Source organism: Mixophyes fleayi, chromosome 1 (genome assembly GCF_038048845.1).
Source record: "Mixophyes fleayi isolate aMixFle1 chromosome 1, aMixFle1.hap1, whole genome shotgun sequence".
In the NCBI taxonomy this organism is placed as follows: domain Eukaryota; kingdom Metazoa; phylum Chordata; class Amphibia; order Anura; family Limnodynastidae; genus Mixophyes; species Mixophyes fleayi.
Genome location: NC_134402.1, coordinates 276,308,641 through 276,380,729, shown reverse-complemented (window position 1 = coordinate 276,380,729; position 72,089 = coordinate 276,308,641).

Here is a 72,089-nt window from a genome sequence, read left to right as displayed (position 1 = left end):
ATATGACCATATACCTAATCTTCTTTGCGCCGCCGTAAGGCGGCGCAAAAAAATTTTGGGGCTTACTTCACTATGAGGGGGGCCCCATGAATTTGTTGTACCCGGGCCCTGAATTCTTCTTGGCAGCCCTGCTTGTCCTCTGTAGCTTTTCCAGAGCAGTGAAGGAGAGCAGAGTCCATCCATGTGGAAAGCATATATTCTGAAGTGTCTGCTTCTCTGTAGCTTCTCCGGAGCAGTGCAAGGCTGCGGAGTCCATCTACTTGAAAAATTTGCGTTGCTATACAAAGTAAATATGCTATGTAATTGGAAGTCTGGTATTTTAAGGTCTCTCACTATATTAAATAAAGACCTCTATCACAAGAACTACATTTAAACAAAAATGTTTATTAATTATATATTTTTATTGCAGCATAATATTGATAAGACTAGGCTATTTTTGTAAAAAGCAATACAGATTCAGTTCAAAGATATAGGGGCTTATTTTTCATGTACAGACCCTTATCGCCACTTATCGTGGTGATAAAAAAATCCCTTTTTGGCAAAATTTATCAATAAAATATTCCTGGGACAAATTAGCCATACTCAGCTGCCACGGCGAAATTGGCCGGGAGTAGTAAGGCTGTCTTACCACTTTGCCAGATCAACCTTTGAAGATGAGCACATGCATGAGCCAGCTTGCCAGATTTCGGAATTCATTTAAAAAAAGTAAAAAAAAAAATTCTTCAACAAAATATAAATTATGTAAAACCTTTTTACAATAAAAATGCTATACTCAAAGAATAAAGAATTTTTTAAATGAGTTGCATCTTATAATTGCGATAACAGAACAGGTAGACTGGCGATAAACCTTTAATGTGTAAGATGAAATGAAAAAAAGCCCTATCTACCTTTTAGTGCATGCAACTTCAATCCCTGCCGGCAGTGTCTTAAAACCCCATTAGTGCATGTGCTAATGGGGTTTTGCACTTGATGAATAGGACCTATAACATAGCAAAGATTTCCTATTCAGTAGTTCAGGAAAACCTAATTAAAAGCTTATTAAAATCAGAAGGTTGTGCTTACCTGTTATCCTTAACTTTATTAAAATCAGAAGGTTGTGCTTACCTGTTATCCTTAACTTTATTAAAATCAGAAGGTTGTGCTTACCTGTTAGCCTCAAGTTCATCCACGTCGCTTCTGATCAGCAGCCACCAGGACTCCATCGATGTCAGGAATCGGAGTTGGTAAGAGGAGAACAGAGGAGTACTGGAAGAAGAAGCAAGAGAAATGGAAAAAGTTGGTGTTGGGGAGAAAATTGTAGAAGTTGGTTGGGCGACAGATAGCACAAAGGGGGCGGGAAAATAAAGAGGCATTAAGACAAGATGCACACACAAAATTAAAGACAGACACACAAAGTATGTGTACACTAAGGATGGCAGGTAAAAACAATTTTCTCATTTTAATCATTTTTGCTGAGTGTCTTAATAGTAAACTTTTGTTGATTAGTAAACTATGTTATAGTAAACTATGTTATAGGTCAGTGTTTCCCAAACCCAGTCCTCAGGGACCCCCAACAGTGCATGTTTTCCAGGTCACAAGTGACATAATTAGTGCAACCTGTGGATCTTTAAAAATGTATCAATCAGTAATGAATACACCTGTGCTCCAGCAAAGAGTCATGGAAAACATTCACTGTTAGGGGTCTCAGAGGACTGGCTTTGGGAAACACTGTTATACATGTTATTCATCATTGTCAAAATCCTATTAGTGCACGCACAAATGGGGTTCCAAGACACTGCTGGCCAGGGATTTGTTTTCGGAGATTTTGTATGCACTGGGGAATATATTTATTAAATGGTAAAAAGCCCTTTAAGAAATCAATACGGCTTTTTCTTGTTTGAAAGGGTTACTGTCAGCGATAATACTGTAAAACCTGACGGCAGAAAGATTACCTTTGCATGTGGAAGTCTATTTAACAAGTATCTTGGTGGTACTTGTACCACCACAATACTGGCTCTGTTATCACTATCTCAGGCATTGTCCCATCTTACCACCATTGTGGCTATGGCTAAAGGTGTACTAACTCCACCTACTTTGTGTTGGCCCCGCCTATAGTTGTTTTCGTCCCGCCTACATGAGGCCAGGGCCACTTTAAGTTTCCAATCCGCCCTTGCATCTGCCCTACATCACCAATTTTGAACTGAACAGCGATATCTAACCAGAGGATGTATTTTTTTTTTTGGTTTAGATTTTTTGCAACCATTAAAGATGCTTATTGCATTTATATATTAACATTTTTTTCAAAAAACTAGAGGGAACTATTCTTTTACACTCTACACTGTTACTATTCTACTAATATTAGTTGTTTCAAAACTGCATAAATACATATAGTATTGTTTTACAGACAATTATTAATATCAGCTAATAAATCACTCTTTCCTTCATGGAAAACATTCTGTTTGTCTTTCTTTTATGATAAATACTTTATAGTGTTACACACTAATTCTAGTGGCTTGACGTCAATTTAACTGATCTGATTTGTAATTTGTGACATTTAGGCAACCCATATGCTCTATTATTATTACTATTTAATGCACATAATAAAAAGTAAACGACAGGTAGAACCTTTTTTTAACATGATAAAAAAGGACTAAAAAGAATGTTAAACTCATGACATTTTTTTCATATCACAGCATCATTTTGGCAGCCATGAGTGGTGAAAACAGCAGCAGCATAGTGATGCTTGTATTATTGGAATAAAAGTTCATGAATAAATCATAATTTCTTTTCTGTTTTCAACCTAGTAATAAAAAATTTCCTTGTGCTCAAGGCACAAGTAATTGAATTTGATCTGTCTCTCACCGTTCCATCACCAGTTTGCAGCCTGTAGGCTTTGAAGCCTTTAATGTTTCAAATGAAGAATAAACAGATTATCAAAGAGAAAGGGAAAATAAATCTTTATCTTGCTTCTAGGTTGTGTGCTAGTGTATCATGGCTTGACTGTCACTATAGCCACGTTTGTAAGTGGGTTTGCTCTGCTAGTATATATAACATATGTTAATAATATTAATTTCATATTACTTTCAACCATATTATTCAGATACATAATTGATAATAATTAATTTCATTAGCCACATTAGTGTTTCACTGTGTCTTTCAAAACTAGCCATTTCAAAAAGGCTAATACCGTGAATAGTACAAATAAACATTACATTTAAGTTGAGCAATGGTTGTAATTTCAAGGCAGGGGCAAATGCAGGATTTTTAATGGGGGGGGGGGGGGTTCTAAATGATAGAAATAAATAATCAGTGCACAATTGTCATTTTGGATTTTTGTGGTCAGTGCAAAGGTCTGCTTAGCCATAAAACTGTTCTCTGCCCATGTAGAATTGGACATACTTTATTTTTTTTGTATAAGATCTGTATTCCTTATGCACACCAAAAATGCAGGTGCGCAGTAAATAGATATTTACATATCATTGAACTGTATATCCTTATGCCTGGAGTGGCACAATTAGGGGAGGGATGGGCAGACTTGACTGAGTAGAGTAAGAGCATGTTCACATAATTGCGACACAATTAGACGTGGACACATCCCCAGATTGGAGACATATCTCTTGCAGGTACCGCGTGACGGCTATTACAACAATACGCAATGATGATGATGACTATCAACAGCACTATCTAGCCACTGCTGGTTGGCTGATTGCATACTGACCCTTCCAGCTGATAGTACATAAATCATTAGTGCCACAATTATATTATATCAAGTTGCATCCATCCTTTCACATGAATTATTTGGCATTTCCTTTTTAATATTACCATTTGACTGTTAAAGGAGTAAACAACAGATGTAAAAGTGTTTGTATTCAATTTCATATTATATTGAAAATGCGACTATCGCATTTATTGATAACTGTCAAGACAATATCCCCTCTTTTCTTTCTGACACTCCATTACATTATTATATTATATACAAATAGGGTAATGCAACTTTAGCATTTACTAGCACTGTCAAGCCACATCTCTAGACTGTCGTGGGCACTCTAGAACACCTGACGTATGTCTGGTGCAAAATCTGCTGTGTTTGAGCTCGGTGGTAGTCATTTATTCGGCTGCCAGAATGCTGACACACCTTGAAGCGACGTAAAATTAGCGATGACTATAATTCCGACAAGCACTAACTATAGCCTCACCATATAGCAGACATGCAGTATTTCCCCCATGCTTAATTACCGCATGTATAATGTAATCAAGGCGATGGGTCTGGCCATTGTCGCTTTAAAACTGGCAATTGTCTCATTCAACTAACGTAGGCCATGTACAGTAGGGATGTGCCAAAGGCGATCTGCACAGATACGACTGAAGTCCTTAGTTTATCGTAAGTACGCTTGGTTTCAGCCATATCATTTTCAGTAAGTATGTGAGCAATTGTAAGTGCTGACTGATGACTGTCACAGCATAGTCTTTGTTTTAAAAACTACACATGCGTGCCACTAGACAGCGCAGAATATGTGTATGCAAGTAAAATAGATATTAAAAGGCATTGTATGTACATTATGCATTAAAAAAATCATTATTTAGGTGTCACGGATCAGAGTAGAAATATAGCTGAGGAGTCATGGATAGGTGAAAAACAAACAATGTTTATTGCTGGAGAACAGTTGATGACATAATATCTTGCAGAGTTTACCAGATATACAGCTGATGCAGGTAAATAGGAGGTGAGGAAATATTCCAGGCAGCATGCACAGGGAAATGCACGGATAAGTCCCAGGTACAAATAAGGAACAGGTCAGCAGATAGTATGCTGAGATAGATCCCAATGCAGCATACAATCACAGGAGCAAGGCAGGAGAAAGAATCACAAGGTGAAACCACAGGATATGACATCAGGATGACAACAATAACCAGCCCTGTGTGCTGGGAGAAACAGGTATATAAAGGGAAAAAGAGACCACACCCAGGTGCATGGAATAATTGGAGAACAGAAAGGTTAACCCTTAAAGCACAAGAAATGCACAATAGCAGCACCTCTGGACATCAGAGGTACTGCTGCAACCACATAAAAAGAACAAATACAAATAATAAAGTCCAAAAGGTAGGAGCTGCCAGGCGGATCGTGACAGTACCCCCTCTCTTAAGGGCGGATTCCAGACGCCCAAATTACCACCAATGTCTGAATTCATCAGAATCATAGTCCAGAATTGGGGACCCGGCAGAAAAGTCCTCGTCTATGGGTGGAGAGGCAAAGGAGACCATGCCAGATGGAAGTTGAAGCACCGTAGAACCTCCTTTCTTTTTACGTCCTCCTCTCTTATGGGCCTTCCTAGGAGTTGGGATGTGCGCCAACCGGGAGGAGCATAAAGGTATCACTTGGCCAGGTGAGATGGGTGGTACTGCTGATAATGTAGAGGCCCCGCAAGATGGCACTGCAGGGGTTGGAGAAAACTTTTCGATTACTGCCTCAACAAACCGTTGTAAGTCAAACAGAATGGGATCTTGGGTTTCAATAATGGATTTGCCCATTCCAAAGCCTCTCCTTTAAAATACGTAATAAGGAACAGTACCCGTCCCTTAGGGTTGTTAACAAGCTCTGGTATGGAGGGCATATAAGAGGCGGAAAATTTCAGAAGGGCACAAAGTTGGGAAATGTGCCCCTCAAAGAAAGGCAACGGCTCAGACTTAGCACCCTCAGCAACAGATGGCTCGGACTTGGCAGCAGGCTTGACAGGAGACCCGGACTGGGCGGCAGGCTTGGCAGCAGGCTTGACCGCAGGCCCGGATTGGGCGGCTGGCTTGGCAGCAGGCCCGGACTGGGCGGAAGGCTTGGCAGCAGGCCCGGACTGGGCGGAAGGCTTGGCAGCAGGCCCGGACTGGGCGGCAGACTTGGGAGCAGGCCCGGACTGGGCGGCAGACTTGGGAGCAGGCCCGGACTGGGCGGCAGACTTGGGAGCAGGCCCGGACTGGGCGGCAGACTTGAGAGCAGGCCCGGACTGGGCGGCAGACTTGGGATCAGGCCCGGACTGGGCGGCAGACTTGGGAGCAGGCCCGGACTGGGCAGAAGGCTGGGCGGCGGGCCCAGACTGGGGAGAAGGCTTGCCAGCAGGCCCGGACCAGGCGGCAGGCTTGCCAGCACTTTGAGAAGCCTGAGGGCAGACAGCACCAAGTGGTAACTCGGGCTGAACCGCATGGACTGGCAACTCGGGCTGGACCGCATGGACTGGCAACTCGGGCTGGACCGCATGGACTGGCAACTCGGGCTGGACCGCATGGACTGGCAACTCTTCTGGAGCAGACTGGAGGGACAGGACCCCCTCTGGAGAAGTCTTTAAGGGCAGCACCCCCTCTGGAGCAGACGGTAAGGGCAGCGCCCCCTCTGGAGAAAACGGTAAGGGCAGCGCCCCCTCTGGAGAAGACGGTAAGGGCAGCGCCCCCTCTGGAGAAGACGGTAAGGGCAGCGCCCCCTCTGAGAAGAATGGAAGGGCAGTGCACCCTCTGGAGCAGACTGGAAGGGCAGCGCCCCCTCTGGAGCAGACTGGAAGGGCAGCGCCCCCTCTGGAGCAGACTGGAAAGGCAGCGCCCCCTCTGGAGCAGACTGGAAGGGCAGCGCCCCCTATGGAGAAGTCTTTAAGGGCAGCGCCCCCTCTGGAGTAAACTGTAGCTCAGGAACAGAGATAGCGGCTGAAGACTCTGAACTGGAGACAGAGGCTGAAGACTCGGAACTGGACACAGTGGCAGGAGACTCGGAACTGGACACAGTGGCAGGAGACTCGGAACTGGACACAGTGGCAGGAGACTCGGAACTGGACACAGTGGCAGGAGACTCGGAACTGGACACAGTGGCAGGAGACTCGGAACTGGACACAGTGGCAGGAGGCTCGGAACTGGACACAGTGGCAGGAGGCTCGGGACCGGACACAGTGGCAGCAGGCTCGGGACCGGACACAGTGGCAGCAGGCTCCAAGCTGGAGGCAGATGAAGTGACCTCAGAGCTGGAGGTAGATAATGACACCTCGGCACAGGAGACAGAGGCTGGCACCTCGGCACAGGAGACAGAGGCTGGCACCTCGGCACAGGAGACAGAGGCTGGCACCTCGGCACAGGAGACAGAGGCTGGGACCTCGACACAGGAGACAGAGGCTGGAACCTTGACACAGGAGACAGAGGCTGGAACCTCGACACAGGAGACAGAGGCTGGAACCTTGACACAGGAGACAGAGGCTGGAACCTTGACACAGAAGACAGAGGCTGGAACCTCGACACATGCGGCTGGTGCTGGCGCCTCAGGACAGGCGGCTGAAGCTGGCAGATTGGGTCTCTTCCCAGAGAACAGAAATGGTGGAGCATAAACAATTTTGGAATGCGGAGAGGAAACAACAGGAGATGGTTTAGTAAGCTGACGTGGTCTATGGATGGGACAGTCCTGCAAGAAATGTGCATTGCTGGCACAGTAGAGACACAATTTGTTTATTATTCTGCGTCGCCGCTCCTCTTCGGACAAATGGGGGCGTGGACCACCTGTGAACCGGGAATTGGTAAAGCCATAGTTCTTTGTAAATGGCAAATTGGTAGGAGCACAATTACCAGGTGCTGCTTGCCCAGATTCCACAGCAGAGAGGGTTGATGGAGAGAAATCACCTGTTTCTGCATTAGAAGAGACAGAGCCTGACAGCCTCCTGAGAAGGTCCATAAGCAGGGTAGAAAATTTAGCCAGCTGGGAGCGTAGTAGGATTGTGTCCATTTGTAATGCCTGTAGCTGTGGCAATTCAAAAGCTGGTAAAGCAGACATGTTCTAAAAAATAAATGAAAAATTGATTGCAAAAAGGTCCCAGAATAAAAACTCTCACCTGACTCCTAAGCTGTTTGTGGGCTGGTTATACTGTCACGGATCGGAGTAGAAATATAGCTGAGGAGTCATGGATAGGTGAAAAACAAACAATGTTTATTGCTGGAGAACAGTTGATGACATAATATCTTGCAGAGTTTACCAGATATACAGCTGATGCAGGTAAATAGGAGGTGAGGAAATATTCCAGGCAGCATGCACAGGGAAATGCACGGATAAGTCCCAGGTACAAATAAGGAACAGGTCAGCAGATAGTATGCTGAGATAGATCCCAATGCAGTATACAATCATAGGAGCAAGGCAGGAGAAAGAATCACAAGGTGAAACCACAGGATATGACATCAGGATGACAACAATAACCAGCCCTGTGTGCTGGGAGTAACAGGTATATAAAGGGAAAAAGAGACCACACCCAGGTGCATGGAATAATTGGAGAACAGAAAGGTTAACCCTTAAAGCACAAGAAATGCACAATAGCAGCACCTCTGGACATCAGAGGTACTGCTGCAACCACATAAAAAGAACAAATACAAATAATAAAGTCCAAAAGGTAGGAGCTGCCAGGCGGATCGTGACATTAGGTATTTAAAATAAAAGACTAAAAACTTTTTATAATTAATATTTTTATTAATGATTATACTGTTAAGAGTTGTTCATTTTTTTTATAATATTTATTTTTTCTGTATGTGTTCTGATGTGACCTTATATTGCTCTTATGTACAATAAGGTCCAAAAAGTACCATTTAGGTAGAGTGTACTTACACCCAGATTCAAATGGAAACGTTTCATGAGATATATATATTTGGATTTGAATATGGTCATTAGTACGCACAAATTCAGTGCTTACATGCAAGTTGTGTTCGGACTTGAATCAAGCCCATTGTGAGATTTACAGCTTGCTAAGTGGTGTTAGTATGGAAAAATAAATAAATAATTTGACATTGTATCTAAAGCAATTAAATGATACTTTCTATAACATAAAAATTTGTATATTTGTTTATAAAGTCTGCATTACAACATTATTGCAATACACTAGTTTATTTAAAATACATTTTTTACATAAAAATAATTTCATCATTAATTTAACATGATTTAGCGGTTAGTCTTGATGATATAGACACATGAACATGCTGTGATATATTGACGTAACTGTTATAATGAAATACAATTTCACTAGTTTGTTTCCACAGTGGATAGACTAAGTAGCGTTTACAGCATGTTTGCTTTCAATATATTTTCCTGCTGTGCCTAACAACTGGAGTGTTTTGCAATACTCAAAACCTATAATTTTTATATAATTTTCATTAAATTGTTCACTACACCTACTGAGTAAAAACAATATATATATAACAATGTATACAATCAGCAACAAAATGTCACTTTATCCTAATGTTGAACGTGAAACAATCATATAACAAAAAACAACAAACTAGCAATATGAAGTTGCTTACAACAAAAACTCAAAATTAATATCCAAAATGCATCTATTTTGCTCTTTGTTTGGATGTATTTTTACATATAGTGCCTGATAAATCTCCCACCATTTGTATTATATTTTTGTAATTAACGCCAGTCTTTGGTGGTATCAAAATGTTCCCTTCACTTCAAAGAGTGAGCAGCCTCAATGGTGGTTCAGCTCTCCCACTCCTGTTGTAACTAAAATGGACACACGTTCTCACAAAAAACAGCAGTTATTTTGACACCCACAATGCAGAGACAGAGATACACAAACACAAAGGAACAAAGATAGACAGATGAAGAGACAAAAGTGCACATACTTGTAACACCCCTTTACTCCAGCTAAGGGGTGTATCTGTAATCTCTTTGTGTGTATCATTTACTTTTCTCTTGCACAGTGCCGCCACCAAGTTTTCTTTTTCTGGGTATGCATGGATGTGGATGTAATGACCACCAGGGGCAATTTGGGGACCCTCATGTAACCACACACCCTTCGCACAACTATGACACACGATAAGATGGTTTTTTTTAAAAAAAAATAAAAAATATTTAGTTTGAAAAATATATATTTTAACTGGATGTACAAGTAGAGAATAAATAATTATTAAAATCACAAAGGACCTGAGTCATTAAGGCGAGCAAGGCAAAAAAGGAGTAAATTTGATCCTCGACAATGCAAGGGGTGCAAATTGGTTTATTATTTTGCATATAAAGAATTACTGACTTTTTTGTCATGTAGCACACAAATACTTCATAGCTTTACTTTTACACTGAAAATTAAAGTTGAATTAGAACATGCCCTACCCCAATCACAAATCTGTCCCCACATTTTAAACTTACCTCCCCCACCAATTAAACATGATTCTGAAGAGGTGAAAAGTTACTTTTTTTTGCTTTGCTCTCTTTAATAATTCAGTCTCAAAGACTTTAATGAGTATTCGACTCAATATAGATATATTAAAAAATGTAGATGTTATATTATCTAGATATATTCAATAATATGCTAACTAAACAATTCTCTTTATAACCTAATCCTAACTCCCTATAGAATAACACCTATATATAGAACATATCACTCTAAATTACTGTATACTATTCCTATTAAATTACACTCCTTACTTAGAATAAATATTAACTAATTAATATTATAACACACTTAAACTTCAAAGTTCATAGTATTGATTCTTGAAATAACCCTCTCTTCCAGGCCTGGCTGTTGTTTGAACATAATCCCATTGGTAGCTACTTCTCAGTTACATGCACATTTTATTTTCTCCAGATTTGTATCTGAATTCCATATCACTAATGTTGCAGATTATATATTAATTGATATATAACTCAGGTAATATTTATACTAATGCAGATAATATCTTGAATGGATTATATCACAGTCTTTGAGATAAATATTTATACTGATACAGGTGTTAAATCTATTTCTTCCTTTCACTTCAGATTTCTGAATTATAAAGATATTTTCTCAGGTTTACTCACAAGAATCAGGGTTTTCGTTATGAAAATGTTGCTTTTCTCACTGTTGCTTTTCCCAGAGGGTATTTTTTTTCAAAATGATGTTTTTCCTCACAAACGCCTTGGCTTCATAGATAATTAGATAATTCTCGTTACATATATTTCCCTCATCAGATGCTATTTTTCTCACAAATGCTGATCTCCACAACTACAGCCTTTTACATATACATTTCGACATAGATCAATCTTGAAATATATATATATATATATATATATATATATAAAATAGATAGACAGACAGACAGACCTTCTCACAGACCTTTCTCAATTACTTCTCTCCTCCTCATATAGGTCTGTCTCCTCTCTCCCTCACCCTGGTTTCCAGTAAAACCATTATTTTTTCTGTCCCCACTGCAAATGACATTCTCATTTGTGTCAGCCACCAGGGACTCTGGGATATGTAGTCTATATTTTGAATCTCCGCTCGACGGCGGATGTTACATAACTAGACAGCATGAATGATAGTCCATAGACCTCTGTTGTGTTTACTGCTGCTCCCACAGAGATTGTAGATGGTTTATAGGAAGAGTAGTGCAATTGGAGAGAATCAAAGCAAATGGAGATTCACAAGTAGAATTCATATGTGTACACTTATCCTAATTATTTTTCTAATGCTTACAGGGGCGCACGCAGGATTTTTAAGGGGGGGTCTCCCCCCCACCAGGGCCATCTTAACTACATTATGGGCCCCCAGGCAATGCAGTGCACTGGGGCCCCTAAATATAAATATATATATAAATATTAAACAATTACAGCTTCTGGGTGGAGTTAACTTTCCAGAGGAAGTGGTAACAGCATTTTGTGACAGACCCGGGCCTTATATTGAGAATATCCTGCCAACCCGGTCTGTCCTCAGTGGGCCAACTGAACAACCATGGCCCACTCTGTTATTAAATGCCGCCCGGTGGCCAGATCTCTTATTGCTGTGGTGTCCAGAGAGGGAGGGGAGAGGCAGCTCACAGGAAGTGGGAATCAGCTGTGGACCCTGTGACATCAAAAAGTAGTGGAACGGGTTAAAAAGAGGAGGGTCAGGACCTTATCTAAAATCAGGAGGGGGTCTCTCCCTGTTTGCTAACTATTGTTCTAGCAAGTCTGCAACACAATCCGAATGGCACCATCACCGCAGGGGGGAGACCACTGATGTCATGCACTATTTCCACCCCTGTTACCACCCAAACTCTCCACACCACCAATCAGAAGAGGACAATGAGTGGGGGGTTGTGGAAGGGACAAAAGGGGAGTTGTTGGAGAATCTTGAGACAGTGAGGACTTGGACTGTTGGAGAGTAACCGTATTCTCGCAGGGCCTTAAAGGAATGCTTAAGGCAGGAGCTTCTTGACAGAGATCGGACAGTGTACCTCTAGGACTGATTCTGTTACCACTCCATCGGGAGACACTCGCAGATTCTGGGGAATTGGTGAGCCTACATCGGTAGGGAGACTATACCCAGGGTCCCACCAAGCTGGTGGAGAGTTGGCCGAGCGGCTGGGATCAGCAAGATACACAGACCCACCTTAAGGATCAGAAACCGTGGCCCACTTGGATTGTCAGCTGTGGATTTTATTACCAGGAGTTTGGGCCTGCTAGGACTCTGTGCTTGGAGGTAACCTGCTGGGGACTTTGTTGGGGAGTTTTTACTTGCACTGGTGATTTTCTGACACTTGATATATTTGGTGGGGGAACAAGTTTCTGCTTGGGGAGCACTGTTGTATTTTACTAAGTGTGTACACTTTGTTTAATAAAAGGGATTATTATTTCTTTCCTGTCTCCTTACCTGTGTGACCTGTGAGCCTAGAGGACAGGGTATCTAGTGAGCTTTGGTTCTAACCCCGGTGTCCTCACAATTTTGGTGGCAAGCAGTGGGGTCACACAGTCCCAACGTTTGGGTAGAGCGCAGGGACTCGTATCCAGATACGGTCAGGCTCTGTAAGGACACAAGGCAACAGTCTGTCAGCACCTGTGTTAGTAAAAAAAAGAACCTAGCTGGGAAGTCAGCAGGAATGGCCACAGAAGCAGAGCAGATCAGTTTAAAAGCCACAGAGAGATTCTATATTAAAGCAAGGAAACAACACTTGCAGGGGTTCTGCAGAACCAAAGGGGTGGACTTTGATGACACAGACGTGCGTGAAGTTCTGGTGGCCAAACTAATAGAATGGGAAAGGGCTCACCCTGAGGAGATGGAAGAGTCAGAGGTGGAGGAGGAGGAGGCCAAAGGCCAGCCACAGAGACCCCCCAGTGGGACACAACCCAGACCACCGTCCGGCACTCCAGCAGTGCTTCAAGATTGGCTGACAGCACTGGGGGAAAGGGCAACCCTGCATGAAAGGGCAGCCGTACTCCAAGCAATGTTGGGGGTAGCAATTGAGGTACCCCAGATGCAGAGAGAAGAAGGTCGGGGAGAGGCCCGGTTGAGACCTCAACTGGGATATAGTGGAGTCCCAATTTTTAAAGAGGCAGATGCAGACATTGATACCCATCTCCAGGTTTTTGAAAACTTGATGGGAGTCCATGGGATTGAGGAGGAAGAGTGGTCCAAATATCTGGGACCCAGCCTGACTGGGAGAGCGCTGGAAGCTTACCAGGCTCTAAGCCCTCAAGAATGTGGGGATTATGGTACGGTGAAAAAGGCGCTGATGGTAAAATTCCAGTTAAATGCAGAGACCTACAGATACAAGTTCAGGACTTTAAATAAAGGAGGGTCACAGTCGCACCAGGAATTTACCAGCCAGCTACAGAGGGCCTGTGAGAAATGGTTGGAAGGGAAAGGGGCTTGCTCCGCTAAGCAAATTAAAGAGCTCATTATGCTGGAGCAGCTGACTCTAAAAATGGCCCCAGAGATCCGGGAATGGCTGGCGGACAGAAAACCTGAGACCCTGAAGGAGGCAGCAGGGCTAGCTGATGAGTATGTGGTGAGTCGACCCAGGTGGAGAGCCCCTAGTATGCCTAGTCAAGCAGCTGCAGGGAGGGGGAGCCGACCAATTCCAGCAAGTCTAGCGACACCTGGAGGCCCCTTTATTAGAGAGAACTCTGCCCGGAATCCAAGAGATGAACCAGTCCGATCCAGACCCTGGGACCTGAATCCAAAGAGGTGCTATCGGTGCAACCAGGTGGGGCACTTCCAAAAAGATTGTCGCCGTACCAAAGGTCCGATGCCAGGAGCCAGAGCTGCACCAGTGGCCGCTGTACAGTATGCCCCAGGAGATTTTGAAATCGGCATTGAGGCCGAGCCACCCTGTCCTGATGTGCCAGAGGCAAGGGACAGGGTGTATGTGGTGAACCTGATTTTGGGGGAGGGGAGGCAGAGCCCTAGGAATATGCAGGGTCATCTACAGGACGTGTGAGTGGGGGACTGCAAGGTCCAGGGGTTGAGAGACTCAGGAGCATCCCTGACCCTGGTGGAGCCTGATATAATTAAAAGATCCCAAGTTATGGAGGGACAGCAGGTCCGAATTTCCACGGTGGGGGGCCATCTTGCAGATATTCAAGTGGCCCGGGTACATTTGGATTGGGGGCGGGATTTGGAATGGTGGAGGTGGGCATCCTGGATGGACTACCAGCAAAAGTGATTTTGGGGAATGATTTGGGCCAGGGATTGGTCACTCACTTTGCGCAAGCTGTGACCCGCAGCCAGAGCCGAGTGCAATCCACAGCTACACAAGAAGCCGCAACGCCAAGGAGACCACCAAGACTAACCCCAGAAACCAGAACCAAGGAGCCAGAGGCAGCACCGTTGGTGAGTAACCCTAAAAGATCTGATGTTGTACCAGAAATTGATTTGGGGGAGGAGGACAGAAGGGAATTTAGGAAGGCCCAACAGACTGACCCATCCCTAGCCAAACTGAGGAGTGCAGCAGACGCTGGGGGAGGGGAAGTGGCAGGCAGTAAAGTAGTGTGGGACAAAGGGCTGTTATATAGGGTAGTCATCCCCACCCTAGATCAAGACCCAGGGACAGAAGTGAAGCAGTTGGTAGTACCCTGGGCTTACCGGACCCATTTATTAGCGCTGGCCTATGACATTCCAGCAGCGGGGCACTTTGGCACCAGAAAAACGTTGGCCCGGGTGTTGCGGACTTTTGTCTGGCCTCAAGTCACCCAGGATGTGAAACGATACAAAGCCTCCTGTGACACCTGCCAGAGAATAAGGAGAGCCCTTAAGAAAGTCCCACTACAATCCCTGCCTATAATTGAGGAGCCCTTTGCACGGGTGGCTATAGATATCGTAGGTCCATTAGCCATCCCCAGTTACACCGGAAAAAGATTCATCCTCACCCTGGTGAACTTTGCCACCAGATACCCAGAGGCAGTAGCCCTGTCGTCCATAGACGCAGAGCATGTGGCCCAGGCTCTGGTGGACATTTTCAGCCAGGTAGGATATCCCAGGGAAGTGGTTACTGACCAGGGGAGCCAATTCCAAGGGGACCTAGTACAGACCCTATGGGAAAAGTGGGGCATTAAGCCCCTGCGAACCACTCCGTACCATCCCCAGACCAATGGGTTATGTGAGCGTTTCAATGGAACGCTGAAACACCTCCTGAAGGCATATGTACAGTCTGAAGGGAGAGACTGGGACAGGGCCCTGCAGCAGCTCCTGTTTGCATACAGAGAAGTGCCCCAGGAGTCCACCGGATACTCTCCTTTCGAACTTTTGTATGGCCGGAGGGTACGAGGCCCCCTAGACCTGGTTAGAGAGAGCTGGGAAGGAACGTTCCAGGCTACTGAGCAGCCTATCCTTAAATATGTAGAGAAGATAAGGGAGAGGATGAAGTGGGTAGCGCAGCTGGCGCAAGGCCATTTAAAAGGAGCCCAGGCAAGACAGAAAGAGTGGTACGATGCCCACGCTCAGGATAGGAAGCTGAACGCAGGACAGAAGGTGATGGTGCTAGTCCCAATGAGACGGAATGAACTTCAAGCCACCTGGGATGGCCCATACAAAGTGGTGAGGCAGGTAGGACCGGTCAACTATGTAGTAGCGCTGGATGATGAGGAAACCTGGCTGAAAACCTTCCACATCAGACGACTAAAAGGTTATGTGGAACGGCAGATGGCAGCAATGGTGGTGTGTTGTCCCCCCATGGGTCCCACAGAGGTAGACCCCCTACTGGAGATGATAGGGGAGGTGAGAGAGGAAAAGGGGGTGGAGACAGTGACAGTGGGGACGCAGCTAGGAGAGGGACAGAAGCAGGAAATGAGGGAGGTGCTGGAGAAGGAGCAGGCCCAATTTACCTGTAAGCCCGGGCATACCCACCTAGCCACCCACCATGTAGACACGGGGGAGGAGAAGCCCATAAGGCAGGTAGCATACCGCATGACCCCCGCAGTACTGGCCAAGTACGGAAGGAGATAGAGGAAATGCTGGCCTTAGGAGTAATTAAGAAGTCAAATAGTCCATGGGCTGCAGGGGTGGTATTGGTCCCGAAGAAGGATGGGACCACCCGCTTCTGCGTGGACTACCGTAAACTAAATGAGGTCACCACCACTGATGCTTATCCCATGGCCCGAATAGATGAGCTACTAGACAGGCTAGGGGCAGCCAAGTTTGTGTCCACTTTGGATCTGAGCAAGGGCTATTGGCAAATTCCCCTCACCCCCAAAGCTCAGGAGCGGTCAGCCTTTATAACCCCACTGGGATTGTTTGAATGTACGACAATGCCCTTTGGGATGAAAAATGCTCCAGCCACATTCCAACGGATGATTGATGACCTGTTGGGGGGGTGTCAGGAATTTGCCCAGGCTTACTTAGATGACATTGCCATCTTCAGCCAGACATGGGAGGATCACTTAGTGCAAGTGTCAGAGGTCCTGAGGAGAATCAGGCAGGCAGGGTTGACCATTCGCCCAGACAAATGCTTCATGGGCATGGCAGAAGTGCAATACTTGGGGCACCGTGTTGGTGGGGGAATCATACTACCTGAACCGGCAAAAGTAGAAGCCATTGTTCAGTGGCCCCGACCCACCAACCAAAAGCAGGTACGAGCGTTCCTCGGGATCGCAGGGTACTACAGAAAATTTGTGCCTCAGTATAGCACTGTTGCCAGGCCCCTGACTGACTTGACAAAGAAAAAATACTCCAGACATATAGAATGGACCACAGAGTGCGAGGGAGCCTTTGATGCTCTGAAGGCAGCATTGACCCAGTCCCCAGTGTTAGCAGCCCCAGACTTCAAGAAACGATTTCTGGTACAGACAGATGCTTCAGTGTGTGGACTCGGTGCTGTGCTCAGCAAAGTGGGGGAGGATGGGCATGAGCACCCAGTGGTTTATTTATCCCGAAAGCTGGTGGATAGAGAGGTAGCCTATGCCACAATTGAAAAAGAATGCCTGGCCATAGTGTGGGCCCTAAAGAAATTACAACCCTACATTTATGGGCAAGAGTTCACAGTAATTACAGACCACAACCCCCTTTACTGGTTACAAAGATCTTCTGGGGAAAATGGGAGGTTATTACGGTGGAGTTTAGCTTTACAAGGTTATAACTTTACTATCTTGCACAAAAAGGGGAAAGACCACTCAAATGCGGACGGACTCTCCAGAAGAAAGGAAGAGAACCCTTCATTAAGGAACCCACCGTGCCAAGGAGAACATCTGGAGCCCGACCACCAGGCTCCAACTGTCCCCTTGATTTAATAAGGGGGAGGTATGTGACAGACCCGGGCCCTATATTGAGAATATCCTGCCAACCCGGTCTGTCCTCAGTGGGCCAACTGAACAACCATGGCCCACTCTGTTATTAAATGCCGCCCGGTGGCCAGATCTCTTATTGCTGTGGTGTCCAGAGAGGGAGGGGAGAGGCAGCTCACAGGAAGTGGGAATCAGCTGTGGACCCTGTGACATCAAAAAGTAGTGGAACGGGTTAAAAAGAGGAGGGTCAGGACCTTATCTAAAATCAGGAGGGGGTCTCTCCCTGTTTGCTAACTATTGTTCTAGCAAGTCTGCAACACAGTCCGAATGGCACCATCACCGCAGGGGGGAGACCACTGATGTCATGCACTATTTCCACCCCTGTTACCACCCAAACTCTCCACACCACCAATCAGAAGAGGACAATGAGTGGGGGGTTGTGGAAGGGACAAAAGGGGAGTTGTTGGAGAATCTTGAGACAGTGAGGACTTGGACTGTTGGAGAGTAACCGTATTCTCGCAGGGCCTTAAAGGAATGCTTAAGGCAGGAGCTTCTTGACAGAGATCGGACAGTGTACCTCTAGGACTGATTCTGTTACCACTCCATCGGGAGACACTCGCAGATTCTGGGGAATTGGTGAGCCTACATCGGTAGGGAGACTATACCCAGGGTCCCACCAAGCTGGTGGAGAGTTGGCCGAGCGGCTGGGATCAGCAAGATACACAGACCCACCTTAAGGATCAGAAACCGTGGCCCACTTGGATTGTCAGCTGTGGATTTTATTACCAGGAGTTTGGGCCTGCTAGGACTCTGTGCTTGGAGGTAACCTGCTGGGGACTTTGTTGGGGAGTTTTTACTTGCACTGGTGATTTTCTGACACTTGATATATTTGGTGGGGGAACAAGTTTCTCCTTGGGGAGCACTGTTGTATTTTACTAAGTGTGTACACTTTGTTTAATAAAAGGGATTATTATTTCTTTCCTGTCTCCTTACCTGTGTGACCTGTGAGCCTAGAGGACAGGGTATCTAGTGAGCTTTGGTTCTAACCCTGGTGTCCTCACACATTTCATATGCTAATCTTGAGCAGCTACCCAGTCCCATACCAACAGGTGAGGGGAGGAGAGTTTTGTGCAGAGTCACTGTTCTAATTTAATTCAAATATGGCTGAATCTGAATCTCATATATTAGAAAATGGAATATCTTTATCACCAACACTAGATTTTTGTTTTTTAGGTATCACCACAAGGAGGGTTGGCTCCCCTGTTTCTTAGTGAGGCTACTTTTCTTAAGCTGAGCACCTGGAAATTCTTTTTGTTTATGTCTAATAGCAGCAGGCTGATTGTCCATTACTAGCAAAACACCTCTGAATTTTTTGACCAGTGAAAATTTTAGGAAAACACAGGAATTACAAGGTGACAGTGAAATAAAAACAATATGGATTTTTATTGCACTACACCGAATGTAATGATGAACAGAGCTCATGCACAGGATTTGTTAGTAATAAAAAAAATAAACACATCATAACACAGACTCTGAGTTAATGCAGGAAAGAGGCACAGTCAATAGACAATGCAAGAATATAACAATGCTAAGAAGGCAATGCTGGTGCAAATCACACAGTCTCTGAGGTAAGGCAGGAATACAACACTGCCTCTGAAGCATTGCAATAATACAATACAGCCTTTGAGGCAATACAGGAATACAACACAGTCTCAGAGGCAATGCTGGTGCACATTTTCACAGTCTTTAAGGCAATTTGAAAATATAACACAAAGTTCACTGTGAAGCTCTGCAAAGCAAGCAAATGATAATTACCACAGTCCATGCCTGGAGACAGTGTGTAAAACTATATGAATAGCGTGCAGATGCAAAGTTGGAGCCAGAAGACAAGTGAAAGTAATACATATCTGTTGGGACATGAACCTGAGAGAAAACAGACTATGTCGGAAGCAAAATTGAAATTTAAAGCTGGTATAGCTTTAGCTGAAAAACAATAATAACTACATACTTGTCATCTTGGTTCTGCACAAGCCAACAATTCCTGAACTGGAACATATTAAACAAACTTAAAAGGCATCATTCCCTCTCACGAAAATGCCAGTACATTAGAAGGCAGCAAAACACGTAAGGATGCAGTTGAAAGTCATGAGGTTCACCAAGTTTGCAGAAATCCAGCACTGTTATACTTATCAAGTTAACTACTGAAGATCATTTAATTAAAGTACTAACACCTCCTTCTATATATTTTATTAATAATGTCATATTTTTTGCTTTTTTTTAATAGTTTGATTTGTATTAAATAAATGGTTTCATAAGGAAACAATTTGGATGATAAGTGGAGTGGATAATTCATAGCTCTCTAGTTGATTTCTAAAGCTATAATTTACACTAGAAGTAAATTGAAAGAACTTTGTTATTGTAATTGCATCATGAATAAGAGTCAAGTCTCATGAATTTTAGTCAGAATGTCACTGGTTCATAGCATATTAATAGGTTGCATAATGGTTAAACCTACAAAATGGATGCATCCAACGTAATAAGGTGTTTTGTGTCTGTAGTATTAAAGTAATTCTATCGTTTTAAAATAAGCATTGCCCAATCAATTGTATGTGTGTCCAAAGCACAAAGTAATTTATTTTAGCAGATGTAAATAGTCAACAATTCAATACATTATTATATAATGATAAAGTACAGTACAGCACAGCCAATACCAAAAGATAAGTACATACCAATGCAATCGCTTGCGCACGCTGCGCAACCACGGGACCCGATGGACAATATTCTGTATAGAATATTGTGTCAGAGTTGACTGAGGCCCCAGTGAGATGCAGGTAATATATATACAGTCAGTGTTTCATTGTGAACAATAGAGATGACGTAGATTGTTTCTATAGGTCCAGACGTTGGGTGGGTCCAGGCCAGACAGGTAATAGGTTGATTCAATCTAAGGAATCCAAAGGTGGGGGTCTTCTCTCAAGGGGGTCTGCTCCTTTACATAGCCAGTATCATACAAAGGTTTACTCTCTAATATCAATAACTAAAGTATGCAATGTGCGATCTCTTCGCCGACTGCACCGGACAGCTGCTGATGATTAGGGCTTCAATATGATATCAGGCATGAAACCTTTCCTATTACCTAAACCTTTAATAACACTACAATGTACATATAATCAACATATATATATATATATATATATATATATATGTAGACTAATAATAAACCGAATACTATCTGCTCCTGAATTACAATGTAACAGAACCAATATGAAATTATATAAATAACTAACTGTTGTAATGCGAGTGTGTGCGTGCGTATTTTACCGTGCGAACGCACCACGTCACGTAACACGTGGCATACGCTTCGCAATACGCACAGCATACCAATAATAAACCAATATACTTTCGTTCATCCAATTATACGACTTTGACAGTAGTGAAACTTTTTACTTTTGGCTTTGAAAAAGTCTCAGACGAAACACGTAGCCAACTTCTTTTCCATATCTTGAGTTAATACTATTAACACTACGGACCTGGAGATCTTGCATACATTTGGATCTATTATTGAATGGATTAAGTATATGAGGAACCAACAGTTGTCCTTTTATGTTTCCGCCCGGGCAGATATTTTACATGCACTACATCGTGGAATACACTGATAGCGGATAGCTGCAGGAGGTCTGATATGGAGAGCCATGGAACAAAAAGCACGAGAGGGACCGTGAGTACTAACGGTTTTCACCATCCACTCTCACCTATTTCTGGACTATCATTGGGCTTGCAAATCCGGATACACTCCAGTGCATATATAATTACTTATATATATATAATACTTATTCGTATAAGATATTGTGTCTATAGACACTCATTTGACGATACTCTGTGTGACATTAGATTCCTGATATAAAGAACAACTATTCCATTTCAATACATATGTGTGCACAATAGGTCCTATTCTACTCAAGAGACTTCCATAATAATAAGTATTATCAATTAAAGTCCCTGCTTCTTCAAAATTAAGGAAAGCTTGAGTTGTGAGAAATTCAAGACACTTTTGGCTAGGAGGTGTTTTACAATTGCTTAGCAAGGTCTTTTCCCATGCCTGCTTGGTCTTTGGACACTAGAGGATCTCCATTTTCGCAAAGTGATGATGTTCATACAACGTATCCAACTGCATAGTCCAACAAAAAGTTTACACATTATAATTTGTGCTGTTTGAGACAATGATTAAGGAAGCCCTGGGCAGGTATCCAGCCTCCAATCTATTGAACTGGAGAAGGAATGTGGAGGCCAGATGCCAGTGGAACAAGACAAGAAGTGCTCTTTGTATCCAAAGTATGAGCAGCTAGGGCCATGCTACTCATGAGAGTAACGTGGCCCGTGCACTATTGTTAGTACGGTAATTTTAACGCAGATTTTTGCTCGCGGCTCTCAGAGCTGCTAATAAAAATCAGCGCTGAAATTACCTTACTAACAGTAATAATGCATCCTACTACCGTAGTAACGATAGTAGTGCACAGGTCGCGTTACTCTGACAAGTAATGCAGTCAATTGAAATCTCCCCAAAGGGTACAGAAACAGAGAGGTTTGTATAAGGCAATTACCATGTTTGGTCACAGGAAGAACACTGGTGAAGGCAATGAAGTAATCAGATTCCACACAAGACTCAGAGCAACGTAACAAAGCATTTGGAGAACCGATGGCTGATGTTCAAGATCACCAGCTATGGGCAAAGAGACCACAGCTCAAAACCATGAAGTGACAGCAAAGTGCCCAAAATGCTGTTTATTAACAATATTATAATGTGCCACTGATTCACCTTAATATGTTGAAGACAACAGCATGTCATGCTTTATACTATATTTATCCTATAACAAATGTGGCTTTTGTCCATATATATGGTTATTCAATTTTTAAAAGCTGTCTGTGAAAGTTCTCAGCATTTTAAACACTAACATAAATCAAGAACTTTCAAGACAGCATTGAAATAATTGATACATTTATGTTGTGAGTCATTAGTAGAGCATCAAGCACTACTAATATTATTACTAAGTCAATATAAAACAAAAGCAATATCATTTTTAGTATCTCATAACAAACATTATCTTATCTCTATCCTCTGCAATGCTTCAAATTATGTGTGAAACACATGAAAACAAAGGTGCAGTTGAATGCTTATTGTAATCACTAATTGCTTTCCAAGTAACAAAACAGCTGAGAAATATAAAAAAAAATGCTGGGTTTAAGAGGTAGCACTATCAGTAGAAACTGTTGTCATAGAAACTACAAAAGGAGAGACAACTGAAGGAATTACTAATACAGGCGTATAAATTGTCCTGACATTGAATAATGTAGCAGGGTTTTATTTCAATCCTTAACAGTGCTTTAAAACTAAACCATCCTAAGAAAATAGTCGTGATTTGTAGTTTCAAACTTATTTTGTTTTTTTAACCTAATGTACTGTACAAATATTTCAAAAAACTTGAAATGTTGTATTTAAATATGCTAATTTACTAGGTATCTTAGCAATGTAACCTTACTGACAAGACATTACCCCTTTATCATTAATAATGATGAAACTATTTATAACACATAAAGTATTGTTTTCCTCATTTATCTTGCTATTGTTACCCTCAGAACCTCAGGTCCCATACACCCAGTTTCTGTCTTTAAAAAGAAAAGAGAAAAATAAACTCTTTTTTCCTTTTATAATTACATCATTTAAAGTATAATAAAATAATGTGTAGTTGGCTTAAGTAGTAATTTTATTTTGTTTATTGTATATTTGTAGTAATGTTTATGTGTGCACTGCTGCTTAGAAGTTTAGCATTATGTTGAAAATATATAATGCCATTTTAAAGTTCTATGGTCTGATTCTGTATATAGTGATTGAACAGATTAATACAACATCGGAATTCTATAAATATGGATGAATCAGCAATAATTTCTTTCAGCCAATAAGAGTGCAAGAGGGATGTAAGAAGATTATTCTACAAATATCAGTCATAAACACATACAGTAATCAGAAAAAAAGGAAAAGAAGTAACTACAAAAGCAATTTGAAAATACACAAGCAAGTTTCAGTCAGTGATAAAACCTCAGATTATTTGACTTCATTTCTTATTTTAAAGGCTAGAGCTACAATTTGGACATGCATAATATTAAGTTAAAGTTCAAGTAGGTTAAAATTTAGGATTTAAGTAGTATTAGGGAGTAGCAAGGTTTGGGATTAAGAATGGTTGTGCTACAATTTCTAGGATCATAGAAGTTCCTTTAGAGTTTATCCTATATAGGCACCATTAATAATTAATTGTGGGCCTTTTGTTGTGTTGGCATTGGAGATTTGCCTATATTAATACAACCCTGGCTGCATTACTCTTTAGTTGACACAACTGTTTCCCTGTCACTGCCTTTGCTCTTTCAAATGTTTGAAAGCGCAAAATCTCTGAAAGTGTATTCAGCTTCACAACTGTCATTCTTGGGAACACAGGTTGGTTTCATCCATTAATACAGATTCTCAAAAAAGTGATAGTGCCCATTAAATGTCATAAAGAGGCATGATATATCCACCATCCAGTCAGAGAATTGAGGCCAACTCACATTTATCAGGAAAACATTAGAGAGGCTCGGACTAGTGCACAAAGATAAATACATAAGTAATTACAATTGTGGAGGTGCTAAAGTACTATGGATCTATTTGGGTGACCCTGAACCCTATGTATGTAGATACCCAAAAGTGAATAAGGCTGTGATGTGATGATCAACAGAAAAGTAATCAGCTATTAACACACAGGAAGGCACAAAAATGTCAAAGTCAATGTCCATGTTACCAGATTAAGGTGAGGCTGATAAATATGAAGAACCAATTCAAAAGTTACTTCTATGTGATATATATATATATATTAATAGTAATTAATAATTGTGATGATACCAGGATGTTAGGGTAGGAACCCAGAAGAAAGTCCTGGTATCAAGGGGTTCAGGATCACACAGGCAAAGAAAAGGTGTGGATACAACGGTATCTTTATTACAGCTCACTGCAAACAATAGCTTATATATATCAAACCATAATTCAAACAACACCCAGTGTTCACCAAACTTCAACCATCACCCAGTAACACCCCAGTGTTCAATAACCCCAAATTGTTTATAACGAAAATAGGTTTTCTTTACCAGTCCAAGTTATAGGGGAAGGATGATGTCCGTGATTAATAGAATAAGCCAGGCAGAGCAAACAAGTCTGCAAGTCCAGGAAAAGCTTGTAATCCAATAGCCACAATACTCCCAGGTAAAATCCTCAGCACACGGGCAGCAGCAGCCGAAACTCCAACGCCAGTAGCTTCTAGAAGCAAAAATCCCACACACCCAGAAGTCTCTCCTGCAGGTCTTCTTAAAGGGACAACATTTTCCATGTGTGGAATCCCTCCCTGCAGGGTTATCCACAGGTCACAGATGCTGGGATTGGCTGGGAGGTATGAGTGGGATGGAGATGGGAGTGGAGAGCTGTCCTTCCCTCATGGCTTTCCCTCCTGCTGTTTTGGAGACTAGGAGTCTGACACAGTTCCAGGGGGAACAATAGCTGCTCCAACCAGTTGCTGATTGACTTATTACTGGTTAAATAAGAGAGCCTCCCTGTTTTAACCCCTACCAGTCATTTGTGATGTCAGAGGGGCTCCAGCTACTCTCAGCTTCCTGTCTGTAAGAGGGAGGTGATGCCTTGGTCAGGAAACAGTACATCCACCATGTTGTAATCCGATATAATGTTCAGATGAATACATGTAACCCACCTGGCTTTATTTAAGAATAATATGGTTAACTTAAGTCCATCTCATAGGTTTTTATACACACTTAGAATATGTAACAAATGAGGTTAATAAATTAAAGCAACCCAGTGTTCAACTAAGCACAAGCAACTTTCATTCTAAGTGTTTAAAATGACAGATGAAGAAAATGATGGCTGTCAGACCCACCGCGTCACAATAATGATAATTATTGTTATTATTATTAACTGTCCTGCACAGTAAACCCAAAGTTGATCAATAGGGAGTCACCTTAACTCGAAGCAGCAGAACACAACGCAGCTGAAGTCAACTTATCTGAACTATTTATTATAATTTTCAATGTATAACTATATACATTTAAAATAATATAAATAATGTATTTTCAAAGAGTTTACTTTGCAGGGGAGCTGATTTTGTTTGCAAAAATAATACACTTATTATAATTATTCACAAAAAAGTCTCTGTTTTTTATCTAATAGACTTCAAATAGTGACATTTACAATTTACAATTGTTGTAATTACATTAAAAAAAGGTACACAGAGCAAACATACCTGGCAAAAAAGAATGGATGGGGGGCCAATAAGAGAACACAAAAATCTGTCTCCTGGGTAAAAGGAAACTGAAATAGGCTGATCTGTTTGAAGTAGGGGGGTATATATAATATTTCGTCTTGGGGAGTTACAACAGACACATACACAAGCACAGTTTAATTTTTTTTTTATTTAAACTATAGACAGACATACACAGACAAGCCACAAAAAAACACAAAATAAAATTTTAAAAAATATGCAGTGAAGCATGTGAAAAACTATTTAACAGGCACATAACAACATTTTCAAATAGAGAAGCATTGTTAATATGGCTCAAAAAAGATTCAATATAGTTTAGACATTAAAAACACTGCATAAGACAGAGAAAACATACCTCTCAAGAGAAAAAAGCAGGTATATAAATTAATTTACTAAATATATAATCTATCACAAGAATCACTTTAAACTCACAACAATTTTAAATGTGCATCTGTAAATCTTTTATAATGGTTTGTAATGAGAGAAGTGTATGCAGGTGTATAGTCAGCTGTGTTATCAAATGACGAGAGTGACACAGCTTTATCCAGCGCTGCAAATATTACCTTGGACTTAGACATGACCATGCGCTGGTGCAAGTGTAACGTGTGTTATTACTTAAATTAATGCGTGCAGCAGAGTATTGATCAGATGTATCCTGAGGGAAACGCCTATTTTGAGTATTTCCCAGTGGTGTCTGCCCATTGCACGCCCCTTTTTCCTCCCAAAGACGTAGGTCATAGGTGTCGTAAGTGGTCCTTGCGATCCTTTTTACAAGTACCTTTGTTGCTTGCGCATCTGTATCTCCCTGTTTATCGAACATAACTCCTGGTTCTGGGCATGCTCAGTATGGTTTTGTGCATGATACTCACAAAATCTGCAGATACGTACTTTAATGAATCAGGCCTAAGTGTTTTAAGAAAGCTAGCAACACCTCTACAGCTACCTATTCAAAACTCACTCCCCCATTTGTTCTCAGAACAGACTAAATTCATGAACCCAGAGAGGAGTCGAAAGTGAAGAAAGCTGAGCAATGTCAACACCATTGTGTTACATAATTATTGACAATTAGCTTGTGGATCTATTTTAATGCTGTGTATATTATGCAAATGTTTCACTGGGAACCTCCAGGGCCTTTAGTTACACCACTGCTAATGTGTTCCAAAAAATAATCTTCAAATATTTACACTGCTACCACCAACTTACATTGGTGACACCCAGCAGAATAGATGCATGTACTCATCCCATTTTGACCTTACTCTGGTCCTCTCACCAGCATGAAACTGCAAATAACAGGATTCAACAGACCAGGCATTGTTTTTTCAGTGGTCTAGTGTTTGTGGTCCTCAGCCCAGTGAGACATTTTGCTGGTATGTGTGAAAATTTGTTGGGTCATGAACTCCCACACTCAATCAGGGTGCAAGGTGTAACACAAGTGTTGTACTAATCTGTTTGTTGACTTATTGCAGCAAATCTATTACCGTGCACTAATCACATCAGCTACTGTAGTACCCTTTCTTTAATGGTCTGTTTCCAACCACATGTCTGCCATTGGCTGTTATTTGAGTGGCGGCCCTTTCTTTATATCCCTGTATTGCTGTTCCTATTCCTAGAATTTATAGATTTATTTGACACCATGTACAAAATCACTTAAAACTGTTGTCTTACACATTTACCCCTCACACATGTCCCACTGTTACCTGTCTTTATGATCAGAAAATTGAATTAACTCTACCCTATACCTGGAAGATCGTAGTCACCCTAGAGCAGGCCTGTCCAACCTGCGGCCCTCCAGGGGTTGTGAAACTACAAGCCCCAGCATGCTTTGCCAGTAGACAACCTGTTGATAGCTGGAAGTGCATGCTGGGACTTGTAGTTTCACAACATCTGGAGGGCCGCAGGTTGGACAGGCCTGCCCTAGAGCGAGGGGTATGGATATGTGCGGTAAATAATGTAAATTCAAGACCTGTAATGTTGCTGTCATAAAGTTGTGGCAGCATAACTGCTGTGTAGAAGATCTTGTTCTGTTAAATACTTGTGTTTTTCCCCTACTAAAGCAATATACTTGTACTAACTGAACATAAGAAAGCACCAATGTGATGCTTTCTCAGTATGATATTATATTAAGTTTCTTTCAAATATGTTGGAATATTTAGGGTTATAACCCAGTGACATTTAAACACCACGCCTGACTTGTCTTTTTATCATAAGAGCTGTATTTTTTTTTACTAATGTAAATGTCTCATTTATTTTAATAGAGTTGTGTACTAGTAGAAACTGTATTGAAATGACTAGGCCACTGCATGAATGGGCCATCAACATGCATGGAGCTCCCAAACATTATTCCTTTATTTTTTCCCCAACATAAGTAGAGATTCTATTGATGTGTAATTAAAAAAGGAAGTCCCATTCCCTCCAGCCAATGACATAGCAGCTAGTGTGGAAAACCAATTATGAGTATTTGAGCTGGTAAAGATGCCAGGCAATTGAGTTTATAGTCATTCTGAGATGGGGCATCTAGGGCTGTCCTTTGTGGGTTTTTCTAATTTCACATTGATTACAAGAATATTTTCTCAGAATTACAAAAAAGAAGAATTCCTTTGGATTAGAAAAATAAAAAATTCTGTGGATAACAGATAAAGAATATTTCCCTGTGGTTTACAAGATCCCTTGGATTTCAAATTAAGGACATTTCCCTTGGATCACAAGAATATATCATAGATTAAAATTAAAGGACATTTCTCAAGGATGATGAGTAGAATTCCATTGGGTTACACATTTTCCTGTGTATTACAAAGTAAGAACATTTACTGTAGATTCCCAATAACATTCCCTTGGATTACAAATCTTTCAGGTGGACTGCAAGAAGAATCTATACTAAAGGAAGAAGATTTTTTTTGTTAATACTTTGTTGAATAAGGGTTTTGGAGGTTTTTTTTTAATAAATTTGTTTAACAATTGTGTCTGTTTTTATTTATATTTTATTACTATTTTAGTATAATGGAACAGGCTGTATGGACCCATTACCGGTTATACTGGGACCAATGCTTTTGTATAGATGTTATTTACTTTTTTCCATTAAGTTCTTGTTTGCTACAAAAACTATGGAGTATCAAAACTTCTTATTACCCTGCAGGGAATGGGCTTGGTGATCTCCAACTCGGTGCTGGTAATCTTTTGGAGGAGGTTCACATTGTTTAATTGTCGTTTTTTGTGTTGTTGCAGGGGCCCAAACAACTTTTAGGCTCCATTATTGTTATTTTATTAAATAGTATTTACTTTTTTCCTTTAAATTTTTCTTCTTTGCTACAACTTGTATGTAGTAAAGGGTGTTTGGTAACTTGCATCAGCATGTGGGATTTTATTTATTTATTATATGTAGGGACCTTCTCCCTTTCTTTTTAATACTTCATTAATTTTCATGGGGCTTCTACATGTAGCACATACACTGGAAACACTATTGAAATAAATGGAAGACCTCCAAGCCGCTTGCATTATGGATGCATTTGCAAAACACATGAATGTGTCCAGCACAAATCAACCACTGGTATTAAGCATTTGAACTGCATATCAAAAACATGTGCAAACATATAATGATTACATGCATTTTGACTTGCATTATTTGAAACCTCACTTTCAATATACCTAATCTCTACTTGATGTATTATAAAAGCATATCATGAAAATGACATCTAGTTTGAAAAATACATGTACCTTATAATTGGGAGTAATTGGGAGTAGTCGCTCACAAAAAGAGTGCACTATGATTGAAAATAAAAGACAGTTGACATACTGCTATGTATACATAATAAATACATCAAACTAAAGCTATAGCATGTGATATTTATTACATTTCAATTAATGGGGAACACATGACTCTAAAGATGATTTAAGAAAGATAATAATTAACTTTCTTAGGGAAGAAAATAGCTATATAGTTTATCTAGAAAGATAGGAAGTCCTGGAAATTTGGCTAGTCTTTCTGTTACAAACGATCTATAGACATCTTGTACCTAAATGGTTAAACACCAAGTCAGTGGTGCATTTTAATATTAATAGTAGCGTTATTTTGATAATATAATTACAAGGCCCTAAATTTGTTTCAAAAAAGAGCATTTGCTTCTCACAATAATTGCTATGCTCCGCTGAAGCTGTCCAAGAGTTAAATACACCCATGAGATTTAGATACAAAACATTCTAATTAATGCAAAACTAGAATGCAGATAAATTTGCATAATTAATTCAGTGAAAACGATGATTTATATGTAATGCTTGAAATTGATGGCACGAAAAAAACATGATTTGAAATACCATTGTGTCGTAAGCTTTTTGACATAATTAAAGAGCCTCCCCAGTTTTAATAAGAAAAAAAAAAAACAAGTGTGAGAAGTGTAAATACTGACCTGCTCAGGGTGTAGTTGGAACGTTTGGTAACACTAATTTGTATTTTTTGGCTCGTCTATTTTTTAAATGTTATAGTTTTAATTATTTATTTTACTTTAGTTTAGTATTCACAGTTGTGCAAGTTTTACCTGGGTAAACCATATACATATTATACCTACCCAGGGCTGCCACCAGAAATTGCGGGGCCCAGTACAAATGGAACCCCAACTTAATTTTTAAATTATTCTCTACCCAACAACTGCCTTCCCCCCCATTCTCTACAGTTACCCCCCATCCCTGGTTACATCTAAAGCAATGCCTTAGTTTACTTACCTCTTTGTGTCTTCTTTGGTGTCTCCTTTTGGCTCCTTTCTAATGACAGTGCTGTGGCATTATTAATCTCTGTCCGGGATCTGAGCACCTGAAGGCGTACTAGTCAACATGGGCAAAATGATTTTTGGGAGGTTCGGGGTGCAGGCGGGTGTGTGGGGGTGGGGCTCAAAGAATTGTATCATTAGCCCCACCCCCAAAACAGTCAATACTACTCTGGACCAATAAAAACAGGGGGCGGGGCCACAATGGCACACCCATGACATCACTAGGCCCCACCCCCTCTGTTTAGTTTACACAGCCAGCCAGGATCAGGGAGAATTGCCTGCTCTCCCAGAAGTCCGGGAGGGCTCCCAGAAATTCGGCAGTCTCTTGCACATTCCGGGAGAGTAGACAACTATGCCTGAAGGGCTGTGATTGGAGCAAATAGTGACAGCTGTGGGGTCCAAACATCTTGGGAGCAAAGGCATACATGCTGCCTACAAGGGGACCGGTTACCATATCCTTAATTTTGCGCAGAGGTCTCCCCCCACACCACCCCCCAAATCTCAGGTGCAGCTGCTGCCTACAAGTGGCACCTGCTACCTCCCTTAACTCACTGTGGAGGCCCCTGCCCCTAATAAATTTGTTTGGGCCCAAGGCTGATGGGGCCCCACTCTGCTGTGGGGCCCCATACTGCTGTACTCCCTGTACCACCCTTATGGCGGCCCTGTACCTACCTGTTTATGGGCTAGATTTCATTTTAAAGCTATGGCAAACAACTGAATCTGTAGAGGTGGAGTAGTGTGTAGATGATCTCAGCAAATGGCTTGAGTACATTTGTGACAAAAGTAACATTAATTATTTGATTCCATTTTTGTCCATGAGAAACTAATACCAAAATAAATTGATTCACTGCTTGAAGTTTGCAGTGTTGCAGTGTGTGCATCATCCCATGGCATCAAGGATGGAGGCAGAGATCATCTGTCATGCCGTTTTCTCTGACCTGATGTATGGTAATATTGCTTTGTTCAGGGCCGGTTCTAGATCAAGTGGATCCCAGTGCAAAAAGGACCTTTGGCACCCCTTACCTCCAAAAATCTGCAACTATCACAGAATAATACTTTCAGCATTCCAGTTATTATGTGTATTATGTATTGTGGTCCTCAAAACACAAATTACATGAAAATATGTTATTCTAGTTACAGAAGCAGCAAATCTGCTTAGTGTTTTGTCAGCACTGCTAATTGCAGTGCTATCGGTGCTTGCGGGGGACTTTATGGAGGCCCTTGGGATTTCCTTGGGAATCTCCTAGGTCCCTGATCTCATCGTGATTAGCAGTTATGAAGAAAAAGTAAGTGGATCTGCTGCTCCTATGGTAAGTGTGGGGTAGCAAATTAACATCAGAATGCAAAGGGAAACTAGTATTACTGTAGCAGTGATTAACAGCAAGGAATGACAGGAACAAGAAGGAGAAAAAAATCCCTTATCAATGAATAAATAAAAACAATATCCTGAGAGTAAAGCATTTTCTAATGATCTTAATCTGTTATTGCCAGCCTGAGATGGCCATAGCAGAACAGGTATTACTGCAGGACTTATTTATAAAATTTACACAGAGAAGTCTTAACACCAGCTTATCATTGGTAATAGCAGTGTAATGAAATAAAGGGTTGAAAGGGGTAGAAAGAGAGGTTAGACACTCACAATGCAGAGCCGAAGATACACAGACACCACGGGGGCGGGGCAAATACAAACATATGGGGAGACAGAGGTGCACATACAAAATTAGAGCCAGACACTCTCAAATAGGAGACACATATGTACACACACACACGGGGGGGGGCTGAGGCATACATGGGGAGACAGGAGGAGAGAGACTGGCATAAACAGGGGACGGGAAGAGAGACTGGCACAGATTGGAAGAGAGACTGGCACCAGTGTGGGATGTAGCAAAAGCCAAGTAATTTAATTTAACTTTATTTTATTTATTTTTAAAAGTTTTTACAAAACATTGAGGCACAGTGACCGCAGTGGCACCCCTTAGGTAGCTCATTGGTCAGACCGTCTCTCAAGCTGCTATTGGATTTGTTTCATGTGGTACATGTGCTTGGCATGATGGATTCAAAACAAGACTGTTTTGGGCAGTGATAAAGAAGATGAACAAAAACTGATAGACTTTTATGTAATGTTACTTTCTTCTCTAAGTCCAACACTCACGGACCCACACTGTCACCAAGTCACCATCCATGAAATATTCTACAGAAAATGAAAGTTTGCCTGAACACACTGTTGCTGACCTGAACAATATCTATATAAAGTTATCAGTGATTTTGAGGCATACAGAATTTTAATGTTGCATACCGAACCTCGCTGAAATATCCCCAGCCACAAATACTTTTTGGAATTCTAAAAATTTTTTACTAGTTTTTGTAATGCCGATTTCTTTTTTATCCTTACATTATTATACATACTTTTAGATAATTTTCCTAATACATGTATTTATTTTACTGGTATAAAATGTACTGGGCCCATATAGGGGCAAATTTCAGAAGTGATTGCTTTACAAAAATGTAGATATCTGGATTGTTTCACATGCCTGTAACACATAATTCCATTTTACAATTAACTTCCATTAAATACATTAAGCAAAACGTGCATATTTGCTAATACAATATGATAGCTATAAGCATAGCACTAATTTAGAAGAACAAGGAATTTCTTGCTTCATGTGAAGTAATATTGTTGTTGTTGATGACTCTCTCTCAGTCACACTCCCAGACCTGGAAACAAACAAGGAGTTGGAGTAGTCATTATACTTTGTCCAGTCTGCACCTTTCGAGTAATACACCTGGAACCCTCCCTCTATTTCTCTTCCTTTGAATTCCACACTATGCATCAATTCTCTCATATCCAGTTTCCCAATTCCTTGACAACTTTGCTGCCTGACTCACTTATTCGCTATTCAGGCACCCACTTAGGTGGGGGTTCCTGTTGTTCAGAAAAGACCTACATGCTTGTATTACATAATCTGCCAGTACATCATACTACCATATAGAATGATGTATGTGAGGATACCGGGTCTAACGTAATCTTCTGCGCAACACAGCTGGCCTACCCGGTACCTATCCAAGGTTGAAAATCACTAATGCAAATATCCAAAATAAAACAAATAAGTTTATCTAACAAAATTGTAGCACAAAAAAGCAATAAACATATTTAAATAATAATTTGCAACAAATAACAATCTGGCACAGACAACATACAGGGTATAATGAAAACACCTCACTGGTATCCTTGTCACTTTCAAGGACTGCTGTCTATCAATCCAGGCTTCTCCCCTCTCTCCTTTAAGACTACCAGCAAATGTAGCGGCCCTAAGTCACTGTCACTCCGCTTTTGGTGGACACACAGCTCCCCAAGACCCGAAGAGGTCGATCAGGGCAATGGCAGTACTCTAGGGACTGACTGTCCCTTTCCTGTCAGGGGCAGAGATCTATATCTCAACGCCAGCCTGACTTCAGCTATCACTTGAAAGTGAATGCCAGTTTGCTGTCCACTAGAGCTCTCTTTTTAGCCCAAAAAGGACCTCATCAGCATTTTCAGGACCTACCCGATTGGTCCTTTTTTGTGTTTACCTTTTCACAGGTAAACATACAGCCAAAGGGATATCATATGAGTCACTCCTGATTTAATTAGGGACAGATATTGTTCTGTGGCTATACAGCAGAGTTTGTTAAAACAGGAGAGATCATAATCCAGATACATTTACATTTAAATACACAATACAGTCCTCTGTATTTAAACATAGAGCTCACATGTAAACAAAGACAAGATATCCCCTGGTGTGATATACATTCATACAGGACTGGTGGACAATAACCCTTTTGCCTAGACTGAAACAATGGACTAGTCTGCAAGATAATACATGCTGGCAGACATTTTGCTGCTTTCAAAATAGAATATACACAAGTCTAAATATGACTGAAAAAGATGGGGAACCAGAGGGGTAGAAAAAGTATATGTTTTTATAGTCCGCAATTTGTGAGAAACGAGGTGCAGACAGGTTGAGGCGATATAAATACCTAGTTTCCCCACAATGTACTACAAAGCACTACATGCAATCTTGCCCTGTCTCCTGCATGTACGTCTCTGCAGCTGAGGCAATAGCTATTAATTGGTGGAAGCATGCAAGCTACAGAAAGGTTAGACACTCATGTACTGCTTGTTGCTAAAATGCTTGAAAAAACAACCAAAGAACGGTAAAAGTATATAGACAAAAAGGCACTCCAGTTCTTTGGTGAACAACAAATGATTAAATAACTGTTCATGTGTACATGAAATAACTGAAAAATAAGGATTATAACATGTAAGGGATTGGTGAGATATGAAGTTACAAACTTGCATCTATAATTTCTTTCTTTTGAATTTATACTTTAATTATGTGTATCTCACATTAATAGATAAATATTTGCGATATGTGATAGAAATTTAGGATTATAGCCATCAGGGACATGCCACCTAATTACATAGAGGGGGAGCCAGTAGCTGTTATAAGACACAGCTCATAAATCATTTCACATGGAAATATAACTATTATTTGGAGTAACACATATTATGAACCTTTTCCATGATGTCATTTTGTAATGTGCCTCAAAAAACTTGTGGGTAAACTAAATAAATCACTATAGGAATAGAGAGAATCTCTTATGAATACCTTGCCAGCAACCTCTCAACTATAATGTAATGATGTCCACATAAACATCAAATTGCTTAGAGGGATTATAGTGTCCACCAAAATATTGCTGAAGTCGTATGATTGGATGAACAAAAGTATATTGGTTAATATTGTTTTATCGAGCGATTGCACTCAGTATGCCACGCTACACGTAGCATGGCGCGATCACGCGGTAAAACACTCGCACTACAACATTTAGTAATTTATATAATTCATATTCATATTGGTTCCGTTATACAGTGATTTATGAGCAGATAGTATTTAGTTTATTATTAGTTTATATATTATGATTATATGTACACTTTAGTGTTATTTAAGGTTCATGTTATAGGTAATGTGTCATGTCTGGTATCATTTTAATCCCCTATTCAACAGCAGTTGTCCGGTTAATTCGCCGAAGAAATCGTACATTGCATACTCTAGTTAGTGATGTTAGGGAATAAATACTTAAAGTGATACTGACTATAAAATGCTAATAGACTAGTTGAAACTGGAGTCTTGGCGGGAAAAGTCAGAGCACAACTCCTGGAGAGATGACCCCCACCTTTGGATATTTTGGTTTGAACTGGCCTATGCTGCACTCTGAACCTTCCTGATACCTGGACCAATAGAAGCAAGCCACACCATCTGATTGTGACTTGGGAGGGCAGCTTGGAGGAATTATATTGGAAAGGCTGGTTGATTGTATCGACTTTGTGCTACCAGTGATAATAAACTCAGCAGATTTGTGAAAGAGACAGGGTACTGCAGTATTCCTGTGGTTAACGGTGACATTTCTGTGTTAGGGGTCCTTGTTTAGTACGAGAAGAAGCGAGTGGACGCGGCTTGAGCAAATACATCCACGGCCATTAGAGATCTCTAGCGGTAGATTGTTTATAGCAAGGGGTTGAAATTGTTTGCTGGAAGGGACAGAGTACTGCGGTATTATCTGTGGTCCGCATAAAGGGTATTGTTTGCTGGAAGGGACAGAGTACTGCGGTATTATCTGTGGTCCGCATAAAGGGTATTGTTCAAAATAAGTGATAAACATACGCTGGAGATGGCCAATGTACTGCCTAAAGAAGGGCCTACTGGTTCAGCGAGATTTCTTATGTGTATGAAATATGATGCATACGCAACTGCGTATTGCGATACATGGGTTTAAGATGACCAAGGATTGTGTTAGCTCTTTCCCAACAATAGGGGGTTTCAATTCAGAGGTGTTGAATAATGTTACAGATAAAGTACAGTTGATTAAACCAACAAAAGTGAGAAATAAACATAATGATTGTTTAAAGTTGTGGAAAATAGAAGGTAACGAGTGGCAGAGCAGCGAGTGCACAGCGGAAGTAAGTATGGTGAAAAGCGCGCGCATAGCGGAAAAAGCAGTTGAAAAATGTGTGGAGAACTGAACGCTAGCGCGCCCCTGACAAGTGTGGTCGGGGCGGTAAGTACAGCCAATACCAAAAATGTAGAAACTGTAACTAGTAACTTGTATGATGCTTTAAGTAATGTTAAAAGTTATGTTTCAGGACAAAGAAAAGGAACGATCCCACCAGCAGGGGCAGTGGCTGAAAGTGGTGAGAATAATGTAAAGGTTAACAAAGGGGGAGACATCCATTGTACTGCAACAGCAATTCCAGCAACTAGTTCAGAACATAGTGATTTGGTAGGCTTACATCCTGTTCACACAACAGCAGTTCCCAATGGGAAGGCGGACAAGGATGGTGAAGTTCCCTTAAAACATGTAACAAAGCCTGATCCATGGACTAGGTCTGAAATGTTGTGTTGAAGATCTGTCTTCCTCTCAATACTGATATACAAAAGTTTATTAAGGATTTTATGCTGGAGGAGGATAGATCCTCAACCAAGGGTGATAACCATGAAAATATTAAACGCATAATTTCTCAGTTGGCCATATACTTTCCTATGATAGTGGACTGCAGTAAAATTTTTACTATCAAACAAAAGGATAGTGAAAATGCAACAGACTATTTTTCCAGGGCTCTGATAGCGATGGCCAATTACACTGGGGTATCAGACATAACAGATAATGTACACTACAGGGAGGTTGCTGTTTCAGTTCTAATGGATGGCCTCAGGGAAAACTTGAAAAGAAGGGTGCAAACTTCATTACCAAACTGGAAAGGAATCACTGTAAGTGCTCTCAGGGAGTCAGCTATAGGACATGAGAGAAGTATAAATAAACAGAAAGAGATACTAAGTGATAGGGTAATGATGGTAAGTATCCCAGCACTAGAGGGACTGCACACACAACCACCAGCATACAACCCACATAACAGGAAACCTAGAATATTGAGATGTTACAATTGCAGAGAAGAAGGACATGTTAGGAAGGACTGTAGAAAAGAAAAACACAATCCTAGAGGAAATCACCTAGACACCCAACAAAGGAGGCGTACACAAGACTCAGAGGTTTCCCAACAATTGACTGTATACCTCATAGCAACTAATACTTTGAGGGAGAACTATAGCCAACTCAAGAAGTCAGGTCATACCTATAGTCCTACAGCCAGGCGTGGTAAATGTTAAACTGTGGTAAGTATTAGTGTGCAGGTTACTGAATTAAAAGTACACTTTGTTTGCCCTGAATGAGACCCCTGATTTGTCGCCATCCAGAGTCTGGGAGGCGCACAAAGCCACAATGCGTGGGCACCTTATTAGTATCGCTTCTGCTCGACACAAAGAGGAGAGAGAACTGATAGCCACATTAGAAACTAGACTTGTCTCCCTCCTTGCTCAGCATCAGGGCTCATTAGACCCCTCGTACTTGTGGGAGCTGGCGGTAGTGATGGGCCAGCTCAACGCGGTCCTATCTAAAAAAACAGCTCGCAGTCTTAAATGGACCCAGCAGCTCTTTTACTAAAAAAGTGATAAGGCAGATTCCCTCCTGGTCCGGAGGTTGCGGCAGAGACATACGCGTAACACGATTACGTTGCTTAAAAATTCACAGGGTGTAGTGACATACAATCCGAGCCAGATAGTGAAAGAATTTCAGACGTACTACTGATTGTTATATAACTTAGATGAATCTTCACCGCCACCCCCTGATTTAGAGGGCAGAATAAATACTTACCTACGTTCCTGCCGACTCCCGCAGCTCTCTGAAGCAGAGATTAAATTTCTCAATTTAGACATAACGGAGGAGGAAACTACTGCTGCCTTACGCAGCATGAAGGTGTCCTCGGCCCCAGGTCCAGATGGCTTCCCAGCCAAATATTACAAAATATTTGCTGGTGTCCTTGGCCCTAAACTCACTACGTGGTTTAACGCCATCCTTGATGGAACCACCTTTGATCCGGCGACAACCCGAGCCCGGATTTCAGAAATCCCAAAAGAGGGTAAGGACCCTTCTCTTTGTAGTAGCTACCGCCCCATAGCACTTCTAAACGTCGACCTCAAGATATATGCTAAAATTCTTGCGAATAGAGTAAATTCGGTGCTACCCAAACTAATACACCCAGATCAAGTTGGATTTGTCCCAGGTTGACAGGCTGCGGACAACACTAGGCGGACCCTAGATCTCATCCAACATATTGATTATAGCAAGCAACCCTCTCTTCTCATGTCACTTGACGCGGAGAAGGCATTTGACCGCGTTGACTGGCCTTTCATGTTGCAAGCATTAGCTGCGTATGGCTTTCAAGATCGCTTCCTCAGGGGGGTATCAGCCCTGTACCATAACCCATTGACCTCTGTCCAGGTGAATGGATGCTCCTCTCCATTCTTCGCTATCCGAAACGGAACTCGGCAAGGATGCCCCCTCTCTCCCCTTCTATTTGCCTTGGTGATAGAACCTCTAGCTACGAGAATTCGTTTAAACCCTAATATAACTGGGATACAGCTACCCTCCAATACTCACAAACTATGTGGATGATATCCTCCTTACCTTAACTAACCCTTTAACTACTCTCCCCAACCTATTTCAAGAACTCTACATTTTTTCCACAATATCAAATTTTAAGATAAACACAACCAAAACAGATATCCTAGACTTCCATATCCCCCCTAAGCTAAAGCAACTCCTAGAATTAAATTTCCCCTTTCACTGGAACTCCAACCACATAAGATACTTGGGCATAGCTCTCACCAGAAAGGTGGAAAACATCTACCAAGCCAACTACCCCCCCTTATAGCTTGTATAAAAAAAGATCTACAAGCATGGGATAAACTCATGATATCTTGGGTTGGACGGATTACATCAGTGAAAATGAATTTGCTCCCAAGATTATTATACCTTTTTCACACTCTCCCCATAAGGGTCCCCCCTTCAATCTTGAAAATGTTACAAACTCTTATAATAAAGTTTATATGGTCAAATAAGAGACCTAGGATCTCCGCTCGCATTTTACAGCGCTCTCCCACGGCAGGTGGTCTTGGCATTCCTAACATACGTAACTACTACTACGCTGCGCGGCTGGCCCAGTGTGTCCCGGGTTATCTCGCTCCATGTATACAAAATGGGCAGGTACGGGCAAGCTGCCCATTTAACTAAGACAACAATATTTCCACAATTTTCGGAGCTGGTAGAATGGTGTGGTTTTTTGCCGGGACAGTTTCACCAATTTCTTCAGATTAGGCATTACCACCAAACGGTTAAAGCCCAACTCTCTTCCAGACCACCCACCACATTTGAGAACCTGTGCCTCTCGGGCCCGTCCTCCAAAGGCCTTATATCCATTCTATATAACGCCTTACTACCCGCTACTCCGACTGTTAAGGATCGCTTTCAGACGCAGTGGGAGGCGGACCTGGGAACCGAGTTAGATGAGAAAGAGTGGTCGGATATACTGGACAGCAGTCCTTGCGCTAGCTTCAACAATTTTAGATACTCATATTCCACCTGATCCTAAGCATATTCTGCTACCGCTGCCCCTCCCAGACCTCACCAAATCTGCTCACAAGCTACTTAGGCACATTGTCAGTGCTGCCACTTGTCAGATAGCGGCCTCTTGGAAAAACTGCACACCGCCAACTCTCCAGATGGTCTGCAGTCGGATCTGGCATACTTACCAGATGGAACATATTACTAGCATACTGAGGGGCTCCTCCGTCTCCTTCCTTCTGGTCTTCATGGGCCTTATATCATAATCAAGCTCCACTCCAGTTCTAGCGGAATCTGAATATGGAATGGTACTTCTAAACAAATTTACTTCTCCTTTATTTGATATGTGAATCCTCAACCCCCCACTCCTTCCTCTGGTCCCTATATTCCTCCCCTTCTATTCATTACTCCCATCCCCTCCATACCCTATAGTTCTGAAATGTTAAAACAACATCTTTGCTGTTCTGGATAATTACGCAATTATCTTCTGAATATGATAAAAATATGAGAGTGTTTTTGTGTCCTGCTGTATGTAAACACGTGTTATTTGTTATTGATTAACCTCTCGAGATTTTGTAATGCTTTTTATTGAAAAAAAGATTTTTCTAATAAAAAGTTTATAAAAAAAAAGTACACTATGTTGATTTTGCTTGTTTGTTTTATGTTGTCATGTTTGCTTTCCTGATCGCTGGCCGATGGTAAAGAATGAAAATGTTTGTTTCAGTTGTGGTTTAAAGATAACTTTCTTGTCTTTTCCTCTCACAGATAAGGGTAGACAAAAGGAATATAGACTTAATGATTAAGGGGGTAGTGGGATAGAGAAGTAGAAAAATTACTCTTGAAAGACAAATTAACAATGGATCATTGGAACACTGACAATAATTTGTTTGGCTGAGAAACATTATTCAAAAATGAAGTATGTACATACTTTGCTCTAAAATATTGTTTTATATATATCAGATAAGTATGAGTCACTAAGAGTTAATTTTTCATTTCTCTATTATAAGTCAGGAAGTCCGTCGCAAAGGTATATAGTTAGGGTGATACCGAGTTCTTAATGAACTAATGACGGACGACACTGGATTGCACGGTTGATGTAAGACCCCCTAGTCAAGTATAGGGAGGGGTCATAGTTTAGCGAGTAGCTAAGGGGATTAGTGGAATGAATACAGCCATTTTCCCATAGTGTCCAATCCAGCGTCATGTTTGCTGTAAAATCTCCCTTTCTGCATGTCTATTTGTTTTCAAACCCTTGTATTCAAATCTATCTATAGCCCTTGAGAAAGTCCGTGGCAGGACGAAACGTGTTGGGACTCCACCCATCTTCATTCTATTGGCCAATAGCGCCAACGGAAGTGACGACGATACCGGAAGTGCTTTTGCGTTCCACAGTGGAACGCACCATCTGTCTTCCACAGTAGCGGTTTGATCACCCGCTGCTGTATCTCCTATATTCACAATTAGGACTAGACTGCCTTCACATTGGGACAATACATGGGAATATATGCCACTACTTGGACTATACTATATTCACACCTAATCCCAAGTATTATACCATCATTGAAACACAGAAACATATGTTGGTTACTATCAGCTTACATTAGCTGCGAAGTTGTTTGGAACTCAAATAGTGAGCTGACATATTCAATTTGTCTATGGAAGTATGACCAAATATATTAGCTCATACCCCTAAGGGGTTTGTTCACCTATTCTCATTATCCCATCAGCGACATGCATCTTCATTAAGTCACCTATATTTGCCATCTATTTATATGGATGGAATGTGGTTCATGTGTGTTATGTTATTGCCATTCCTTTAATCTGATGGAAGTAATACCCTTATCTATGAAATTATTCTAGCTTCAGTTGATTGTACTGATATATTTTTATCCGGATTCTATGTATATTATGCGTTTTTTATGATAGGATCCTATGAAAAAGCTACAGTTTTTATGTAACTGCAGGCTAACCTTCATCCACTAGGACTGCAGTATGCAAAGATACAAAGCCAGATAATTGGTACTGAGAGTCACAGAAGCTCCCACAAAATGTATTTCTGCATTAATAATAATAATAATAATAATAATAATAATAATATTATTATTATTATTATTATTATTATTATTATTATTATTATTATTAACAACAATAAAACATTTTCTAGGCAAAGATCAGATTTATTATAGATCTTATTTAACAATGGAATTATTCATTAACTCCTTTTGAAACTTGGAAAATTTATCTGATGATGCCATAAATGATATTGCAAGATGGTAGTCTAACTTTGCCATGGGCGCTTGCCAGATCTGTTTTGATTGATTCTTGGCCCCAAGTGCACAAACTGAGAAGGCAGAAAAGGACATATAAGGCATGAGTCAGGGATCCGGTGCCAAACTGCAGGAATAGAGCTAGAAAGGCTCGCCAGTTTCTATTAGATCCAATTTACAGTTATATAAAGGACCCAAACCTATTTTTCCCCCAATAATTTGCTGTATTTTTTCAAAATTGTACAGTTTATCAGCAGGTGGGCAAATTTGTTTCAGTGCTTACTATTTTCCTATTTATTTTGTACCCAGCAATTTTAATGACTCACTGATGTCTTTAGAAAGTGAGACTTAAGTTGTAAACAAAACTATTGACATGGTATAGAGAATTACTGCACATTGTGCAAAATAAACATCTTTCAAAATGGACAATTTATAGACTGAAATAAACTACAGGCACATGGAAGCAAATTAAATGTAATTTCCGTAAAGTAGTTCGGTAGATTAATTCTGTTCTTAGCTATTTTTTGCCTTTGGCCCAAGGTTGCATATTATGCTGGCCGCATATGTTTTCTTGTTATTACGTATACACCATAATGACTTTGTGTATGATGAGTGGATAAGCCACAGTGTCCAAAGAAGTAGGGGCAAAATTATAATGTTCTCCTCAACAATGACTATCTGGGTATACTCATTGAAAGGACTGAACTTATCAAACTTATAAAAATAAACCTCTTCTTTCTATGAATACATAAATAATAGGATATTCTGTATTAGAACACAGTCACTATAACTAGGCCAGCTTTTCAAACCAAATGATTAAGTCGCTATAACAATTCAAAAGTCCAGTTGCCTAACAAAGAGTATAATTTTCCCATATGCACAAAGTTTAAATGTATGGACAGAGTCTGTACACCATGACAGTGTGTATTTTCATTTTTCAAAACATCTTTACGTGTAACAGAACTTTACAATAGACATTTTAAAAATCATTTTTTTACTTTTTATCTTATTTGCAACATGTACTTAAACTTGTGTTTTTTTACATACATTCCTATGCTGTTCATCCAACACACTGTTTCTCAACTCCAGTCCTCAGGGACCACTAACAGTGCAGGTTTTCCAGGTCACAAGTGAAATAATTAGTATCACCTGTTGATCTTTCAAAATGTGTCAGTTAGTAATGAATACACCTGTGCTCCTGCAAAGAGATATGGAAAACATGAATTGTTAGGGGTCCATGAGGACTGGAGTTGGGAATGACCGAATTCCAACAGAAGGAACAAAGACCACCCATTATGGCTCCCCTGAGTACCAATCATCCAGTAAAACCAATTATGGGACATCTATGCTAATCATGTTTCCTTTAAACACGTGACAATTACAAACTACATTTAATTCACATCTAACATTCCCTTTATTGGAGATGGAGCACTTTGGCGCATGTGCAAAGAAGTGGGCACAGAACACAGGAAAGCAGCCTCCACACGCACATCTGTGCAGTATCCAGCAGCTGCCATGTAGCGGAGGGACAGCATACTTGAACTGAGCTCCCTAGGCAGCAATCCAGACACAAGGGTGAGTTATCACAGTTACCCCCGTCCAGAATGTACCGGCCGCCACTGCCAATATCTGTATGTGGGTAAAGTTTCCCATAGGAACTACACCTGTGTCATCTACATTTCCCATTTTCATTTTAGAAGCGAACATTATTTGAAATATAAAAGGACAGAGTAAACTTTTACATTTCTACCCTTCAAGCTTCTGGCCTGTTTCCTGACTACAAGGGGCAATAGTGTTGATTGTGGAAAACATTGGCTCTTTACTCCTTTTCATAGGATCATTCTGATTTTGGTCACTACCATTGTTTATTCACTAGGGCTTATTAAATTGGACTGAGATCTATCTCAGAGCAGAAACAGAAGGAAGCCCCTTCAGGGGAACAAAATTGGCTGCCTTTGAAAATCTATCAACCACAACCCAGATGTTATTGTATCCTTTACTGGGGGGTAGATCTGTCAAAAAATCCATTGAAATGTTTGTTCAATGCCTGTCTGGAACTGGTAGCAGATGTAAAGGACCAAGAGGTTTTTGTCATGGAGTTTTATGTTGAGCGCAAATAGGACAGGAAGAGAAGGCCACCAGTAATGTTTATAAATTAGTTCCTGTGTCTTTTTAACTACTGTACGGCCTGCGAACCGAGATGCATGGGTCCATCATAACAGACTAGGGCAAAGTTTAGGTGAAAGAAATATTTTGCTTGGAGCAGGGTTTGCTGAAGGAACAGGAGTCACTGCAATGGTACAGTTCAGATCAATGATGGGACGACATTCAGAGGATGACTCCTGATCTTAAGAGTCAAAAGAATGACATAAAGCATCAGCCTTCAAGTTCTTCTAACCTGGAAAAACAGTGGGTTTTAGCTTTGATTGGGAAAAGAATAGGGACCATCTTGCTTGGCAGGGTTTAAGACGCTTGTAGGTACAACATTTTTTCATGGTCTGTGTACATGGTCACCGGGAAAGAGGCACCTACCAGAAGATGTCTCCACTCTTCAAGTGTAAATTTAACCACCGAGAGTTCCCTATCTCCAATAGTATAATTTCACATGGGTGGAGTTTCCCAGAGGGAGCATGTTTAGTTCAGAACTGCCCCTACTCCAATTGCTGAGGTGTCTACCTCCAGGAAGAAAGAACAAGAGATATCTGTTTGGCGGAGAATGGGTGAAGACGTGAGGCCTTGTTTGAGTGTGCAAAAGGTTTCAATGGCCTCAGCAGACCATTTTTTTGGTGTTTTTTGTTAGCAGTCTTTTTTTTTTTTAACTCTTTATTTTTGACAACAATACAAATATTGCAAAATAATTGTGAAACAGGGAAGGAAGGAAAGGAAAAAAAAAAAAAAAAGGAAAAAATTCCAAGAATATACAATATAGAACGGAGTCTGAGAGTACAGGCAAGTTTATCCTTAGTTGCGTTCTTAATTGCACACTTTCTTTCCCTTAATTCCCTAGAATCTCTTTTTGTTGTTGTTTTATTTTTTGGTTAAGATATAGGAGGGGGAGAGAGGAGGAGAAAGAGAGAGAGAAGGAATGAAGAAGAGGAGGGAGAGAGAAGAGAAAGAAGAAAGGTTCAATGGAATCCCCAAGGAGGGGGCGGCCCGCGCAACCCACCTTCAGGGGGCAATGTGTCTCAAAAGAGATGCTAGTGGATAGGATGAGGAGAGAGTTGGTGTCCACCTTCACGATGAACTGGGGATAACTTAGTAACAGAGAAAGATCAAATCTAGAGGGGGCGATGATACAGGGGGTTAAAAGGACGAAATTAGGAGGAGGAACAAGTTACTGGATGGCAGGCATAGGGGACTGGTGAAAGGAGTACCATGGATCCCAAGTTTTGTGAAAATTGTTGACTTTATCATGTAGAAGGCTTGTAATGTTTTCCATTGAGGCTATATACCATACTTGGGAGGTTATGCTATGAAGGTTCGGAAGGCAAGATGACTTCCAGTTCTTAGCTATTTGGAGGCGTGTTGCGGCACATACACGTTGTGCCAGCTTATTGCTGAACTTATTAAGTCCACCAAATGTGATAAAAAGATCCCACCCCGCCACATGATCTCCAGCATAAGTCTGACGTACCTGGGTAAATCTTGTGAAGTCTCGTGGGTACCAGGTACCATCTTGTGTAGACCTTAAATGTGTTTTCTTTGATCGACGTGTTAATGGATACCTTGGAGATCCTGGTTCTGAGCAGGGACCATCCCTCCTGGTCCAGAGTTTTGCCAATGTCCCGTTCCCAAGCGGTCTCGAACAATTCGATGGGACTGCTTTCTGGTATTAGATATACATGATATATCAGGGAAATCAGTCCCTGAGCTCCAACTCGGTCAGTACAGCATCTCTCAAAGGGCGTGGGGCTACGTAGTTTGGAAGATCTGCAGTTTGACTGTATAAAGCTTCTTATTTGAATGTAAGCAAAAAACAAGGACGACGGGAGTTTAGACTTTTCTCTCAGATCCGAGAAGGATTGGGGGGCATATGTCCCTAAAATATGGGTGAATTGAGTAATCCCCGCTTTTTGCCAGGGTGCAGCATAGGATTTGGTATTCCCGGGGGGAAATCTGGGTTGTGCCAGAGTGGTGTGAGAGGGGAGGGAAATGAGGTGAGTTTCCATCTCCTGTGTAGTTTATCCCATAGATCAAATGTAAACTGTAAGGTGAGGTGAGAATAAGTCGAGGCCGGTCTCTGACTGCGGGGAAGCCAGGGGAGGAAGCTGAGATTCTGTTCTGATGTGAGTGCATTTTCGAGGTCGACCCATCTCTTGAGCCCCGGGGGCGTCTGCCAAGAGACTATATGGCTTAGGTTGATTGCGTGGTAATATTGATCAAAAAGCGGTAATCCACATCCTCCCGATTGTGAGTGTTTGGCTAGACAGGATCTTTTGAGTCTCGATTTTTTTCCCCTGCCAAATGCCAAATAAATCTGCTACACAATAGCTGGAGATTCGCTAAATATGCCCCTGGGACTGGTATAGGTAATGTCTGGAACAGATACAGAATTCGGGGTAAGACGTTCATTTTTATTACATTTATTCTGCCAAACCAGGAGATGAACAGCGGGTCTTATCTTGTGAGGTCGCCTTTAATGGAGTTTAGAAGGGGGGTATAATTAGCGTTAAACAGTTGACTGTATTCCTTGGTTATCTGGACCCCGAGATAGCGAACCGCTTTAGGATGCCATTGGAAGTTAAATGACGACTCTAGGATACGTTTTACCGTGTCAGACGTTTGGAGCGAAAGAGCCTCAGATTTGGAATTGTTTATTTTATAATCTGACAGGGAACCGTATATCTTTAGTTCCTCGAGTAAGTTAGCAGTCTTTTGAGTCAAAGTGGTAATGGGTACTACTACAGAGGAATTCCTTTAAATAAATTGACAATTTAGCTGGCGAACCCTAGGAAGCATTGTATGGCCTTAAGACCTGCTGGTTGTAGGCATTTCAGGATCGCCTCTACCTTTGCGAAATCCATCTGGAGACCAGACCCGGAAACAATGTACCCTGGCAAAAGTCGTTGCTGTTGTTCAAACAAATACTTCTCTAATTTACAATAGATTGTTTACAATAGGTGATGAACGTGAAGTCGGATCAATACTTCTGCTACATATTTCCTGTGAGTCTTAATATTAGAGGAGAAGATTAAGATATCATCAAGATATACTATGACAAACTGATATAAAATGTCTCGGGAGATATCATTTACAAAATTTTGAAAAACTGCTGTAGCATTGTATAACCTGAATGGCATCTCAAGATATTCATATGCCCATCCCTGATGTTGAATGCAGTTTTCTCCCTTTATAATGTGAATGAGATTGTTGGCACTTCAGAGATCTAACTTTGAAAAAATGTAAGCATCTTGGATGTGGTCTATTAAATTCTAAATAAGGGGTAGTGGATATCTATTCTTGATAATGATGGCATTCAGGCCTCTGTAATCAATACAGGGACGTAAACTGCCATCTTTTTTCTTCACAAAGAAAAACCTGGCTCCTGCATGAGAAGTGGATTTGGAAATGAAGCCTCTCTGCAGATTATCTTGGATGTCATTGGATGTGACTTTCATTTCTGGTAAGGACAGATGGTACACATGGCCTCAAGGAGGACTCTGCCCATGTAAGAGATCAATTGCACAGTCCCATTCTCAGTGAGGAGGTAATTCCTCTGCTTTATGTTTGCTGAAAACATCTGAGAAGATTGAGTACTGAGGAGGCATACAAGGTTTCAGGGTGTAGAAGACACATGAGACAGAGATTAAACTTTCTGTATACCCTGTGAATTACAGCAAAGGCCTCAGACTAAAACTTGCGCAGAATGCCAATCTATGAGTGAAGAATGCAATTGCAACCAGGGAAGGACCAGGGCTATGGGATTTATGGCTACAGGAATTACATAGAAAGAGATATTTTTGCAGAGTTCCCACTTGTAGGGTTAGTGGAGCAGTGCACTGATGTATTGTACTGCCATCAATCGCTGTCAAGGAAAGTGAAGTTTCCAGAGAGTGAGTGGGAAGAGCCAGCTTTGGGACTAGAAAAGCTGAAATGAAATTGCCAGCTGCACCTGAGTTCAGGAAGGCAGACAATGTGACTGACCCTGTGAGATAATACTAAGTCACTTGGGTGGCAAAACAGGGAATGGGATCAGAAGAGGGAGAGTTTCCAGGTGTACTTAATTTGGCCTCCCTGCTACCAGTTAGGCTCTGAAGCCCTGAACGAGTGGTGCAGGATCCAAGTAGGTGTCCAGGCTCTGCACAATTTAGACATAGGATACCTTTGAACCTTCTCTCTCATTTCTCTGGAGTAAGGCAAGATCTCTCCAACTGCACAGGTTCTTTAGTGGGCGTAACTGGAGTCTGAAAGCAGGGTGCCACTTTGACTGCAAAACAGAGAGCAAATTCTGTCTCTTGAATGCGCTCACTAAAACGGATGTCCACTCTAATCAGATCATCTAGTGTAGCCCAGTATATCAGAACCTTGATGCAGACAAAGAATTTCTGAGGCAGCTGAAGAGATACGACCAGGCTCACCAAAGATTCTTTTAAAAGATTCCAAAAAGGAAGTGAAATTGTGTAGAAGCGGATCATTGTGTTCCCAGAGTGGGGAGGCCCAGGTGAGTGATTGACCAGAAAGTAGTGATATGATATTGGCTACTTTCATTTTTCCAGAAGGGAAGTTCTCCGAAAGGAGCTTGAATTGAGTAGCACACTGGCTCAGAAAGCCTCTGCAAGCCTTAGGGTCCCCAAAATATTTAGGCGGCGCTGGGATACAAAGTTGTGATGGCACTGACAGAACCGTAGGTGCTTGTACTGAAGCATGTGGAAGTGGCTAAGTACCCAGGGTAGTCTTAAATGTTTCCACACGACAGAAAAGACCATGTAGAAAGTGCATCAGCTCCTCCTGATTAGTTTCTTGCTTTTCTACCTTGCTGAAAAGGTGTTGCATCAGGTCCCGAGGAGACAAATTTCCAATGGAATCCATGGCCAGATTATACTGTCACAATTCTAACAGATAAAGTGGATTCACTTTCTCCCACCTGGATTAGAGGCGTGCAGTCTAACAAACTATCAGTTTTCACCAGGGACCCATGAAAGGAGGTTTGGTCTTTACTGCAGGTAAGTTTGCAGGTTGCGGCCCACTGTGCTGCCTCCAGGCGAGACAAGCTGGTATCAAAGTGCAAGATTGGTCAACATAACTGGGGCTGGTACACAGCAGACAGCAGAATGCCAAATCAGGAAACCAAAGAACTGTCAGAACAAGCCGGGTCAACAACAAGCAGGAAAATACAGCACCAAACGAGAGGCAGAAGAAATGTCAGGATACACAGGAATCAGCCACAATATGCTCAGGAAAGCTGCAGTAAATGTATGGAGCCTAATACTCAGGCACAGGCCTGTGCACTGAGCAGGTTTAAATAGCTGAGATGAAGAGCAAGTCTCAGGACAGAACATATGATCACAGGCTCAGAGATCTTAAAGGGCCATGCGCCTTCTGTTGTACAATGTATTACTTTTAAGGCACAAGGTTCTGTGCCTGGAGCAGAGGGACGAATAGAGGGAGTGCATCGAACATCAGGTTTGAAAGTAACTGCCGGACTTCGATGTGTGACAAATACCTTCATTAAGGATTCTGAGTTTGGTCCATCAAACTGTCTCCTTTCTGAACCCATAAAGGACAGCCCACAACAACCAGACCCTCGTTTTCATAAACAAACCTCACTGCAATGTGAAAATACCAGAACTTATGTTTTTTTTATCTTGCATCCCTTGCCCGCTAAGAGGGATGGCTTTAAATAAAAATTTTAGTAACAAATTTCTCACAGATTCATTAAAAATTATAACATTAAATTCAGGTATAAGCACTTTTGATTTTTACTGCAAATGTTTAAACACAGAAAATAAAAAATGTTTTCCTCTTCCTGCAGGGAAACTGTTTTCCTTTAACCAGTCCCTATAATGCTGCATTTTAGTTTTGAGATGATTGACTTTTCACTAATTCTCTAGATATATGCTCTTTCTTAAAATATCAAAATGATCCAAACAGCTGCTGTTCTAGCTGTATCTTTAGTTAATGCTAAGTTGTATATTCTCATATAGTCCTGTAAAAACAGTTAAAGGGATCCCCCAAATTTAGGGCAGAACTTCTATTATACAAAATATGTTATCCTTGTTTTTGCACTCTGCCTGGTGACAATAGGAGTGCATGAGGCCATCAACTAAGAGTCTGTAAAAAAGAAATATTGTGCTGAAGTGTTCTGGAGGACCCCCTGGGACCCTCTCAACTTATATATGCGAGACAAGATAGAACACCACTCTAAACCATGACCATAACCCTCATTTTTTTATTATATCAATAAACTCTATGGAAGTTCTTCTATTGAGGCAGGTAAATTATGCAGCTTGAGGTCATGGTGGTCAAATATCTCCTTAACATCATTTTGTGATTTTGAATTTCACAAAGGACAGTAATGGAGATGTTGGGGGTATTGTGTGGGTCAAATTATTCAATTAGAAGGTCTTGAAGTTGCATTTTAATTGTGACATTAAGTAGGAGGGATTAATTGAAAAAGATGCACAATATATCCATACAGCTGAATGTATTTATGAGTGAAAAAGATTTAGGGCGGGGCCCTCTGTCTGTATGTATTACCCAGTATTGTTTCATTAATGTTTGTTCCCAATTGTAAAATGCTACTGAATTTGCTGGCGCTATATAAATAAATGTTGATGATGATGAGAGGGCTAGCTTGTGATTGAACAGTATCATGTTGATCCTACAATATGTATTGTGAGCAGAGGAGAAGAAATTTAAACTCTTGTTAGTGGCTCTTTGACCCTCCAGGAGTATATATGAGATGGAATTAAGGAATTTGTGCCAAGCTTTGGCTCTGGATATCCATTATGTCAGATGAATGGGCCATAGGGAAGATCTATCAAGGTCATGTTAAATAAAATGCTATTATTATTATTATTATGGTAGATTTGTAAGGTGCCACAGTGCTCCGCAGCGCTGTACAGTAGAGAAAACAGTACATACGTAAAACAGTGACAAACTAGGTAGACAAAATAAACACAGACATGAAAACGAAGGGTATGGAGGACCCTGCTTATTAGAGAGCTAACATTCTAAGTGGAAGACACCTCTTAGACCTCTTTCTTTCTAGATAGTTTGGTTACAAATTGGAGTCTATGTTGGTCCTATATTAGGTGCGTACATCAGACACAAAGCAGAATGTTTAATTTGCAGATTAGGGTAAAGAATCTGTTTTGTTTATCCTTGCAGGATTCAAGAAGTTCAAATGTCATATGTCTGGCTAAAAGATTGTAACCATCAACTTCTCTGTTTGGGTCGCACCAATGGAAAGTTACATGGTTTTGTCCAGAAATCTTAAGTAAGAAAACTTCTTGCCTAAGTTTCTTAATGAATCAGGCCCACAGTCTTTATTCTTTGTTTATTCAAATTATTATGTGTTCAACATGTAACTCAATTATTTTATTAAAATGTAACTTTTATTTACTATTGCAAAAAAAATATTCAATAAAACAGCAAAATATTTGTACAATAAAGTGAATAAAGTGATTTCAAATTCACAATCTCTTTATAAGTTAACATTTCTCATAGGTCTGGATGAGGGAATAGCTTTGATTTATTTGCACATTATTCGTTTTTCATGATTTGTCTTCTATTGATAGCATATGAAGTACACTGTTTTACCTACTGACAACAAGCCCCTTTATGGCCCCAACAAAGAAGAAAGGAAATCAGGCGCTATAAAATAAATTTGCACAGAAAAAAATAGTATATACATTAGAGATGCTCACTGACCCCCGTGTTTTGGTTTTGGTTTTGGATCTGGATTACCTTCGTGTTTTGGTTTTGGCAAAACCGCCCTTGGGTGTTTTGGTTTTGGTTTTGTTTGGTTTTGTTTTGCAATTTGTTAAAAAATTAAATTTTTTTGGGCTAAAATAACATAATTTAGTGCTCCACTTGTTTCTTGGATAGGTGAGGTAATTCTACAGCTAATAAATGTCAACGAGTGTTGACCCCCCCAGGATGTGTGCTTTTACACACCAATCCAGGGTGGCAGACAACGGTCTAAAAAGAGCTATTGAAATCCATAGCAAAAAAGGTAATTTGGTGTCTGTCTGTATATTACACCCTATCTTTATAGTTAAATAGAAAAAAAACCAGCCTGCAAAGACTGGACAATCAATAGAAATGGTCAAAGCATATTTTCAGTTAGGCTCTAGATTACACCTAAACCTTATTAGTGCAAAGTAGGAAAAATGCAGTTTAATCCCTGGTAGGCCATCCTTAATTCTACAGCTACACACACCAATCTAGGGTGGCAGCAAACGGTCTAAAAAGAGCTATTGAAATCCATAGCAAAAAAGGCAGTTTGATGTCTATCTGTATTTTAAACCCTACATTTATAGTTAAATATAGAAAGAAGCAGCCTGCAAAGACTGTAACATAAATAGAAATGGCCAAAGCCTATTTTCTGTTTGGGTCTAGATTACACCCTACACTTATATGAAATTGACAAAACAGCAACCTGCAAAGGCTGTACGTTAAATAGAAATGTGCCAAGTCCCTTTTCTCTTTGGGGTAGATTACACCCTACATTTATAGTGAAATTTTTAAAAAGATGTTGTCGTCATCATCTTCAGCATCATCCTCACCCTCATCAGTGTGTACATCATCATCACAGACTAATAATTCATCTCTGCTGGAATCTGCCAATAGAGAAGTGTCAGTACTTGGATCTATTTGATGGTAAAGGCCTTCCTCGTGGAAGATGTAGTTCATTTTGATGAACATCATCTTTTTCACATTTTTCGGAAGTAACCTCCTACGTCGATCACTGACAAGATTCCCATCTGTGCTGAATACTCTTTCAGAGTACACACTGGAGGGCAGCTTAGGCATTGCAAAGCAAGTTTGTACATGGGTTTCCAAATGGCTTGTTTTTCTTCCCAGTATGGAAAGAGACTGTCTGATATTTCCCTATCAATTAACTCTTGAAAATAATACTCCACCATCCTTTGCATGTTAATAGTAGGATTGAATAGAGTTATGGTCAAGGTCACACATTTTTTGGTAAAATCTTTCAAACCAGCCAAGATGTCAGACTGTTGTGTCTGCCCCCTGCGTCATCCCTGCTTCTCTTTGGAAAGTGCAATTTTTTTCTGAGCAGCAGCTGCCTGAGAAACTGAAGGAGGAGATGTCGTCAAGCCAAGGCCCAGTTCAGCGGACAACTTGCTCCTTGCAAATATTCACATCTTGGTCATTTTGAAGCAAAGAATCAATGTAGGTCTTAAACCTTGGATCAAGCACAGTCGCCAAAACGTAGTGATCTGAGTGCAAGATTTTAATAACTCTTGTATTATTGCGAAGCAAATTAAGTACTTGATCTGCAAGGCCCACATACTTTGCGGAATTGCTTTCTTTCATCTCCTCCTTCAGTTTCTCATGCTGCTTTTCCAATAGTCGAATTAAGGGAATGACTTGGCTCAAGCTAGCAGAGTCTAAACTCACTTCACACGTCACAACTTCAAATGGTTTCAGCACCTTGAACAGCACAGAAAGTATTCCCCACTGTGCAAGAGTGGAATACATACCCCCTCCTTTCCCAATGTCATGGCTTGTGCAATACGCTTGGATGGCTTTGCGCTGTTTCTCCATCCTCTGAAGCATGTACAGGGTGGAATTGCACCTTGCTAACACCTCTTGCTTAAGTTGATGGCAGGGCAAGTCAAATTGTTCTTGGAGCTGCTGCAATCTCCTACATGCTGTGGCAGAATGCCGGAAATGTCCCGAAATTTTACGGGCCACCGAAAGCATCTCCTGCACCTCATGGTTATTTATTAGGAAGCTCTGTATGACCAAGTTTATTTTGAGAGCAAAACAGGGAATGTGATGGAATTCACCCAGCTGTAATGCTCGCACAATATTGTTGGCGTTATCAGAAATAACTTATCCTGGGGAGAGTCCAAGTGGTATAAGCCATGATAAGCCATGTATCAATGACATACCTTAGTTTTCGTAACAAATTATCAGCTGTATGTCTGTTAGTGAAGCCGGTGATACAAAGAGTAGCCTGCCTGTGACAAATGTTACGTAGTGGTGTACATGCTGCTGCTGTTCCTGCTGGTGAAGGAGAATGACCAACCCAGTGGGCTGTCACAGTCATATAGTCTTTGGTTTGCCCACTTCCACTTGTCCACATATCTGTGGTTAAGTGTACAGTGGGCAGAATGGCACTTTTGAGCCCAATTACTACATTTTTACGAACGTTTTAGTATAGTTGCGGAATAGCTTTACGGGAAAAATGGTGTCGCGATGGAATTTTGTAACGGCGACACAAAACATCAATTAACTGTGAAAAACCAGCTGCGTTTATTGTGGATATTGGACATAGATCTAACAGTAGCATAGTAGCCATGGCGTCTGTGATCCGCTTTACGACTGGGTGACTGCTGTCATATTTGCATCCTCTAGCAAAAGATTGTTTCACAGTTAATTGTTGTAAAGTAGTAGTGCTCTTTTTCTTGGCCATCTTATGGGAGGAAAATTCACCCCAGCAGCAGCAGCAGTGGGACTAACGCTAAAACATTCTTCAGAGAAATCAATTATAGTGCAGGAGTCATCAAGCCTTACCAAGTGGGATGTAGGTCTAACTCTGATCACTACTGAGGATATTGATGAGGACGGTGTTGTGGGTGGTGTAGATTGCAGCCGTCGGGATGTAGGTGACAAAAGGGTCCTAGCTGATGATGAAGTGCTTGTTATTTTTTTGCCATAACTTTCAGCTTTTCCCAAAACCTTGCCATGAACTCTCGTCAAATGGCGTAACATGGATGAGGTTCCAAGATGGTTAAGGTCCCACCCTCAACTGACTGTGGCTTGACATACAATAGAAATGGCTATACAACTGTTATCAGGATTTGGGTAGAAATAATTCTACACATAAGAAGTGGCTTTTTTGGTTTTATGCCCAGACATGACAATGGGTTTCTTCTTGTGATGTGCCAGAACTGCTGCCACTGGTGCAGGACTTACACAAACAACCTCATTCTCATCAACATCCTCATTAGCGCCCTCGTCTCCTACACAAATCTCCACCTCATCCTCTTCTAATTCAGAAGTGGCATCCTCAATTGGTGTATCACTGGCTACACTCGGGCTGCACAGGCACACATCAGCAGAACTGCTGAAAGGGTCCCTCTTTATGGGTACACTAACAGAATGCTCACGATTAGACATCCCACTGTTGGATGAACTCTCCACAGGGATTGGTGTCTTTTCTGATTCAGAGCATACATTTTCCTCTAATGCCTTACTGTTTTCTTGCAGCTCGGCTTTCACACATAACAGTAGTTGTGCCCCACTTTTGGACTCCAAATTTCTTGGTCTTGCTTGGTCACGAGTGACCTTACAAGAAGAAGGCTCTGTAACATTTTTAGATCTCGCACTAATAGAGAAAGGTGAAGGCCTCATTCTTTCTTTGCCACTGCGTGTGTAGAATGGCATGTTGGCAATTTTTTTTTTCTCTGCAGTTTACTTTTCATCAGTTACACCTCTTTTTTTCTTCAACACGGTAAAAGTTTTTTTTTGGTCTGTTTTTTTCCCTGACTTGAAAAGACTATGTACTTTTACATAGGCTTTACCAGATGACGTACAGGGAAGACTACCATCATTACTGGTGCCAGCATCTGTGGAGAGAGGAGGTGTTTGTTTCAGCTCTGACTTCCAGAAGCCTGCAGGGTAGAGTTTTTTTGCCTAACCCAGCCTTGATGGAGCCTCCTGGGGCAGCATTCCAGGAGAGTCCCCTGCCTACCGGGCCTGGCCCGGGCCTAGGCCCAGATTCATCCAGGATCAATGATAATCAGCTTCCCAGTATAAGTGGTGCTACTGCTGGTGAAAATGCAGGAAAGGCCCCGGCTTCAACATCTCTGGGTGACAAAACAGACCGTGATCAGGATAAAGCTGAAGTTAAAGCTCCTGGCTCGGTGCAGCCTGTGGAAGAAAAGAAACCTGCAGCAAAGGTAACCCCCTGTTTTCAACTTACCACATTAGAGGGAGAAAGTGGTTCAGGGGGTGGGCTGGATCCTGGGGTGGAAGCGCCTGTTTCATCCAGTCAGGGTGGTCAGGAGGCTGAAGCCTTGGGGGATGCCCGGTCAGTGCCTGACTCTATAGAGTATCTATCCTGGGGAGACAGAGTGGAAATAGAGGATCTGCAGGAAGAAGTGCAAAGGGCAGAGACCTCAGTTGCTAGATTGCAACAGAGAATTGCTAAAAAGAAGCTAAAGAAAAATAAGTTGTTTACCCGTGGCAAAGTGGAAATGCAGAGGACTATTGATGAATTGGCGGATAACCTTAAGTATAAAGAATCTCACCTGGAGGAGTTGCATAAGAGATTGGCATATTACCAGCAACATGCTAGCAATTCGAGGGAGAGTATTCAGCTATTAACATCTGCTGATGCTTTTACTACTGATCCGTCCCAAGGTATGATACAGCTGACTGTGGGTCCTGCATGTGAAGCTGTAAAATGTGTGGATCCTGTCTCTGTAAATACAACTTCACAATCTGCATCAGTCCCTCTGCCTGCTAATATCCCCGTGGCAGAGATGGAAAATATGGAAGGGGAAAATGCCCTTTATTCATCCATAAGAGCATTGGAAGAAATTGTGACATCGCAGAGTGTGGTCGTGAGTGCAGTAGGGTCTGTATTGGGCCTTACAGTGTCTAAAGTAAAAGAGTCACCTGAAGTCCAAGATGGTGATTTGTCAGCGGCAGCTGAGAGCACTGAAGGGTCTGTAGTTGGCCCTGTTGTACCTAAGTCAGGGGTCACTCCTCTCCCTGGTGGTCCAGTGGTAAAATTCAAAACCCAAGACGGTGACTTTGGTTCGAGTGCTGCAACTGGAAATATGGCGCAGTCTGTAATGTTGCATCTGTGTCAGCAGCTAACTGTTTTGTGCAGCAGGAGGAGGCTAAGATTCATCTTGCAATGAGTGAGTCTCTTGGAGAACTAATGTCTGCAGCAGCCAGCGTTATTACAGGTGTAAATAAACTGAGTTCAGAGACTGAGGCACCAAGTGCTTTGGACACTGAGATAAGGGGTGAGAAACTTGCATTTGCTAGTTCACCTAGTGCTGGTACTGTGTCTGTGAAATCAGTCTTTGGGCCTGTTAGTATTGGAAAATTACCCAGTGGGGCTCAGTGTGTAAAATATATTGCAATTAGTGTGGCTGAATCTGTTTTGGCTCCTGCTATGTCTGTGGCTGCTGCTATGCCTAGGGGAGCGGGTGGGGAGATCACTGATCCTCCAGTTACTTCTTTAGAGCCTCAACCTGGGACTTCAGGTGCTGTGGGTAGGTCAGCCCTTGTGTCATATGCTGGGGTATTAACCGGGAAGAGGTTGATGGCTCCACAGCCTGTGTTAGGAGGAGTGCCACCAAAACGGAGAAATGTTGTTCAATTACAATGGATAAGTAAAGAGACCCCCCCTCCCTCTAGGCCTAATTTTCTTAATCAATTTTTTACACTGGGCTTTGTAGCTAGTGATCTGTTTGCTTGCATACACCCTGTAGGCTCCCCTGAGTATGACATTAGCTTTTCCACCTATGGGGGTCTTCAGGCATTCTGGAATACATGGGGTTCTGTTAAAGGGCAGAGTCCCTGGCTAAGATAAAGAGCTTATGCAGTTACTAGACAAGAGCAAGTTACGATTACAATATTAGTCTTTGTCAATGGCAGATCTGTCTTTTTGGATTGAACGTTACGCAGACCTACTTTCACCCTTAAGTAAGGTGCCGGATCCAGATCACAATGTCTGGGGTGGGGCCTGGTCCACGACTGTACGGCTGCGACAGAGTGAGGGTCATACTCTGCATCTTCCATCTGCAGCCTACATAGGTCGGGATAGGATCCAGGGTTTCTACCCCGGGCAGCCTCGTTTATGCCACTGGTGTGGTTTTTTTTGGTTACATTAGCAATAATTGTACGGAATTGAAGTGTTCTCTGTGTCAGGGGCTAGGGCACACTGTATGGGACTGTACTGAAATTAAGTGCAACCTTTGTGGTGAGGATGGCCACCCACATAGTAGATGCCCACTGGCAGAGCATAATAAAGTTTCTTCGATTATGGTTCCCACTATGTCCCCCTCAGTAGTGGGCCCTGTGGTTGAAGAGGGAATTGTCTTGCAACAAAGCATGAAGGGTACTCTGGAGTGTGTGAGGGAGGAGGCTGTGCGAGGCAGATCTCAGAATAAGGCACATGCCGCTCCTGATCACGTCTCAGAGTCCAAAATGGAGATGGAGAATGAGGAATGGAGCCTAGTGGGCAAAAATAAAAGTAGAAAGCAGGTGTCCAGCAAATCAGGGGACATTGTGGTTGTAAATCAGTTTCTGGTTATTTCCAGTGAGGAGGAGGAAGAGGGAGAGGTGGCTAGGGACATAGAAGGTAATTTGAAACTTAGGCCGTCAGAGGAAGAAGGTGAAGAAGTTACCTAGGAACCCCCCTCAATTACAGGTGGAGGAACTCCCTGTTGGTGTAGGGGTTGGGTTAGTGGTAGGAGGAGGCAAGGGGAAGGGTAGGGGGAAGAGGCAGCCAGATTACTCAGTGGTCCCTTCGACATCTAGGATGGATCCTGTTCTTGGAGTTGCTCCAGTTCCCTTGACCCTTAACACTATAATGCCAGGGGTAGTGCCCACCCATGTAGAGACTCCAGAGGTTAATACTCATTCAGGCATTTCCTTGGGTACAATTGCTATTCCTAAGCCCCTTAAGGCCTCTGCTAAAGAGGTAGTCATTACTAAATCAATCCCCTCTGATAAGGAACAGTGTGATGGTGGGCCAGGTATGGTGGACATCTCCAAAAAGAGTGTTGGAGGGAGGACTCAGGTTTCAAAGCCTCCTTCAAAGAAGTCAAGGAAAGAGCTGGTCTCCTCTGTGGGACACAGCCAAAATAAGTAAAGTGGAACTAAATGGGCCTACTTCTATAACCTAGAATGATGGCTCCCCAACCTATTAGATTTTCCACCATTAATGTGGCATCTATAATGTTCGAACGAGCTCGCTACATGGCCTATAGTTTTTTCGACACGCTTGAGGTCGATTTTTTATTTTTGCAAGAGACTAGGGTAGGTCGACTGTCGGATCTCCACAAAGCCAAGCGTGAGTGGAGGCGGGGTCCCTCCTATTGGTCTCTTGCGGCCGAGCCATACGGTGGGGTGGCGGTACTTTTTACTGGCATGGTAACCATTCAGCGGGTTATAGAACTTGAAGTAGGTAGATGTATGATTCTGGATGTCACTCTGAAGGGGTGTGACCTCAGGTTAATTAACATCTATGCCAGTCCGCAATCTAAATGGGACAGGAAGTGCCTTTTCAGAGTGATAAAGCCTTACCATTTTACAGCCCAGCAGGTAGTTTTGGAGGTGATTTCAACACCATTATTAGGCCCAAAGACAAGGGAGGATCCAATTCTACGCTGGGCTACGATTCCCTTTTTCTAGTTAGCATGGTTAGACAGGCAGGTCTGGGGGACGTTCGCCATTCCCCAGACCTCACAGGTTTCACCTTTTTTAGAGGTAGCGGTAGGTCTAGGATAGACAGGTTTTTTGTTAAGGAGGGCTCTGCGACTTCGGCACCTGTGCTGAGGCCTGTGGAGTTCTCCGATCACGTTTGTCTGTGTGTCAGCTTGAACGCCTCAGAAACCTCTCAGAAAGGCAGGGCCTGTGGCGCCTGAGCCCTGAGCTCCTAAAGGAGGATGAGATTAGGGACTTCTTTGAACACAGGAATCACTTTTGGAGGCAGGTTGGAGTAGGTCAGAGTGGTGGGAGGTTTGCAAGAAGCGAACTCGGAACTTCTTCCGCCGACGCGTAAGTCACAGAAACTTGGCAAAAATGAATACCTACTCAGCTTTGAGGCAGAAACTTGCTTTCCTGATCTCTGAAGAGGGAGACGGTGGGGAGATGTCCCGGGTGAAGGCTCGGTTGAAGGAGTGTCAGTATGATCGGTATGCTTCCTTAGTTCTGGAGAGGGATTATGGTCAATACCACTTGCCAGACCCCTACCAGAGCTGTAGGAACTCGATCAATGCTAAGGAGGTAAGAGGGCTGTGTGATGAGCGGGGTGTCTTTCAAAATTCTCGGGAGAGCATTCTTGGCATCATTGGCTCTTTCTACTTTGGCCTCCTCTCTGAGAAATCACTTGACAGAGGGAAGATGGAGCAATTTCTGAAGGAAACTCCTGGTGTGAATAACTTGAATGCTGCGCTTGACACCCTGGATGGTGATATAACGGTAGAAGATGCCATAGATAGTCTGTCTATGAAGAGGTCCCCAGGACCGGATGGCCTGACATCCGAGTTTTATAAGACCTTTGTCGACATCTTGGCCCCTTGCCTTATGGAAGTGTTTAACTAAGTGCCTGTGCGAGGGTTTACTCCCTCCTTCCATGAGGACATCTGCCCTTATAGTATTGTCCAAGGGATCTGACCAATCCAAGATTGAGAACTGGCGCCCCATCGCCCTTCTTAATGTAGATCGCAAGATTTTGGCAAAAGTGCTGTTTAACAGGTTGATTCAGATTACAAACCTGGTACTTTCTCCTTCTCAGCATTGCACCGTGAAGGGTTGTAGCACCTTTAGTGCTGTCCTTGGTGTCCGGGAGGCCGTTGAGCGGTTTCGTGCTGAGACGTTGTGAAAGTATTTGCTGACACTGGACCAGTCGAAGGCTTTTGATCGGGTCAATCATGAGTACTTCTGGTGTCTACTTGGCAGGTATGGGCTCCCAGAGCGGGTGGTCAATTGGATTAGAATGATCTACAGGCAAGCCGAAAGCTTCCCGCTTGTGAATGGTTGGGTAGGTTCTACTTTCTCTGTGACTTCGGGAGTCAGACAGGGATGTCCCATGAGCCCCCTCTTCTACGCGTTTGTAATCGATCCCTTCATCAGGAGGGTGGAAGGCGACACAGTGAGAGGGGTGCAACTGAGCCCGGGGAAGCCGTTGAAAGTGGTGGCTTACGCAGATGATGTCACGATCGTGATTTCTGATGTGAATGAAGCGAAAGACGTGACGGTTGATATCTGTACATATTCTGTGGCCTCAGGGTCCAGAATCAATCAGGATAAGTGTGAAGCTTTCTGGATGGGGGAGGAGGGTTGGCATTTTGACCTTCCAGACAGCCTTCCCCAGGCGAGCGAGGGGATTAAAATTCTTGGTATCCGATTTGGCCCTGGTGATTATGCCAAGCGAAATTGGGAGATTAGGCTGGGAGCAGCTTCCGCTAAAGTGGTATGTTGGAAAGGATGGCATTTGTCTCTTAGGGAAAGGGTGGACTTGATCAAGACTTACCTGATTCCAGTCTTTTTGTATGTCAGCTATGTATGCCTTTTGCCATAATCTTTATGGGCCAGGGTGAATGCAGTGTTCTTCCAGATGCTTTGGGGGAACAGGCTGAACCTTGTTAAGCGTAGCATGACCTACAGATCGAGGGGGGAGGGGGGGGCCTAGGTATGGTAAACCCAGTGCTCTTCTTTATGCTCACCTTTCTTAAATTACATCTGCACAGTCTCATCTTGGAGACTCCCCCTCGATGGGTAGAGGGCTTTCGTGCCTGGGTGCATCCATTCCTCAATTCCTGGGTAGAGGGAGGAGCGGTAAAGAGCTTTCGAGTTCCACATGGTTTCCTCCCGGTCAACGTAAAACTGGGTTTGAAGGTGACAAGGAAATGGCAACTGGAGGTGGGAGAGGTCAACAGCTCCTCTAGAAGTGAGTTGGAGAGGAGAGTCTTGCGGTCTCACTTCTGGGAGCCTCTGTCACTGAGGGACTGCCCGGGCAGTGTCTGCTCAGATGGCATAGCTCTGATCACTGATCGGAGGATACCAATGAAGCTCAGGGACATTGCCTGGCTCTCCTTTCACGGGAGACTCTATGTTAGAGGATACCTCAAGGTAAGGAATGACAATGATCGTGGCTGCCCACGGGAGAAGTGTCCAGGGGAAGAGGAGACAATGGATCATTTCTTGTTGAGGTGTCCTTTTAACATAGAGGTTTATAATCGGGTCTCGTGTGTCTTGGGCATGCCTAGTCTTTCGGGGCTTAGTTACCCTGAGTGGGTTTACTGGGAGCTCAAGAGGTTTAGGGCTTTTGATTTGGTCACTCTGTTTTTAGTTACATTAGTGGTTAGGTATTACACGTGGAATGCATGGTGTTTAGTGACAATCCGCAAGAAAGTCCTCCCTTGCAAAGAGATGGTGAGAGATATTCTTCAAGAGGTTTGGAAAATAAGGGAAATGGAGAGGCAACGGATGGATGCTGCGAGCTGGGCCAGGCTTTGGCGTGGCTTGAAACCTCCTTAGTGGGTGGTGGAAATCTGGGGCCTCTCCATCTGTTGGCTTTCTATTTCTTCACCTCCCAGTAGATTTTGATTGGTTCCTTTTTTTTTAGTAAGTGCTTGCATATGTCTAGTCATCCTATTTAGTTCCACTATGCTTGTTTTTAGTTTTGGTACAGTTAAAGTTTTTTTTAACATTAAAGTTGAGATTTATTATGGTGCATATAACCAGTTTACGTTAGCCATGAAGGCCTATGGACTTTTCTAATTTTATGGACTTTATTTATTATGAGCATGGACTTTTTTATTGGGATATGGGAGGGGTTTCGTTATTGTAAGATTGTTGAGATGTGTATTTTGTTGCAAGTTTTTCTAAATAAAAAAATCAGCAGCTGCTTGCTGATCCTGCTCATATGAGGACTGCTGTGAATCCATTTTAATGAGACCCAATGCACTTGTAGTTCAAATTCAGAAATATATAGTGCTGGTATATAATAATTTCAGCACCAGAAAATAGATTTTTTTGTAACAGAGGAATATGTCACACCCCAAACACTTGTAGTGAAAATTCAGAAATATATAGTGCTGGTTTATAATAATTTTAGCACCAGTGAATAGGTTTTTGGGCAATGGAGAAAATATCACACCCCAGGCACTTGTAGTGCAAATTCAGAAATATATACTGCTGGTATATAATAATCTGAACACCAGAATTTTTTTTTTTTTTGAACAGGGGAATATGGCACACCCCAAGCACTTGTAGTGCAAATTCAGAAATAAATAGTGCTGGTATATAATTATTTCAGCACCAGAAAATAGCTTTTTACTACAGGGGAATATGTGACACCCAGCACTTGTAGTGCAAATTCATAAAGAAATTGTGCTGGTATATTACAATTTCTGCAGGCAGAAAATAATTTCTTTAGGAGGAAATATGACACCCCAAACAGTTTGTAATGTTTGGAAAAATGCCTCCTCTCTCCCTGCTCTAATAAGTGCTCTATTCCTGCTCTAATAACTGCTCTAATAGCTGTTCTCTCCCTGCTCTAATCCTGCGACCTAACCCTTCTCTCTCCCTCTGTCAAATGGCGCTGGATTGCTGTGGAGGCGGATATTTATGCATTTGAAACATCGCGAGAACCGAGATCCGAGATCCGACGACATCGCGTTGACGTTTTGCCTCGTTTTGAATTGTGAATCAGCGGGAGAGTACCGAGCCGGGGACTCGGATACCTGAAGGTCGGGCGGGTTCGGTTCTCGGGTAACAGAGCCCGCCCATCTCTAATATACATACACTTGCGCTCTCTTCTCAGCGTACTGGGATGATAACAATAAATCGAAGTTGCCTTCCTCAAATGCAGACATATGAAAGGTGTGACCCTAGTAAGGACTCATAGGTCCAATAGACAAGATATATACCAACATGGTTTAGTATGTACAATAAGGTATATAAAAATGTAAAGTCCACCACCATATATAAGGAAGTTCTCAGTATTCCACTATGATTATCCAATGTCTGAGAAAAATTCAGTGCTTCGTCACTTCCAACCAGACCCCTTAGGTTATATGCTTACTCAAAAGTGGAAGCTATAAAATAAATGCTTATTTGACCTGGATCTAAGTGCAGCTGGAAATGGGGAAGTGATAGCCTACAAAAAAGACAAACAGCAAACAAAAAATACCAGCGCAAAACAAATACCAGGAGATGAAAATTAAAATGAAAATAATTAAAAGAAACCAATCGGTATAGAATTGTATGATAATATTTATTAGTTGTGCTAAAACCAATGTACCCTTTAAACGTTATAAGCAAAGAGGGTGCAGTGAAAAATGGTATATAAAATTATAGAGTATTAAGACCAATGAGGTAAATAAGAATAATACAATAACATATTCAATTGACAAAATAAAAAAAAATATATTTATAAGAACTGATAATAAAAATAGTTAGGATCCAGACCTTTCTGAAAAATAACACTCACGTTAACTTTAAATTAGGGAGAAATGTCCCATATAGGATAAAATGCCATAAGTCTCAATAATTAATTGATGAAACTGAACATGTAAATAACCAGAAATAATGGCCACTGAATGATCCGGCTACAGAGTGTAGAGAAAGAAATACACAATACCTCTCCCAAACTGCACTTGTACTCGCCAACCGCAGCTTTCCAGCTTGAAATGAAATTGAAACACACGTTGAATAAGGTGCGCACGACTAAATCTGTCCTGACCGATTAAATAAAAAAAGTCCTGCTATCTATTTGTTTTATAAAAATACCTGGAATGATTTCCAAGAATTATGTGCTAAGAATAAAAACAGAGATCTAGGTAAACATAATTTATCGAGGTTAGAAAGACAAGCATTGAGGTCTCTACAAGATGACACATGGCTGGTTATCAAGGTTGCAGATAAGTGTGGGGGTGTTGTAGTTTTGGACAGGGACTTTAGGTAGAAGAAGCCCTTAGACAATTAATTGACAAAACTTTTTTTTACTGTGTATTACCTAAAATCCTACTAAATTATTTCAATATGATCTCAGATTAGATTCCGTCCTCGCTGAGAGGGTCATCACCAAGGAAGAAAATGCTTTTTTATATACTCAACATCCAATCACACCTGTTTTTTATCATTTGCCCAAAATCAGTCACACATCCACCTAGGTGTCCCATTATTTCAAGTATTGGTTCACTCACTTCTAATCTATTATTTTATGTTATCACTTTTTGCAGAAAAATGCTATGTCACTTAAATCTTATATTAGAGACACCATGCACATTTTAAATATGGTGAAGGATATTGTTTGGCAGCCCAATTATGTTTTTTTGACCCTTGATGTACAGTCTTTTTGTATTCACATTCCTCATTCAGCAGGTATAGCGGCTATAAAAAAGTTTTAGAAAGAGATTCTGATATTCTATATGGTCAGCAAAGGTTTCTTCTCGATGCCATCCATTTCATTCTAACTCATAATTATTTTTTGTTCAAACCCATGTATTATCTTCGGGATTGGAACTATTGGAACTACGGATTGTTTCATGTAAGCAAAGCATGGGAGCCTGTGTCTATATAGAAGAAGATGGGAATACCCCAGCATATAAAGGTCCGCACAAAGGGGTGCCTGCCTCTTCATCAGTCGAAAACAGTGTATAAACTGAATGTAACATTCTGCAGGATTATATTCGCCTAAAACCTGGACCTAGACATAAATGTGAAGAGTTCTTTAAGCCTCTTAACTGAGGGGTATTATAAATATGAAAATCAAAAACATGTTTAAAAAGCATAACAGCATTATTAACAGGATAGTACATGATCATTTGTGGCATCAAATAGTTGGAATTTGTAGCCATGAAACTACAGTAAGTGTGGGTTAGTAGAATTACCATCATGTAGAACTGTGGGATCCAAGAAAAGTTTGTTTTAATCAAAATTTAGGAACCTATGGCCGTATTGGAGAAAACTGAGAGTAGGAATTTATAATCTTTATCTAACTAGCATAATAGAAAAAACCTATTTACCGCTATTAATATAGCATAATCTCATGACATCCTAAAGAGAAGGTATTTAAATGTAACCCCCTGTCACTGTGTGTAATGTGGGGTGCAATGGGTACACAGTGCACCTCCTCCTCAAGCTCTGGCTAGCTGATGGGCATGGGTGTAAATGATCAGGGGGTCCCTGCACATGCAGGTGTTTTTCTGTAGTTAGTGGGACACAGGTAATGTCACTTTTTAATGCAGTGTAAAAGTCACAATAATTTGGGCGCCAGACCATCTCTATGATAAACTGAACTCTTTATTTACACTCCTCTTCCTCCAGCACGATAATCAAAATGGTTGCAGCAATAAAGAAAAATATATACAGCTCCTCACTCTCTCCAGCACAGTTCTTAATGTTATCCAGATGTTAAATAACATAATTTACATGTCTCTTGCACCCCATACTCACTGCAGATCACCCTCCTCTGCAAGGGCACTCACATGGATGCTAATAGGCAGGCAGTGTCTCCTCCATGCAGCACTGACACACGCTGTGTACCTCTCAACTGCAGCTCATCCCTCCTCTGCGGGGATGATGTCTCCTGTGCTCTGACACGTCACTCTGTGAACTCTCAGCCTCAGGATCTGACACTACAGCTACCTTGCCTCTTGTAGCAGCCCTCACTCCAGGGCCTCTTCCATGCGAAGTGTCCCCCTCTCTCTTGGGTTATCTATAGTGGCATGGAGTTCTCCCCCTCATCCAGGGCACACATTCCTTGCCCTGGCTCAGTCACCACGCTCAGACAGCCAGGCAATGCTGGGGGAGCCTGGGAGCTTCCACCCCAGGTCCCCAGCTACATCTCTCCTCTCCTCTGTCTCCCCTCTGTCTCTCCCAGTCTCTGTCTCTCTCCCTCTCTATTCCTATCCCCCCTTAATGACAGCCCCTCCTTCCTCTCACTCAGTCTCACTGGCTGGGCTGGGTTATCACCATGGTAACCAGTTTATGTAACTTTTTATAAACTTCTAGCTTACCCTCTAGGTGCCCCCTCTTGTATTCACTGAAGTGCAGGGTTTTACTAGAACACCACTAGGGGAATGTTACATAAAGTGAGAATATTTCAATTGCATAATTTTATCTGGTTCAATTTCTGGAGGTCCAAGGTACTGATGACAAGTGATCCATTCTTACAAGTCAAACACTGCAGGATTGGGTTTGATGTCTGTAGAACTGGGGATGTTGTATCACCCAATGTTGCATGGGTGTTCTGAATCCCTGCTTGTGAAGATAAAGAGCTTCTGCAGGGGATCTATCCACATGGTACATGTTTTGATGCCAAATCAGTATGCTAAATAGGTAGCCTCATCAATAGCTTACATTTTCATTGAGTAGTGGTGTGAATAACTTGAATGCTGCGCTTGACACCCTGGATGGTGATATAACGGTAGAAGATGCCATAGATAGATAGTCTGTCTATGAAGAAGTCCCCAGGACCGGGTGGCCTGACATCCGAGTTTTATAAGACCTTTGTCGACATCTTGGCCCCTTGCCTTATGGAAGTGTTTAATGAGTGCCTGGGCGAGGGTTTACTCCCTCCTTCCATGAGGACATCTGCCCTTATAGTATTGTCCAAGGGATCTGACCAATCCAAGATTGAGAACTGGCGCCCCATCACCCTTCTTAATGTGGATCGCAAGATTCTGGCAAAAGTGCTGTTTAACAGGTTGATTCAGATTACAGACCTGGTACTTTCTCCTTCTAAGCATTGCACCGTGAAGGGTTGTAGCACCTTTAGTGCTGTCCTTGGTGTCCGGGAGGCCGTTGAGCGGTGTCGTGCTGAGACGTGGGGAAAGTATTTGCTGACACTGGACCAGTCGAAGGCTTTTGATCGGGTCAATCATGAGTACTTCTGGTGTCTACTTGGCAGGTATGGGCTCCCAGAGCGGGTGGTCAATTGGATTAGAATGATCTACAGGCAAGCCGAAAGCTTCCCGCTTGTGAATGGTTGGGTAGGTTCTACTTTCTCTGTGACTTCGGGAGTCAGACAGGGATGTCCCCTGAGCCCCCTCTTCTACGTGTTTGTAATCGATCCCTTCATCAGGAGGGTGGAAGGCGACACAGTGAGAGGGGTGCAACTGAGCCCGGGGAAGCCATTGAAAGTGGTGGCTTACGCAGATGATGTCACGATCGTGATTTCTGATGTGAATGAAGCGAAAAACGTGACGGTTGATATCTGTACATATTTTGTGGCCTCAGGGTCCAGAATCAATCAGGATAAGTGTGAAGCTTTCTGGATGGGGGAGGAGGGTTGGCATTTTGACCTTCCAGACAGCCTTCCCCAGGCGAGCGAGGAGATTAAAATTCTTGGTATCCGATTTGGCCCTGGTGATTATGCCAAGCGAAATTGGGACAGACATCCCCAGTTTGGGCTTTTTGGGATTTTCACATTATTGCTTCTTTTGCAGTAAAGTCATGAATGTGTAATATTGCATCTCTCAGCAGGGTAGGGACTTGGGAATGGGGTCTCAATGCCTGATGTGCTTGGTCCAATTGCATGTTGTCTTCTGGTGTAGTAGGGGACAGCTAAGACACAATTCTCTTAAGATAAAAATCAAGGGCAGTGCCTTTTATCTTGATCTACCTGATTTTCCTAAAGCTGGATGATATATTGTTAAATTTGTTGCAATACTGTTTAAACACTATGGGCCTGATTCATTAAGGAACTTAAATTAAAGAAGTTTCTTATTTAAGTCTCCTGGACAAAACAATGTTACAATGCAAGGGGTGCAAATTAGTTTTCTGTTTTGCACATACGTTAAATACTGACTGTTTTTTCATGTAGCACACAAATACTTGATAGCTTATTTGTACACTGAAATTTAAAGTTGATATTTGTGTGCTACATGAAAAAAACAGTCAGTATTTAAGTTATGTGCTAAACAGAAAACTAATTTTCACCCCTTGCATTGTAACATGGTTTTGTCCAGGAGACAAATAAGAAACTTCTTAATTTAAGTTCCTTAATGAATCAGGCCCTTTGTTCATAAGACACATCTCTCAGCCTCTCCCTCACATTTGACAGTATTATTGTCAGGCGCCGCTTGGCGTCCGCCTGTTCTTCCGCATAGCGCGTCTGGTTGCCTAGCAAACAGATCCGTCACTTCCGCCCCCGCTCGGCCGCCCGGCTTCAAGGTTAGAAAGCGTTCCCGTTGCTAGGCATGTAGGTAGCGCTACGGCGCTAGTGTATGACAAGCGCTACGGCGCTAGGATTATGACAGCACTACAGGCACTGAGGCTCATTGGCTTCCAGAACTATTTAAGCCTCTCTGGATCCCACCTCCTGTGCCAGAGTTTCAGGTCCTTTCCTGTCCTCCAGCGTTCCAGTGTTCCTGTGATTGTTTGTCTCCTGACCGTTTGCCTGTCTCCAGATTATTGCCGTATTGCCTGTTACCCTTGTGACCCGGATTGCCTTGACTACCCTTTTGGATCTCCCTTTTGTACCACGCTGCCAAAACGCTACCGACCCGGTTTCTCTCACTACCCCTTTGGATTCTCCTCGTGTACCTGCCTTGCCCGCACCGTTGCCGAACCGGCCTGTCTGACAACTCCTCTCGTGCCTCGCTATCTGACTCATGGAAGGACTGCGACCTGCGTGTTTCCTGCAGCTGAGTCCATACTTCCTTGCGGGGGTCTCTGGTGAACACCAGGGGCACGTTAGACTCCGCGCCTTCCTTCGAGTAGTGGAAACGATAGCAGGTACGCTATACTCAGTCATGACAATTATGTTGTTCTCTGTTCCTCACATCCACTGCCTGGGTATCATCCTTGACTTCTCCATCTCAATTAAGTCATTCTCCCAAACCTGTCAGTTGATGATTAGGCCCATCCCTACCATTAATGCTATAAAATCTTTTATCCACTCTTTGAGTATCTTTCACTTTGGCTACTGCAACCTCCTCCTGTCTGGACTCTTTCTCACCCAGTTCTCCCCAATTAAATCCTTCTTCAGTGTTGCTGCTAGACTGATTTCCCTCTCCTGCTGCTCTGCTTCTGCCTTCTCTCTATGCCAATAACTAAACTGGCTCCCTTTCCCTTAGCTTTGCAACTGGCTCACTATCAGTTACAAAGCCCCAAGCCTTTCCCCCACCTACATATTCAACCTCATTTCCCTTCACACTACTACCTGCCCCTCCGCTCCATGATGGCCTCCACCTATCCTAACAACAACTTTACATCCATCTGTGCCTTTTGTGTTATATAATTTGCATTTGAGTTTTCTGGTGGCCTGTCACCATATTGAAACCCACAGGTACACCATAATAAATAGACCAGAAATCAAATTCTACCACTGCCTTCATCCCACTAACTTTAGATCTAAAATCCACACATATCCTACACATATTACATTTACTGTAGCATTGCCAAATATTCTCGACAAAAGATTATTCTCAACAGTACAATTGTATATGTTAGATTGTTGGTTTTTTTATGTGTGAAATTAGGTTTATTCATAAAGACAACCATCGGAATTGGTTATTCCATAGTACCTTCCAATTACTGTAAATTGTTAGTTATGCACAGACACAACAAAGTCATTATGGAGTTTATTGCAGAATAAAGAAAAAACAGGAGGAGCATAAACACTGAAATAATGTAGGAATGAGTAATTAACACAATGAAATACAGGAGTTAAACAGTCTTTGGTTCTATTACTGAAATAAACAATATCTCTATACTGGAGCACATATTTAGTTTTTAGACAAGGCAAGATAATAAACAGTTTCTCTTGAAGTTATACTGGAGCAGATTATACATTATTTAGGCAAGACAGAGTCCAGTAATCACTGCAAAGCCCCTCTAGATAGCAAAGGATATTTACTGCAGTCCGTGTCTGTGGATTCTAAATTGGGCTATATGCGAATAGCTAGTAGATGTAGACCAATAGTCAGCAGCCAGGAGACAAACAAAACAGACTTGAATGATGCAACCAGGTATTGGGAGTCCACAGTCAGAACCCAGCAGATTTGAATAATGTAATCAGGATATCAGAATACAAATAATGCACAACTAGGATGCAGGGATAGTGTTGTTGAGGGCTCTGTAGATATGGGTGAGTAATTTGATTCTGGAGGACACAGGAAGCCAGTGTAGGCATTTGCAAAGTGGTGCAGCAGATGTGGAGTGGTGAGAGAGGAAGATCAGTCTTGCAGCAGAATTTAAGATGGATTGAGGTGTGGATATATAACTGTCAGGAATGCCAGTTAGCAGGAGGTTGCAATGGTCAAGAGGGGAGATGATGAGAGAATGGATAAGAGTTTTGGTAGCATGTTGAGTAAGAAAGGGGCATATTGTGGGAATGTTTTTAAGGTGGAATAAACAGAACTTGGAGAGAGTCTGGATGTGAGGAATAAGGCAGAGGGCGAAGTCAAGTGTGACACCAAGGCAGTGGGCTTGGGAGACGAAGGAAATTGTGGTGTTATTGACAGTGAGGTGACTCTGGCAGGAGAAAAGATAATAAGCTCTGTTTTGGAAGACAGTTGGTTACACAAGATAGTACAGAAGGAGAGAGGTCGAGGAAGAGATTTAAATTTGGGTGTGTATCAGAGGAAGTGAGCGAAGTTTCTGTAATGACAAGGAGGTTGAGGGATTTAGAAATGAATAAATCATGGATAGATGTAAGTTTGTTACAAACAGATCTGGCTTTCCATAGTGCACATGAGAAGGGAAGATAGGGTACTGGAGATATGTGAATTAGGTTGGCGGGATTGTAAGTACGGGCTGGATGTAAAGGTTTTGGGTGGAGTAAGAAGTGTGAGCAGATAATGGGGATTGTACAGGGCCCAGGGTTAGGTGAGATATCACCAGCAGCCATGAGAAAGAGCAGGGTGAGGAAGAGGACATGTGAATAAGATATAAG